At 38.7% G+C, this 54,737-nt stretch overlaps 6 protein-coding genes and 1 long non-coding RNA gene across 12 annotated transcripts; 1 reads left to right on the top strand and 6 right to left on the bottom strand.

Moving 5' to 3' along the window:
* Window positions 1-4,946: 4,946 nt before the first annotated feature.
* LOC119980421 lies at window positions 4,947-7,834 on the bottom strand. Its single transcript, XM_038823111.1, has 4 exons — window positions 7,675-7,834; window positions 7,186-7,335; window positions 5,755-5,865; window positions 4,947-5,460 (listed from the first exon to the last, which is right to left on the bottom strand). Exons 2-4 carry the CDS (start codon window positions 7,300-7,302, stop codon window positions 5,227-5,229), a joined length of 462 nt encoding a protein of 153 aa, XP_038679039.1. The 5' UTR covers window positions 7,303-7,335; window positions 7,675-7,834; the 3' UTR covers window positions 4,947-5,226.
* A 10,432-nt stretch (window positions 7,835-18,266) lies between these two features.
* LOC119980836 (bax inhibitor 1-like) lies at window positions 18,267-21,445 on the bottom strand. The gene is made up of 6 exons (XM_038823633.1): window positions 21,126-21,445; window positions 20,018-20,161; window positions 19,814-19,905; window positions 18,899-19,085; window positions 18,648-18,803; window positions 18,267-18,538 (listed from the first exon to the last, which is right to left on the bottom strand). The coding sequence occupies exons 1-6, from the start codon at window positions 21,240-21,242 to the stop codon at window positions 18,482-18,484; spliced, it is 753 nt and encodes a 250-aa protein (XP_038679561.1). The 5' UTR covers window positions 21,243-21,445; the 3' UTR covers window positions 18,267-18,481.
* A 715-nt stretch (window positions 21,446-22,160) lies between these two features.
* On the bottom strand, window positions 22,161-32,328 carry LOC119980837. Its single transcript, XM_038823634.1, has 7 exons — window positions 32,025-32,328; window positions 31,274-31,902; window positions 30,887-30,925; window positions 25,178-25,303; window positions 24,983-25,087; window positions 24,642-24,680; window positions 22,161-24,350 (listed from the first exon to the last, which is right to left on the bottom strand). Exons 4-7 carry the CDS (start codon window positions 25,220-25,222, stop codon window positions 24,153-24,155), a joined length of 387 nt encoding a protein of 128 aa, XP_038679562.1. The 5' UTR covers window positions 25,223-25,303; window positions 30,887-30,925; window positions 31,274-31,902; window positions 32,025-32,328; the 3' UTR covers window positions 22,161-24,152.
* Window positions 32,329-38,866: 6,538 nt separating this feature from the next.
* On the bottom strand, window positions 38,867-39,443 carry LOC119980575. Its single transcript, XR_005463905.1, has 3 exons — window positions 39,377-39,443; window positions 39,216-39,278; window positions 38,867-38,913 (listed from the first exon to the last, which is right to left on the bottom strand). It is a non-coding gene; the product is annotated as an uncharacterized LOC119980575 (long non-coding RNA).
* A 5,021-nt stretch (window positions 39,444-44,464) lies between these two features.
* Window positions 44,465-45,321, bottom strand: LOC119981453 (shematrin-like protein 3). The gene is made up of 2 exons (XM_038824572.1): window positions 44,908-45,321; window positions 44,465-44,814 (listed from the first exon to the last, which is right to left on the bottom strand). Exons 1-2 carry the CDS (start codon window positions 44,999-45,001, stop codon window positions 44,591-44,593), a joined length of 318 nt encoding a protein of 105 aa, XP_038680500.1. The 5' UTR covers window positions 45,002-45,321; the 3' UTR covers window positions 44,465-44,590.
* A 1,201-nt stretch (window positions 45,322-46,522) lies between these two features.
* LOC119981314 lies at window positions 46,523-51,000 on the bottom strand. 4 transcript variants are annotated; one of them, XM_038824389.1, is made up of 7 exons: window positions 50,597-51,000; window positions 48,861-48,949; window positions 48,692-48,767; window positions 48,319-48,368; window positions 47,886-48,224; window positions 47,308-47,346; window positions 46,523-46,955 (listed from the first exon to the last, which is right to left on the bottom strand). In XM_038824389.1, exons 1-7 carry the CDS (start codon window positions 50,763-50,765, stop codon window positions 46,779-46,781), a joined length of 939 nt encoding a protein of 312 aa, XP_038680317.1. In that variant the 5' UTR covers window positions 50,766-51,000; the 3' UTR covers window positions 46,523-46,778. The 4 variants fall into 4 exon arrangements, with proteins under 4 accessions (XP_038680317.1, XP_038680320.1, XP_038680319.1 ...); XM_038824392.1 differs by lacking the exon at window positions 50,597-51,000 and adding an exon at window positions 49,949-50,573; XM_038824391.1 differs by lacking the exon at window positions 50,597-51,000 and adding an exon at window positions 49,258-49,386.
* Window positions 51,001-51,124: 124 nt separating this feature from the next.
* LOC119981313 (monooxygenase 2-like) lies at window positions 51,125-54,372 on the top strand. Of its 3 annotated transcripts, XM_038824386.1 has the most exons (6): window positions 51,125-51,462; window positions 51,692-51,838; window positions 52,573-52,638; window positions 52,722-52,884; window positions 53,162-53,390; window positions 53,670-54,372. In XM_038824386.1, exons 1-6 carry the CDS (start codon window positions 51,227-51,229, stop codon window positions 54,182-54,184), a joined length of 1,356 nt encoding a protein of 451 aa, XP_038680314.1. In that variant the 5' UTR covers window positions 51,125-51,226; the 3' UTR covers window positions 54,185-54,372. The 3 variants fall into 3 exon arrangements, with proteins under 3 accessions (XP_038680314.1, XP_038680315.1, XP_038680316.1); XM_038824387.1 differs by lacking the exon at window positions 51,692-51,838; XM_038824388.1 differs by lacking the exon at window positions 51,125-51,462 and having other exon boundaries at window positions 51,702-51,838; window positions 52,565-52,638.
* Window positions 54,373-54,737: the final 365 nt, after the last annotated feature.

Genomic DNA, 54,737 nt, shown 5'->3' with positions numbered 1-54,737 from the left:
CTTCAGGTATAAAATAAAAAACAATCGAAAAAAAAACCCTGCTTGTCCATTTTAAAAAACACGATAAACATAAAATATAAATGGAAAATATAGAATCACAAAAACATAAAACAAACTAAACCGACCCTCAAATAAATTAGAAGGGTGGAGCCAGAGGAATATTATTGCACAAATCCTGTTTGACTATAGACTTTTTCTTCTCTGTTGCTAATATTTTCAAGGCATGGTTTTCTTAGCATCATTAAAAGAGATGTAGAAAGAAAAAATGGAAATAGAAAAAGGAGAAAGAAACAAAGAAAGTTTTGTTTTTGGTTGGGTTCCTTACTTCTCTCTCTCTAATTCTCCAGGATAAATAAAATAAAATATGCTAATTTTGCTTATGTGTATGTGGTGATATTATGATGATAAATACTGAGTGGATCTTCCTAAACAACAGAAATATATGATAATAAAAAAAAGAACATTTGCCTTAAAGTCGCCTCCCCGCATGATGAATCGTGGTGGCAAACTGATAATTAGGGGTGTCCATTTGGATTTTGGTTCGACTTTTAATCGAAATCGAAATGTCCGAATTGATTTGGTTATAATATTTATAATTCGTAACCAGAAAACATATGTATGATAACTAAATCGAAAAAAATCGTATTTTTCATATCGGATAGGTTTTCGATTTTGCAACTTCCAAATTGATCATTGACGGAGGAAGCATCATAACATAAACTCTTTTTCTTAACATGTTCTTAAAAAACAAAATTTTGTTTTAACGGAAAATTGCACTATTCTATTTCATTTCAAAATTTTCAGTATGGTAGATCTAATGACCCTGTAGATTCTCCTAGAAGTTGACTTCACTATGTTCTTACGACCAGAGAAAGTGTAAATCCTCAAGAAAGTGATACTGCACCAAGGGTGTCAATCACTAGATGTGCTAGATGGGAGCATATGTATATGCACAGAGAATTCAGTAGATAACCAAATCCTCCGATACATACTACAAAAACATTACAATTAAAAACACTAACAATGAAAATAATCACTATAACAATATACCATATAATTATTTGAATAACAAAACTTTAAATATTTGGGACGCCTTAAATTTTTTGAATAACTAAAATTATAGAACATAAAATCTAATTTGGTTTTTTTAGCTAAATCTGAAATCAAATTTGAAAAAAAATCTATAATAATAACTGACATCGAATAACCATGGTTTGGATTAGTTCTTTGGTTTTGGTTGCAGATAGAATTTGGACACCCCTAGTGACAACCCCATTTATCACCGTTTGATTTGGTTTAAGCATTGTAATTGGGACCCACATAGCATAATTTGCGTTGACATTTCTGACCAATTAGTAATCAATAGGGTTGTTAGTGATTGATCTTCAAATCCTATGTGGTTTTAATATGAAAATGCAATTTTTGTCTGAATTTGTGTTGTATAGTTTTTTGTGGGGAGTTTAATAGTTTATAAAATTAAAAAGGCATAAAATTTGGGGTTCTGTTCAGTATCTCAATTTTTGGTATCCCAAATTTATTTGTGACATGAAATGAATGATTTGCTTTAGATGCAAGGAAGTCCACACAAATTCACTCATTGCGTGTTACCTCATATTGGGATGAATTTGGGATACAAAGGTCGATATATTTATCATTAAAATTGTGAATGTCTATGTTAATCTACAATTCACATAGGATGGTTGGGAATTGTCGATCTCTTAGACTTCACCAAAGGACAGGAGTGGCTCAATGTGTCAAAGGTTAAGCCAAATAATATAACCTTTTTTTTAAAGGCAATAACCTTACATTTCATTCCACGATAGCAAATATTCAACTTGGCGCCACAAAATAAACTTAGGAATTACAAAGCACCAGACCACACAAAGAAATTACAAACACCAAACTCCACTAGAATATACCCGAGCAGCCAAGTAATATGACTTGATCAATATGTCATATATAATATTGTGTGCTTTAGTTTTCAAAATCCAAGGAGGCATAAATGTATGTATGCATGCATGTACAAAGAATAATATGCTGAGATGTTGAAAAGGGCGGTCCAAATGGTTCAATTATGACTTTTATTGGTGGGGCTTTATCAGAACTAAAAGTTTCTTCTTTCCCCTCTCCGTTCTCTCTTTGCCTTAATTGTACTTTGTTTGTAGTCTCACTTGGCGGGTCCCACAGGCTCAATCGAAGATATATCTTGTGGGACCAGTGCACGTACGGCTACAAAGCTGAAGTGCATGATTAAAGCACTGGGCTGCCCCATAGAGAAGTTTTTGTAACTTTTAATTTTATATTTTAGGTGGAACCACAAAGAAATGAAAAACCTAATCTCATCTCTCTCTTTCCCCCCAATTTTCAATTCTTTATGTAAATTGATCATCCCTCCTATGAAATGTCCAAAATAGACCTTCTCATATTCTCTTCTCCTCTCTTTTCTTTTTTCCTTTTAATTTTATTTCTAAACTAATCCATCTACACTTTGCCAAGACTATCCAAGGTAAGAAATGAGAATGTGAAATTTACCATTTTTTTTTTATAGAAATATCTTTGCCACCAAGACAAGAACATTCATTCTTAATTAAGTTTTCATTTACCAACGAGAGGTGGTTCGTTTGGTAATTCGCTGAGTTAGACATATGCGTGCTTAAAGTTCAATTCCAATGAGAAACATATTTCTCAGCAGTATTTCAAAAAAAAAAAAATAGCTTTCATTTTTTAATTTGCATCGATTATGACTTGGTGAATGAATCTCGATTGCTATATATTATAAGGAAAGAAAAGCTATTTATTTTTAGATAAATTATGCTTTGAACAAATACAATTAGATGTGTAGTCTAGTCTTGACCTTCATTTCCCATAATTCCCTCTTGTGTTTGGTTGAAGATTAGTTTTCTTCACATGATTTAATGGTGAAGTTATGTGTGGATCATTGTGCCATGGGGGATTGTTTCTCCAATGTCTTTTTGGTACCTACTATATATATATATATAATCAATTAGTTAAATATACATTATTAATGATGATATTATTTAGTAATCGGTGAAAAAGAAAGAGAGACAGAATTGTATAGTGATGTTTCAACATGTCTTAGTTCAAGCACATGAGAGAATGATATAGGATTAATAAACAATACCCCCACTCTTCCAAATAGAAAATCCCTAGGATGATCTAGATCATATAATAAATTTCTTACACTTCCACTGTTTATTAGATCACACTATAATCTTTATCGCATCTATCAAATTATTTCATTTCATTTTCGATATGTATATATATGATGAAGTCCAAAACTGGTTCAGTTTTGTTGACGTATCATGTGGTTAAGCTAGTTGTCAGAAAGTGTTCCTCGGTTATGCTTAAGTGATTGATCTGCATAGGAGAACGTGAGTTGTGAGATCCCCAAGGTGAATCCTCATGAAGACGCTATAATCTTTATCGCATCTATCAAATTATTTCATTTCATTTTCAATATGTATATATATGATGAAGTCCAAAACTGGTTCGGTCTTGTTGACGTATCATGTGGTTAAGCTAGTTGTCAGAAAGTGTTCCTCGGTTATGCTTAAGTGATCTGCACAGGAGAACGTGAGTTGTGGGATCCCCGAGGTGAATCATCATGAAGACGCTATGGCGCTCAAGTCAGTTCAATTGCTAGTAGGAGAGTAGCGTGCTCAGTGCCCCCGCTTTTAGCAATCAAAAGTGAAGATTTCAGGATCATTTGTTGGAGACTCTTTTATATGAATTTAAGTAGTAGAGTTATACTAGGAGAAGATCTATTCCTTCTTGATTGTTTAGAGGATTTTCCCAAATGGTAAATTACATTATGATTCATATTCTAATAGGAGTTTGGTTCGCGGTACCCTCTAGTGTTTGATCACTCAAGGTTTCCAAGGTGTCTCCTCAGTTTAGTACTGAGATGTCTTCTATTCTCGCCTACACTGTTGGGGTGCGCTATCTGGCACCTCCTCTGGTACCTTTTGCTCGGCTCATCACCTCAATTGTGCCTTGGTCGGTAGCTCAATGGGATTCGATATCTCAGTATTTGTCAGTTGCCATCTAGGTGTCACGTGCCATTCCTGTGTAACACGCATCGTCATTCTAGTAGAGGCTATTTTTAATATTATCAATATATATATATATATATATATATGATTAAAACGGATTTATATTTATATTTAAGGTTAAATTTCAAGGAGGCCCGTGACTCAAATAATATTGGTTCAGTTAAAGATGGTTGATGCATGCATACATACATACATACATAGATATATATATATATATATGTATGTATGTATAAAACGAGTGCTTGGGGGATTGACCACAAAAACAAACCAGTCTTTAACTAGGTTTGTTTTATAATAATCAAATTAATTGAAGCAAACAGTAGATTCATTGACACCATGCATGTGGATGGCTGCAATTGGGTGACCCAAATGAAGCCACCTAGAGATGGAGAGGGATGTCGAGCAACTAGATTAGATTAGACGCATGCCACCTCCACCCACTTTAGCTGACATTATATAAAAAGAAAAGGATCCTCCTATCTATCAACACCACTTCCACTTCCACTTTGTTGCATCATGGTTCATGCCAGTCCACACCTACCCACGACCCATGCCCGCCCACACATAAAGTCGCAAGCAATAAAATATGCTGGTTACGAATTATATATTTTATACAAAAAAGAAGTAATATATGTGACAGACTGACAGTCTAGTAGAGATATTAGATACAATACATACAGCAGACAGCAGTAATACTGGTGCTTGATGATGGGTTATCATGATTTGGTTAGAATATGGACAATAGAACCTGTATAAAGTTTTGTTGGAAAGAAAATATTATTACTAGGTCCCCATTCTCCTTTTGTTTCTAAAATGGTACATACATACATATATATAAAATAAAGAATTAATTTTACTAGACAGAATATATTGTGCAGAAAGATGCAATTTTGTTTAACTGAACCTCCATATCAAGCGATACGTACTGGGAAGAAAAACAGTACTGTATACCTTCCTATGAATTCAGGCTTATTTCTGTACTTGACAAGAGAAAAAAAAAAATGTTCAAAGCAGCCAACAACATACTGCTGAAACAATCGCAATAGAATCACATCACATCTGAAGTCTGTATTTGGGAAAACAATCAGATTAACAATAACTCGAGCGACTAATTATAATTCTATTATTGATGAATATTTTGGCTCCAACATAATCATCTCATCTGAGCATGCTGTTGAGTGGTGGATTCAGGATCCTCCTTATGTGGGTTAGCGTCTTCATGTAGTGCATTTGAAATTTTTTCAGCCTCAGCTTTCTCAAGCAAAGCCTGTGTTTGCATAGTCTTCATCATCTCCTTCATTGACTTCTCCTCTCCTTCCAGCTGAATTTTCATTAGAATTTCGGCTTCCTTGTCAATTGGCTTGAAATACTCGTCAATGGCAGCTTCCTGCACATAAGCAGTGTATGACAGAAGCCTCAATCAAAAGGAACAAGGAAGGAAACTAAACAAGCCATCTGTTGCCAATTGCAAAGTCTAAACAGAAATTCATTTGGAAGCCTCGGCTGATTAAATCGTATGAATTAATGCAAGATCGTGCAAGGTTCATTCTCCACTTTGAGAATTATTGATAAAACATAGCTTTGCAATTCACAATAATGACCTTCATTCCCAGATAAAATCTACTATATTGGGGACTTCAACATCAAAGTTCCAGTTACGCTGTTCACACACACAACTTACAGTTTCTTCTAGCCTCCTATTTACGGTTTGCATCTCCTCTACCATACGGCGAACCTCTGCTAGCACAGTCTGCTCTGGGATCCGTCTTAAGGCTTCCTTCCTTTCTTTTGCCTAAAGAAAGAAAGAGAAAAGAACAAAGCCCTTAAAAATGAAATATGAAGATGGGGAATATTACAAAAATAATAACAATAATAATGGCTGCCATGTTTCTCAAACAATCACTTTTTCATGTAGATTGATGGCCAATGTCCATTGAAATCAAAATTTTCACCTGATGAACCAAGAGGTTGGGTTAAAAGAACTAGGCCCATGCTGCCAATCAAAAGACAAATGTCCTCACACTAAAAGTTATCCTATAAAATAACTTCAGATAATTGCTATAGAATTCATATACACACTGCAATTCTATGGAAACAGTTGAACTTGCAAAGTGGTTGGCCCTATTTGATGCATATGGAAGTTTATTGGTTGCTTGACTTCCTTGACTCCGGGAGGTTGAAAAGCTGCTAACAAGAATAGTTTTTCTTCTCTCTTGCGACCTTCCATGCCAAGCAGGATTGAAGGAGAGTTTGCTTTTAGGAATTCTCTAAAGCCATCAAGTTTAGTATAGCATGAGGAGAAAAGGGAAGTTTGATAGGGTTCACCACTCCCTATCTTCCTCAAGAGCTTCAGGACCCATTGGAGGATGGGGCCTTAAGCGAGGTTAGGCATTAGTTTTCTCTTTAAGCAGAGGTAGGGACTCACCTCACAGCTAACGGCCCTGGAGGCTGGAGCACACAAAGGAATAGGGGACATTAGCTTTCTGGGGGGGGGGGGGGGAGTTCAACAAACTATTCTCTTTCCTCTCAAAATCTTAAAGCATTACATCCCTTCAGGTTCAAGTTAGATTCCAGGTATTAAGTTTACTATACGATCCTATGAAAGCAGATTGAAAGAATTACACATCCACAAAGAGCATGGAAACCTGAACTTGCAAAGCATTGAGGACTTGGACTTTCTTAATATGCACACTTAGTCTGGGTGTAATAAAGAAAGGAACTTTGCACCAAGGCGAGGTAGAAGTAGCTAGAGAACACATGCAATGACACGGATTTGAATCTAAAAAAATTGCCTTTAAAAGCATAGTGCAATCTCCCAATACCAGCATGCCAGCTCCCACCAATGAAAGGTTCAATACCCATGCACAGGGAAAGAAAGTACAAAACAAAAAGGGCACACGCATTTAGATTAACTGTAGGAAGCCTGGCCATGAATCAAGAAAAGCAAATCAAGCATCATTTAGACCTGCTATTTTGAATATCTACATCATACACAAAGATACAATGTTCATCAAAGGAACCAAAATTGAAGGTCATCTGAAACACAAACATGAACCAACTAGCAACAAAACAAGAAAACTGTGCACATATAAATCAAATCTATCAGCAAAACCTGTCGGAGATGAGCCTCAATCTGCAATCTGTAGCTCCGGATTCTCCGCTCCTCGTATCCAGAAAGAACCCTAACGTAGAATAGCGCTTTCCTTCCAAAGTCCAGTAACTTATCCATGCTGTAAATAGAGCTGCTAACAAGTGGTTTTCACTGCAAAAGCATACGAACCGATAAACAACATCATTTCAATCAGATTTTGGTCAGCCTTTAAATGCCAGTACATACTCCGACCTAAGATCTAGCACATCTCATTTGGATACTCTCTGTCTGGTCGACACTAAAATTGAGAAGCACAATGTTCTTCGGTTGAAATTCATGAACTTTCAATAAGCATAGGATGTGATAGGAACCAATTTGTTGTTCACCCGCAAGAGTATTTATCGAGTTCAACAATTGATTTGATCTATCGAAACCTACTTTTGAGTTTTGATGTGGAAAGCGAAAACGAGAAAGAATTAGATGAAATAAAAGTGAAATTGAAATTCAGACCTTGTCTCATGATCGACGGCGAAGGAAAGGAGGCGCCGGCTTCTAATAAGCAGTGGCTTGTGTTTTTGTTGTTAACAACTACTGACCGAGTAGAGTACGATAAAAGGAGAGGCTCGATCAGATTAAGCTGGGAAGCCCGAGGGGGTCTATTTTTTTTTTTTTTTTTTTGGTCTAATTTTTGTTCATAGGACTATTTGCATCTCATGTTTTATTAAGTACAGGCAAAAATTTCACCAAAATCACCAATCTTAACACATCCCATTATCCCTACCACATAAGCCCCAAACCTTCTCCTGCTCTGTTCATATCCATCTACCAAAAACCAACAAAACTCAAAACCCACAGTTCAATCTTCATCTTCATCTATTTCGAGGTTGCCAGTGGCTCTTACGGTGAAGAATCGGCTGTTCAAGTTGCCGAACCATTATTAGCAATTTTGGGTTTCCTCAGCATATCCGGATAAGGTGTTTGTTAAAAGTAGTTGACTTGTTCTGTTATTCTATATATAATTTCCAAAATTTACCATCAAGAGGGTGGGGTGTTGAGTTTTTTTATCCTGTATGTGGTTCAGTATTTCCATGCCATATTCAAGGGCATTGAGTTGCGGAGGGACGGTGAAACCATTGATGAGTAAAAAGCTTTCAAGTGATCATGCCGCTTAAAGCGGCGTGATTATTATATTTTTACAATTCCGCCACTTGAATTGGCATGATTATCTTTTTGCACTAATCACGTCACTTTGAGTGGCGTGATTGCTTAAAATATGATCACGTCATTCATGTTGACGTGATTGTAAAATCAATGCACTAATCACGCCATTGTTGATGGCGTAGAGTGCTATTGTGGTAATAAATTTGAAGTGAGTGTTATATTTGTTATGATATATCACCTACGGTTCAGAAATTCAATTATATGTGATATATCATTATCTATATATATATCAGTTGTTACGTTGTCATAGTCTTAGGGATTACTATTAGTTCCTTATGTAAACAGAAACATATCTCTAGACAACTCTCCATTGTATATATATCTCCTTTAGTTTGTTTAATAAAATTAACACTGCCAGTTTCTATCATGGTATCGGAGCTTTGATCTTATTCAACGCTACCAACATTTGGCACATATATTTCATCTCCTTTCTTGAGCTTTCTGCCATTCTCTTTCTCATATTTGAAAGAATTCCTTTGTCTTGTTTCTCTTGACCTTTACCATGTCTACTAGCACTGATCTTTCCAAACCCCTCAATGTTGAGTTTGATGGGACCAATTATCTCTTTTGGTCTCAATGTTGAGTTTGAAGGATTTTTGAGTCGTGGACTGTGAGACATTGTCGATGGATCTGAAACTCAACTCAAATACACTGATGTCAAGAAGCTCAAGGAATGGAAAATGAATAACTTCAAAATTATTTCATGGATTCGTTCCACCTGTAAACAATCCATTGCCATGACTATTGGTAAGGCCTCATCTACTCAGGTTGTTTGGGATAAACTCAAAACCACTTATCTTCAGACAAACTTTGCTCGTGCCTATCAACTGGAGATGCAGCTACGTGCTATTCGACAACAACCCTCCCAACACATTTCAGAGTTTCATTCTCAGTTGTCTGCTTTGTGGGATCAGTTGGCAATGACTGAACCATCCTGGACCCACTCACATGCTGATTATCAATAGCTTCGTGAAAGGACCAAACTAGTTCAACTTCTCCTTGCACTTACTGATGAATTTGAAGCCCTTCGGAGTTCCATTCTTCATCGAAAGCCTCTACCCACCATTGAAGACATCCTGCCTGAACTGCTTGCTGAACAAACACGCAAAGGCATCCATGTCCCTACGTCGTCGGACACTGCTCTCGTTTCTTACTCAAAAGGTAATGGGTATTCTGACTCTCATGCTCCTACTTCCAAAGGAAAGAAACCATTTTGTGTCTACTGTCACAAACCAGGACACTAGAAAACTACTTTCTTTGCCTTCAACGTGTTCATAAGGAAGGACCACCTCGTGCTGCTATTGCTGAACTTCCAAGCAATTCTTCTGCTACTACACTAGAATAAGTATAGGAGATGATATGTCAGGCTCTCACAAGTTTGGGTAATCCTCATCTTGCAGCTTTTGCTTCTGCCCCTCCAGGTATGCCTCGTGGTTCCTTATGGATCTTGGACTCTGGAGCGTCTAACCATATGACCTTCCACCCTACAATTTTTTCAAAGTCCTCTCCCGTCTTTTCACCCATTATGATTTATACGGCCAATAACATGCCTCTTGCAGTTACTCATACTGGAACTATTCAAATTACTTCAATGACTTTACATCATGCCTTTATTATGCCAGATTTGTCAATGAACCTTGTTTCTATTAGCCAACTTTGTGCCCACGGTTTTGATGTTACATTTACTGATGAGGGTTGTGTTGTACAGGATCATCTGATGGAGAAATCATGTGGGATCGGACATAAAGTAGAACGTCTATATTGCCTTGAGTCTCTACACCTTCTCGTGTCTTCACATGTTGCTGCTAGTGCTTCTTCTCTCTGGCACAATCGTCTGGGTCATATTTCTCTTTCTCACTTAAATTTTATGCATAATCGTGGTTATCTAGGCTCTGTCAAGAATCATAAACATGTTAATTGCCATCATTGTGTATTAGGCAAGCAAACTGCTTTGCCATTTCAATTAAGTTCTCATACTACCACGAGTATTTTTTACTTAATCCATAGCGATGTTTGGACTTGTTCTACTCCTTTAAGTGGCGCTCGTTATTATGTGCTTTTTATTGATGATTTCACTCGATATACGTGGCTTTATGTGATATCCAACAAGTCTGATGTTTATCAAATCTATGTCAAGTTCACTTCCATGATTCACACTCAATTTTCAAAACGTCTTAATAGTTTTCGATCCGACTCCAGAGGTGTATTTCGCTCCACTACTTTTCTAACTTTTCTTAAATGACAAGGTACTCTTCCTCAATTGTCTTGCCCCGACACACCCCAACAAAATGGTGTCCCTGAGAGAATATCGCCACATTGTTAAAACTACTCGTACAATACTTTTATCTTCTCATTTGCCTAAGACTTTTTGGGGAGAGGTCGTGTCCACAGCCACATATCTCATCAATCGCACACCTACACCACTCCTAGAACATAAGTCCCCATATGAATTGCACTTTGGAAAAGTCCCATCATATGCTCATTTGCGCACGTTTGGCTCCACATGTTTTGTTTTATTGCCCACTGTTGAACGCTCCAAACTCTCTCCCAAATCTGTCATATGTGTCTTTGTTGGGTATGGTATTGAACAAAAGGGATATCGTTGTTACGATCCAACCACTAAAGTATTCGTATTTTTCGCAATGTTATTTTTTTGGGAAACTGTTCCATTCATGAACCTTCCCCACAATAACACTCCAGGTCAAATACCTTGCGTTGATCCTTTTCCCACTAATGTTTCTCCTTCAGATCATACACAAATGCTTGAGCACACAACTTCATATCCCACACAAATGACTTTACCATCCCCCTCACCTCAACCATCTTCGACTGCAACTATATCTCACATGGATTCCCCAACTGCTGATTCTTCATAGGTAACCTCTCAGTATCCCACTCGTACCCATGCTCTGCCTCATTATCTACATGATTATCACTGCTTTGTCACTAATATGTTAGACCTCTATGAGCCTCAGACCTATAAGGAAGCAAGTTCGCATCCTGAATGGTCCAAGGCAATGCAAGCAGAACTTCAAGCTTTGGATAAAACTCATACTTGGGACCTAACATTTTTACCTCCTGGAAAGTCTATTGTTGGTTGCAGGTGGATTTACAAAATAAAAACACATGCGGATGGGTCTATTGAGCGATACAAGGCCCGTTTGGTCGCTAAAGGCTACACCCAAGAATATGGTCTTGATTATGAGGAGACCTTTGCTCCTGTAGCTCGCATGACCACTGTTCGTACTGTTATTGTTGTGGCCTCATTTCGCCATTGGTCTTTACATTAGATGGATGTTAAAAATGCATTCCTCAATGGTGACCTCCATGAAGAAGTATATATGGATCCCCCATCGGGACTTCCACATCCTCCTGGGCAGGTGTGTCGACTTCGTCGTGCTGTGCATGGTCTCAAACAGGCCCCACGTGCCTGGTTTGAGAAATTTCAGTCTACCATCATCACATTTGGTTTTCATCAGAGTACCAATGACTCAGCCTTATTTATTCGGCACAGTGCAAATGGAGCTGTATTTTTACTTCTTAACATCGATGATATGATCTTGACCGGTAGCGACAAACAGGGAATATCTGTCACCAAGTATTTCTTGTCCACTTCTTTTGAAATAAAAGATCTCGGTGACTCGAATTATTTTCTAGGTATTGAAGTTGGCCGTAGTTCTCGTGGTTATGTTCTTTCTCAAATTAAATATGCCTAAGATATTCTCTCCATACCTCATCTATCAGATGGAAAAGTTACAGATACTCCTCACCCTATCAATATGAAGCTATGTCCCACAGATGGTACACTTCTTCCCAATCCTACACTATATCTACAATTGGTTGGTATGCTCACATATTTGACCATTACTCGGTCGGACATAGCTCATGCTGTCCATATTGTGTCTCAGTTCATGGCCTACCCACGTTCTGACCACTATGCAGCTGTTCTTTGCATCATTCGCTATATCCGTGGCACCCTCCATCGTGGCCTTCTGCTATCCTCATCCTCTTCTCCCACCTTACTGGCTTACTCGGATGCTGATTGGGCTGGGGATATTATGGATCGCAAATCCACAACTGGTTTTCTTGTATTTCTTGGCATCTCATTGCTATCCTGGAAGAGCAAGAAACAAAGTATCATGTCTTGTTCAAGTGCTGAATCTGAGTATCGCGCTCTTGCTGACACTATCGCTGAAGTTGTATGGCTACCTCGTCTTCTATTTGATCTTGGTGTCTCGTAAACACAACCAACCACCTTATTTTGTGACAATCAAAGTGCTATACACATTTCTCATAATGATGTTTTTCACGAGCGCACCAAACATATCGAAATCGATTGTCATTTCGCTCGTTATCATTATAAGACTAGCACCATCACTCTCCCACACATCTCCACTGAGCTGCAACTTGCTGATCTGTTGACAAAATCTCACACTGCAGCTCGCTTTACTTCACTCATCTCCAAACTTTCGCTGCTGTCATTACCTGCACCCAAAGTTTGAGGGGGGGTGTTATGATATATCACCTACGGTTCAAGAATTCAATTATATGTGATATATCATTATCTTTATATATCAATTGTTATGTTAGCATAGTCTTAGGGATTACTATTAGTTCCTTATGTAAATAGAAACATATCTCTAGACAACTCTCCATTGTATATATATCTTCTTTAGTTTGTTTAATAAAATTAACACTTCCAGTTTCTATCAATATTGATATTTACTTTTGTCAAGAGTGCTAATCTGGTAAAAAACTACGTGTTTTTGTTGCTAACAACTACCGACCGAGTAGAGTACGATAAAAGGAGAGGCCCGATTAGATTAAGATGGGAGGGCCGAGGGGGTCTCTTATTTCTTTTTCTTTTTTTTTTTGTGGTCTAATTTTTATTCTATCTTTTTGTGGAAGGAAGGATTGTATTTTATTTAACTGGAAAATGATAGTAAATCTGTCATTACAACCTCCTTGAGTCAGTTAAGCTCGAAATTTGATCGCCATTCACAAGGAACTGAAGACGATAAAGCAAACTGAGCAAGACTATGTGCCACATTGTTTGCACTTGTTGGACAAAAAACAACCTTAAACAAAGAGAATGAATCTGCATAGCTTTTGATTTCTTCATTCAAACCACTAGTCTGTGAGTGAATTCTCTCAACAACACTTTTTGCATCGCTATACACATATGCATCTGATAGCCCACATCTCACAGCCAATCTAACTCCCTCACGGATTGCGTACCGTTCAGCACTAGCCACTGATTGAAGAATGCCTACAGGAGTTGCAGAAGCCATCACCAATCTACCTCCATCACCTCGTATTAACATATCCAATGGCACACTTAGCCGTATCTAGATCAAAACCAACATCCACATTCACATAAAACTTAACTAGCGGAGGAGGTAGCCATTTAGCAACCTGACTAGCTAGTTTTGGGCATTTCTAACCGGCCTTGTCGACAAGAGACAAAATCATTCAAGAACTCAGGTATCCATGCAAACAACCCTTCCATGAACACCCCTTGACTTGAAATATATTCATAGCAAAACTATTTAAAGTCATCCTTAGCCGAACAAGACAATCCAGGAAACTACCATGTAATGTTGATTTCAAAAACTCCCAACTTCCACAATATTCCTTCCAGACAGGTTTAACAAAGGCACATTGAAATAGAGCATGAATGGAAGAATCTTCCCCAATACCACACAAAGGACAACACATATCACACTACTCATGTTTTGAAGCCAAGTTGCTCCCAGTTGGAATGATGTCGTGATATGCTCTCCACAAGAAATTCTTCTACTTCTCCTCTGTTGTAACTATGCCAAAATTCTATTATGTCTGAGAGTTGCTGTTTATATTTGGTTCGATTCAGCGTTGTATCTTGGGAAGAGATTGTCCAAGAGAGCAGAGGCACTTGTGGCTAGGAAAAATTCTCTTTAAAGAGATTCGCAAAGGCATACCTCGCTCGCTCATTTCCTATCCAGTTGTTTCCGGTTTTGGTATTTTTAATTTAAGCAATAGGTACTGTATTCATATATGTTATTGTGTTACTGAATACGTATATGTTACTGTGTTATGCATGCAATTTGCTATGTTACTGTATTTGCAATAGTTCTATGTTACTATTTTGTTGGTTCTCAATTTATCATTATATGAATTTGAATCCAACAACTACTATGAATGTATAAGGAGAAGGAAGCCATCTATCTCGATAAAGATTTATTTGTTCTCCATTGCCCACAACCCATCTAGTACCTCTACTTAATAAATCTCTATCTTTTATATTATACTATACTTAAATAGACTTTTCATAACTGATAAGTTTGCATCAACTATGAGTTTCATCAACACCTCACAATTTATTTCTCAACTTATAAGTTAATTTAATTTTTACACCTTATAAGCTAACTTATTTTAAGAGCAAATAAGCTTTGCCAAACGGAGACTACAATTCCAACATATTTTTTGTTTTGAAAAATAACATATAAATGTTCAAAGTTAGAAATTAGTGTTTAGGGTTTACATTTAGTGTTTATAGCCTAGAGATTTAAGTTTTAGTGTTTCCCTTTAGGATTTAGGATCTAGGGTTTAGGGTAGTTTTACGTTTAGGTTTTAGGGTTTAGGATTATGGTTTAGGGTTTAGAATTTATGATTTAGGGTTTAGGATTTAGTGTTTAGAGTTTCAGGGTTTGGGTTTCGGATTTAGAGTTTAAGTACTTATCAAAAAAAAATTTTAGAGCTTAGGATTTAGTGTTTGAGTTTAGTGTTTATGGTTTATGGTTTTATTGTTTTGGATTTGAATTTAAGGTTTAGGTTTATGGTTTAGGATTCAGATTTAGTGTTTAGGGTTTGAGTTTAGGTTTTAGGGTTTAATTTAAAACTAGGGGTCATGCCCGCGCTTCGCGCAGCATGTAATTTTACTTTTTAATTATATTACAGCATAAATGTGTAAGGAAATTGAAAACCTGTCAAATATGTGTGGTTGTTTAACCGTTTGATTATCTCATCTTGATTTTGAAAATGAAACTTGTAGTGCTCAATGAGAGCACCATCATAAGCCAATAGCTCTTTGAAGAAAGAAATGGGTAAAAAATTGATTGATACGTCTCCCGGTACAAGCTTGTATGTATTATCACTACCAACGACCTTAAAATTTTTAAGCACGTAGATATGTCCCTCTTTGATTTTATTACGAAACATTTCGACCTGACACTTACGAATTTTTCCATGGATATGTGTTCCCTGCATAGCCGAAGTTGTAAATTAATGTATCAAAAAAAATACAAACAACACTATGTTAGACAATACATCCAATAAGTGTTTTAGGTTTAATAAAATAGACAATAGCAATACATTGACTTCAAAAGATGTGGTATGAATTTAACGAAAAAATAGAATAGTCTAACATGCGAGATACAAGCTATCCTTCAAGTAATCGGGGAGCAAGATATACGAAGTGAAAAGATAGAGACCATTAAAAATATAAAAAGCTCAATTCAGACCCATCACAATAAGGAAAACCAGGAGCAATCATTTAATAAACAGTTTATGGGAAACTAATTCCATAAAGTGAAACAATACCTACTGGAACTTCTTGTTGACACAAGTGGAGCAAATGTGTTGGGTTATGTGATATGAAAAAAATACTAATTATATCAATGTTAATTACATAATATTAATTGAAAATATACCTACTACAAAATTAATTGATTTAAACCATATAAACAATAAGAAACATGCGAACCAAATAGTTAAAAAATAGAATAGTCTAACATCACCTCTGCATCCAAAAGAAGCGTATCCACACTCAGGAGGTCATTGTTATTTCGGACATTCTTAGAATTCCATAGGCGGCTGATGCGGGCAATCACCTCCCAATTCATCCTTGAACCATCAATTTTTTTCAGTGTATCAGCCATAGTGATATGTTGTATGAGAAAGAATAAGTTCAGGTGTTTTGAAAGTTGAAAAGAACACAAAGATTTGTTAATTTATATAGGTTAAACAATCATTACAATTAATAAATATTTTATATTAAACGTCATAAATTGAAACAAATATAAATAATCAACCTCTGAGAATTTAATGGGAGACATTCTCTTGCATTTCTTCCTAGCTGCACTACTTTTGAGAATTAACAGTTACAAATGGGGTTGGTCTATCAAACATGGAAGACATGAATTAAATAGCCGAAAACATGGAAGACATCAAATAAAACGTTTTTATGTTTTGATAAACGTTTATGAAAACATGGAAGACATAAGTGAGAATGTGTATGAAATAATGGCCCAATTAATAGATTTAATTATATGGTAACCGTTTAGCAATTAAGTATGAAAGAAAAATAAAATCAACATTAATGAAATGAGTGAGGTTGTGTATGGAATAATGACTCAATTAATGGTTATGCATGATTTAATTGGAATCATTCTCTAATGGTTATGCATGATACTTTAATGACACAAATTAATTGATAAATTGAAATAGGAAAGAAATCGTTAAATTGGAATCATTCTGTAATGGTTATGCATGATTTAATTTGTTCTAATTAAATCAATAATTAATACATGTTATTTGTGTGTTTGTGTATAACTTGAATAAATAAAAATTAGTCTTTTCCATTAATCCACATGACAATCATAGAGTTTTCCTAAAAGCTGATGTTGTTGCACCAAAATCATTCTCTTATTCAGTAATCATACTATGTATATGATCTTATTTTTTCAAATATACTATATTGTGACATTATGAAAAATTTAACTAGTCAAAGTACAATTTACCACATGATTTAACATATTTTCGGTGGAGAATTGTTCTTACAAAAGGGTTATCCAAAATTATCAATCATTACCGAAATGGTCGGTCGGTTATTTTCAAAATCTTTAAGAACTGATTGATAATCAAAAAAATCGAAACAATTGATCGGTTAAATTTATGTAAGAAAATGAAAAATCGATCATAACCGATCGTGAACGCTACTTAATTATAGCAAAAAATTAGAACCTTCCTATTCGAAACTGACTCACCCCAGAGATATCTGTGAACAACCCATATTAGATTAGATGCATTATTGTATCCAAACATTACTCACCCCGAAAATTACTCTTCATTTCTTTTTGTGTGTACCCTCTTCTTTTTTTTTTTTTGAAAATTACATTTTACCCTTCAACAATTCAATTTATAAATGACCGTTCGTTCTCATTCACTGCTTATCATCTACGCTTTTCTTCATTTTCTTTTTAATTCATCTCACCCATTAAAATTTGGATGGCTAGGGTAACCAACCAAGGATGGGGCTTGTTGTGCCGTGCATTTTATGAGATGATAAAGCGTTTTAATTTTATATAATACGAGTTCTTCTTTTTATTTTAGTTTTTGTGGGGAAAAAAAGTCTATTATATATCGTGTCTTGGTGTGTCCCAAATCCCAATGTCATCATATTTCTCACTCGGGTGATGAAGTCACTCATGCCCTTGCAAGAACGAGAATGGTTAAGCATGATAACGGGAGATCCTTGTGGTCTGATTACTGCCTAGTTGAAATTGATTCCTTGTTAGGAGGGAACAATTTCATTCGTTGTAGTGTTGCTGTTTTAATGAAATTCTTCTAAAAAAAATAAATTCGAACATATGGAACTCCCAGTGCAACGGATTCTGAAGTATCATTCCTACTGTCATTTGCTCCATTTGTATTGTCATACACACCTCTGTGGTTATAATACAAGCCGGCGCAGCAATTTCATTGTTCTGGTTATACTTATAGCCTCCATAATACTGTACGGTACTCCATCCAATAGACTGAACAAGTCTAGGTATCGTCACACCTTCCAAGTTCCAATGACTAAAAAAGTTAATCCAGCAAAGTGTGCAGTAAACCAAATCTCAAAATCAAAGAGCCAAGAACAAATTGCCTCCCATTCAGATGTCTCTAAGTTGGTTACAATCACAATTGATGTTCAAAATCATCATTTGGAGGGTTTATCTTCCAAGGTTTAGGGGCTACTATCAAGTGCAAATCCAAAACATCAAACATTCATGTTACATGTACAGACACTCGATTTAACAATTTACAGGCCAAAACCAAGACAAAGAAGTATTCAGTCCTTCCTCTTCTTCTTCTTCATCTTCTCATCCTTCTCCATCGAGTTCTTTAACTGCAATACCAATTAATGAACCTGTTACTATATAGCAAAGACAAGAACTCGTTCAACACTGCAAAAGAAAACACTACTAAGAGCACTCTAGATATTTTAGCTCATTCACCATGATTATCAGAATTCGGACAAATACAGCAACAAAATCTGTGAAGAGCGTCAAGGCATGTTTCACATAGTCAAGATCACCAAGGTGTGCTTTCTCGATGATGTCCTGTGTGTCCACTACTATGTAGCCAACAAATATCAACAGTCCAAAGTAAAGCTGCAAAAAGAAACCATCTTAGCAGCAAACTATGGGGTCACTGAATACAGAGAACAAAATGGCCATATAAAAAGCATGGGCTGATGGTGCCTCACCTCAAACTTAAAGACGGCTGCGGAACCCCCAAAGATAGAGGAGGCAAAGTGCAACCACAAAAGCATCGATAGGCCTGATGAAAGCAAGGCACCAAGGTAAAGGTACTCTCTACGCCGTGCCAACATGGCTGCCGCTGTGAAACAACCAAAGGCCAACCCAGTTCCCACAAACGCGATAATCAGAATGCTGAAACAGGGGATAAAAGCATTAACAAGTTAGCATAAGCAATAAGCACGTCTTCAGATGGAATCCATCATTTCGATATCTACCACACATCCAAGAAAAAGAGATGTCTGTATGTACCAACGGATCAATCCAACAAATTAAAGGAAGGAAAAGGCACAGCCCATGAAGATTCTGGATTTTCCAAATAGTGTAAAGCTCTCCCAAGCGCAAAAGTTTATCTAAAACTGAGTTACATTTTTCAACTACGAGCTAACACAAGTGTGACAAGACTGCATGAAGGTTATTCTAGAAAAAAGATATCTCCATATGTACTGATGGATCGATCTAACAAATTGAAGGAAGGATAAAGCACAGCCCATAAAGATTCTAGATTTTCCAAATAATGTAAAGCTTTCTCAAGAACACACCGTTAATATAAAACTGTGCTAAAGTTTTTAGAGTACGAGCTAACAAGTGTGACAAAACTGTGAAGGTTATGGAAACCTTCCTGCAAGAGTGCAAAATAGGAAACAACAAGTCCAGCAAGACTTCCTAGTTCCTAAAAACAAACTAAACTTTGACAATAATGTGGACACATCAAATTGAGAAAAAGAATGTTTAATTTCTCAATTACAAAGCCCAAGCAAGATAAAGTAGAAATTGGGAAGCTACTACCACCTTAGAGCCTACATTAATGTTTTGTTTTAACACAAGAGAATCCAAAAAGAAGTAGATAGATGATCAAATACCTTGGATCAATTTCAATGGCCAAATCTACCAAAGGACCAATTGAAGCCCCTTCAAACAGTGCAGCTGCCATCAAAAGAGCAACCCTTTTCCGCTGCTTATGAACAAACACCACAAACCAAAAAAATAAAATTTGTGAGAACCAGAAACATTGATTACATAGATGGCAGTAGAGAACAAATAAATGACAAACAAATTATATGTACCTCTTCATAAGGAGGAGTGGAAAGAAGCCAAACAATACTTCCAAAGCATGCAAATGTTGTAAGAAGGCCACCAATGTTCCATAAGAGATGAAGATAAGCTCCAACAGCCGAGGCAACCAGTGCACAACACAAAGACAGATAGACCTGAAAATTTGGGAAATGAGAATTTACCTTTGAAAGGTAATATGGAAGAAAAAGAAAGAATTCATGTATGCAAACAAGCAAAGGCTAGATAAATATTTCAACAAGTGCTCAAGTCAGAGCTTTAAGGACGGTGACATGAAACAAGGGTCAAAACGAACTGTGTGGCTTAAGTGGAACAATGCCATAAATAATAGGAAAACAAGAAAGCATTTATAGAATGATTGGTGACAAATCATTTGTGTAACTGAAAAGCAATTGAGACAATATTTATTGAATACTGATAGAGAAATACGATATTAAAAAAATAAATTGATCTCAGCCTACCATCCAATTTCACAGTAAATACAACGAAATCTTCAATAAATATTCAATCGAAAGAATGAAACAGCCTTTGGTTACCAACTTCCCAACTCGAGCAGAAAATATTAAACGAGAGAGAAGACATTTTATAAATTATAATAATCATTCTAGCATCTCGAATCTCCAAGGGCCAGGTCCTAAATTGGTAACACCTGCAAACCAGCCATTCCTCGGAAAGAAAGAAAAAAAAAAAACATTCGCCAGATCACAACCTCCAATAGTTTTTCTTCTCACATGGGACTTGTAGGACTCAAAATCAGTGTAAAGACACCCAACTTCCGATTCAAATACTCATTACAGTGGATCAAATTCTCACCTGGAAACACTTTATTGTAAGTGCTAGCACAGTTGATCCATATTTTATCACGTTCCTTTATAGGATTGTCATTAACAAGGCAATTGACAAATAACTACATGAAGGAATCCCCTTGATCCGATAAATTACTTCCACAAACTCTCTTTTAAGAGGACAAAAAAAAAGAAATAACTAAAGACACTGATCATATTCTTCGCCTTTTTCTTCAACTCCAACAAACAATCAGCCAGAAAAATCTACAAGCCAAACCCTATTGAACAAGAAATAGAAGTTTCCGGGGAAACTTACCTGTTTAAGATGAGTCTGGACGAGCGGAGAGATCTGACGGAAGTTCTTAAGGGTATCGTAGGTCCAGCCGCCGCTAGACGCCGATCGGGAATCAAAGAAAGCAGAGAACGTGTCCATTACTTCGCAAGAGAGAAATCGCCAGAGAAACCAACAAAACAATTAATTATCGTTTGGTTGTTTGTCCATTTATATTTTATAGGAGTCCGGAAAGTTCTAGATTGCTTCAGTTAATAGAAAGTCTATAATGCCCTTCTGACAATTATTTATTCACGGTCTGACTTGCTATTATTCAACATTGATTTGTCACCAAGGAAGGAAGATAATACTATAGACGTATAGTAGTATAGCAAGAGTAGGGCATAGCCTACGTATTACAGCCAATCTAATTCTGCCACATAATGCAACCAATTTTTATACTTAAAGCTCCGTATTACATCCAATCAAATTCTACCACATAATGCAAGCAATTATTATATTTACAAAGAAAATGAGAGAGAATCAATTCAAGCACGTACACGTCTTCCAATCAATCGAGAAGGAAATCGATATGGCAAAGGAAATGCAAAAACGAATAAAAGGAAATGCACACGGAAGGAATTATGAACAGCAACAATCAAAGTACACAAAAAATACGAAAACCAGAAGCACAAACAAAAATTCACAGCAGTAGAAATTTAGAATAAGGGTTAAGTGTCGTTTTTACAAGTTAGATCATGTCTGCTTGCATGTTATTTCCAGCACTACTTTGTCCACATCATGCAGGATGGCTCCTTCTTACCCTGCCTGAGCATGAGCATTTTCTTCTTTCGTCGGACCTCATGACATGGAACAAAAAACTCATGCTTTAGAGCATCGTCCTCAGTCTTGGGTTCACTGTCAAGTACTTATCCACCAGATCAAAAAATGAGCTAGGGATTAAGTCAAGCAAATCTTTTCTCTCTGTGTTCATTTTCCACCAATTCCATAGAGTCATAGACGGCACTATATGAAGTTTTAAATTATCAAAGAAAAATCAAATAAGCGAGAAAAATAATGTCTCGAACAAAGTATACTTCACGGATATAGCATTGCTACAAATGCGGTAAAGTTTCCTGTAAAAGTACATTGTCATGTAATTAAAACATGCAACTCGACAAAAGCAAGATAATTATGAATTACACAATATCAGCTCGGCCCCGCTCACCAGTAACAGGGTCTCTCCACAGAATTAATGTATCAAGCAACAAATTAAAAACGTGTCATTAACTACAAAATAAAATCACCAACTCCATTTTCATTCGGTAATTGTCTTCCACTTACTGCCAACAATTGAACTTCTGCATAGGATTTTGTTATAGGACTCTTGTAATGGAGTCAACCAATTAACTGCAGTATAGGCGGGAAAAAACCATGAGAGCAACTTGAAATAAGGAAGACCAAAACAGATTAAAAAGGGAGGAAAACTGGCTCACTATTCAACTAATACAGAACTTCATAAGCAATAGTAGTCGTAAATGTGTAATAAACCCAGACCTGAAACAGTACGACAAAATTAGGAAGGAAGCAAGAAACATGAGGATACACCAAGAGAAATCAAACAAAATGAAAGTAAAAGCCTTTCAAGTCGAATAGGCCTATAGTAAATCTAGCAGAGACTGGATAAGGGCATCAATACTTTCCTGTAAAAATATAGAACACGAAATTACATATTACTAAACCCAGACCTGATAAACAAAAGAAGGAAAGCAGGAACAAAGTAGTACCTGAGGTTCCAACTATTAACCCACAAGCATGGGATTAGTGATTATCTATGGCTATTTGATTAACTTATGTTTGGGGAATTGGTCATCCCATATGAACATATCAATACTATGGTACTACCAAATGTTTAAGAGACCATTATCCACAAAAACAGAACCACATAATCGTATACTGGTTTGATCAGAAAAGAAATAAACCACAGCAGTAGATAATAAAAGCTTAACAGCAGACTATACAGTGTAAGTCAAGGCCTATTGGTAACAGCAAAGACAACATCAATCAGTACCCAATCTAAAATCTGGGAAAACAATAGGAAAAAAAAACTGCAACTTTAAAGGGAAACAACTTAAAGAATAAGAAAGTAAATCAATGTCATTAAATATGAAAACATAAAAGAAGTACAGGCCAAAATCACAAAACAAAAGCTCACCGAACCAACAGATGTAAAACAGAACCTTATCTTGGACAATTGCTCTTGCCTGCAATAATAAAGCAGGAACAATTAACTAAAGAAATAAATAATCAATTGGTAAACAACAGAAAGCATAAAAAAAAATTAGGCTAAAATATAAAAAGCCACTTAGCATCCATTGGAATGATAAGACCCATCAACATGAACGAATTCCACATATAATCCATAACGAAGAGAAATTCTAAATTCACAGGACCACCAAAATCTATTCTCAGTAACAAATAAAAGAAGAGCAGAACACTCAGCCAAGAAACAGTGCAAGTTTTAATGATGTAAAAAAAAATTGTGAACACGTACCAATAATTCAAGAAAGGAAATAGACCAAAAAAAGTAAAAAACACCTTACTTCAGAAGAACCTGCAAAGCAGAGATAGGTGCATAAGACAAAAGCATCAATAAATCACCATACACAATAAATCAGCAAAAACATAAAAAGAAAAACATGAAAAGAATAATGACTTATTTTCATTACTGAATGTTACTAAAATGTGAGAAACCGAGCTTCCTCCTTTTCCATTCTGGCTTCAATGCTTCATCCTTCAAATTAATTATTTGGGGTCTCATTTTGATGCATCATATTGACAGGATGCGTGGAGGCTGAAGACCCCATATTCTTATCAACAGAATACTAAAACAAACTATTCTTAGACATGGTTGGCAAAATGATAAAGTTTAGAAATAGAAAATGTAAAGAAACAAAACATAGAAAAAAATCGTACAAAGTGTTCACCTCAAGAATAAATTAGTGTTGATTTCTAAGAGAGTCTAAACAGAAGCATGAGTCTTCATCATGCGGCCTTAAAGTACAAAACAATTTACGTAAGTTTCAATCTATAAGAGTAAATAACAAACACAACATGAATAATAAGCTGAGTAGCGTCACCTTGTATAACAAATCCCTCCACTTTCCTCTCACGAATATCGCCTGGAAGATTCCCAATATAGAGAATTCTGGTCACACAACTACTTATCTTTCCTGAAAGATTTTCCTCCACTTCACTTGTTGACAAAACCTTCAATGGAGGCACAATAATTTGAGTTTCAAAAAAAAAAAAATCAAATCATCTGATGCATAATAGATACAGGCTGTTTGAATCAACTCCAGAGTTTGTGAGCTCATCAAATAAAACATAAAATGAAACAAATGAACTCCAGGAATAACATCAAAATTCAATGAAAAGGGCAACATGACTGTAGGGGACACTTAAAACATATTCAAACTGAAAAGGAAACCAATTGAAAAGGGTAATAAATTGAAAGGAAGCATATCAACTACATAGAAAAAAAAAAAACCCACAACTTACGGAGTGTATCGAAGATGGACAGTAAAAGTCCAGCAGTAGCTGCAGAAGAACAGGAGGAAGAAAGTAGTTAATCCCGAGCGGCCTGATAGTTCAATCAATACTAAAATCTCATTGAATCTGCTCAATTGTTCAATCAAGTTCCGTATCCGTTTAATTTCTTGGCTACCTAACAGAGAACTAACGATTTCAAGCAAATAGAGGAAAATAAGACCTCCAGTTTGAGATACACTTTGGTTTGGAGAAAGAAGAACACAAATAAACTCGATGATGGTTTCCTCACATTGAAAGAATCATGCATGACATGAATTCTATCGTGCAGCTGAAAGTATTGAAAAATTCACCTGTTTAGAGACCGATAAGCAACTGTATCCAAATCTGTGACACTCAATTTTGAACCGGAAAACTCCAAAAACATCAGGGACCTTGAATGATGTATGATAAAGACCCTGCATAATCAGAAAGATATGTGTAAAGTAAGATGTCTAGGTATGTTGGATATGGAGATGACACGTACATGCAGCACCAGGGAAGCAAACCTTTTGATCAGTTGATAGGGTCTTTAGCACATAAGGAATGATCATATAGAACTGGATTTGAACATGATTGGCCAGATATAGCTCCCAGCTCTTTTCAGACCATTCATATATCTCAAAGAAAATTTCCTACAATAGCACTGTTAGAGATGTGTATATTTTAGTATTTTTTTGTCTTGAAGGGTAGTTTGGTCTTCTCATGAGTTATTGTATATATACTCTTGTATACTCCTTTGGAACACACACACTATTTTTATCTCTATTATCATGGTATCGCAGTAGTTTTTTTTTCTCCTACAAATTTTTTTTTTCTTTCGTGCGGCGGCCCTCTTCTTCTTCTCCGGCGAGCTCACTGCTGTTTGCCACTGTACTCTTCTTCACCGACGAGCTCCCTGCCGTGCGCCACTCCTCTCAACTCTCTCAGTGCTGCTCTCTGTCTCTCTGTCCAGCTCACCGTGCACCACTGCCCTCTCTTTTTCCGGCGAGCTTCCTGCTGTGCGCTAGCACCACTGCCCTCTCTTGTTTCCGGCGAGCTTCCTGTTGTGCGCTATTGATACTCTACTCCCTGAATCTCCGGCGAGATCTCTCTTTGGCACCCTGCTGAGTGTGCGTCTTCAGTCACGGCACCCCGCCAGCAGATCTGGTTTTTTGATCTTTTGAAATTGCAGTTTGGCCCTCCAGATTTCTGAAATTGCAGTTTGGTCCGTCCAAAATTTTTAAAATTGCATTTTAGCCCTCCAGATTTCAGAAATTGTAGTTTGGTCCCTCCAATTTTTTTGAAATTGCAGTTCGGTTCCTCCAGATTTCAGAAATTGCAGTTTGGTCCCTCCAATTTTTTTGAAATTGCAGTTTGGTCCCTCCAGATTTCTGAAATTTCAGTTTGGTCCCTCCAAATTTCTGAACTTCTAGTTTAGTCCCTACAGATTTCTGAAATTGTCATTTGTGTTGATGACAACTCTTGGTAGTGATTTTCCTCCCTTGCCGGGGATTGGTTCCTCCGCCACTCGGTCTCTGTCGACTTCTGCTGTTGCTACGCCACTCTCATCCTCGACGACTGTTGGTTTGACCACCTCTGAACTTCCTCGGGATTTTCTTCCCACTTCGACTGATTTTCGGCTCACCGCTGCTAGTGATTGGCCTACTTGGAGTGCCACGGTTCGTAATGCTCTGTTTGGCCGTGGGCTCTTATCTTATCTCACGGATGGTCCACCCGTTGACTGTTATGATGATGTTTTAGCTGTTTGGAGTCTTCGGACTAATCGAGTCTCCAGTTATCTCATTGAGTCTCTCGACCCGGCTCTTCGACCTGATCTGGTTACTCAATCTGCCCATGTGGTTTAGAAGTCTCTTACTGCTCGTTTTGTTGAGCGTAGTGGGGCTCGTCAGTATTCTCTTCTTACTCAGGCTGCTGCTGCTCGTCAGGATGATAGGTCTATCCAGCAGTTCTATCAGCACATGCGTGGTTTTTGGCGTGAGTTGGAGGCCTTTCTCCCTGCTGGCAGTCATATTGCTACTCATGTGGCCTTTTGGGATATGCGTCATATGTATGAGTTTTTGATGGCTCTCCGCCCTGAGTTTGGTTCTCTGGTTGGTCAGCTTATACATCGTGACCCCTCTCCCAGTCTTGAGACTGCAGTTGCTGAGTTAGTTGCAGAGGAGACTCGTCTGCGCCTGCTAGGTGGTGTTAGGCCACCTCCCGCACCCTCTAGTTTCTCTGGTGTTCTTGCTTCGGCACCCTCTGGTATTTCCACAGCTCCTTCACCTTCATCTGGTCGTCCTACTTGCACTCATTGCCTGCGGCCAGGTCATACTTTGGATGACTGTTGGAAGCTTCACCCCGAGCGTCGTGTTGGACCTCGAGGTCGTGGTCGCCGTGCCTCCACTCCTATTGCTGCGGTTGTTACTCCTGCACTTCCTTCTCCTGCTTCTGCTATGTCTCCTATTGATATTCAGCAGTTTCAGCAGTTCCAACAGTTCTAGCAGTATCAGCAGCGTCTTGAGCAGATGACTGCTTCCACCAGCACTGGTAGCACTCCTGCATCCTCTGCTTTCTCAGCCACTGGTATGTCTAGTACTTGGATTTTTGACTCGGGGGCCTCTCATCATATGACCTCTGATGCCTCCCTGTTGACTGATTGTAGTCCCGCACCTCCTATTCCCTCTATTTACACTGCTGATGGTTCTCCATTGAGAGTCTCTCAGGCTGGCTCTATTACTACCACCTCAGAGCCCTCAGGCCATCTTTCTCTACCCTCTGTTCTTCATGCTCCTCAGTTGAGCATGAATCTTATTTCAGTTGGTGGTATATGTGATTTTGGCTATGATGTTTTATTCACACCCTCTTCTTGTCGTGTGCAGGATCCGTCTACCAGCCGGGTGATTGGCAGTGGTCGTAGAGTGGGTGGTCTCTATCATCTCCAGTCTCTCCACCTTCCCTCCTCGCATCCCAGTTTTTGTGGTCTTGCCTCTCCTACTCTTGATATCTGGCATAGACGATTAGGTCATATTTCTGAGTCGCGACTGAAGAGTCTTTCCCTGTCTGGAGCTCTCGGTCGTAGTTCTTTTTCTGCTTTGAGTCCTTGTCTTGGTTGTAAGCTTGTTAAAGCTACAGCACTCCCCTTTTCCCCCAGTGTATCCCAAACTTCTAGTGTTTTTGATCTATTACATTCAGACATTTGGGGCCCTGCACCTCTCCCTTCTATTTGTGGTTATCGTTATTATGTTTCCTTTATTGATGACTTTACTCGCTATACTTGGGTCTATCTCTTACAGCATCGCTCTGAGATTCTCGATGTGTATGACCGTTTTACCACTATGATTTTCACTCAGTTCGGTTGTCGCATCAAGACACTCCGTTCTGATTGTGCTCTTGAGTACTTGTCTTCTAGTATGCGCACGTTGCTCTCCTCTCACGGTACCATTTTTCAGCACTCATGTCCACACACACATGAGCAGAATGGTGTTGCTGAGAGGAAGCATCGACACATTCTAGAGACTACTCGGGCGCTTCTCCTTTCGGCTTCTGTGCCTCGTTCTTACTGGGCTGAGGCTGTTCTCACTTCAGTAAATCTAATCAACATTACTCCCTCTTCAATTCTGCCTGGTCGTATCTCTCCTCATGAGCGGCTATTCAGCTCCCCACCTGACTACTCTCGTCTTCGCACATTCGGCTGCACTTGTTTTGTCGTATTACCTCCTCCTGAGCGTTCCAAATTGTCCCCTGTTTCTGCCAAATGTGTTCTCCTCGGTATCAGTGCTGAACACAAGGGTTATCGTTGCTACAATCCCTTGACTCGGCGCGTCCGTATCTCTCGTCATGTCTCATTTCTTGAGGATGTTCCTTATTTCTCCTCGACATCTAAGGATCTTACCTTTCTTACGCTTCCGCCCTCACCCACTCCTGACATTTCTCTTCCCCCTACTCCTGTTTCCTCTACATCCATTCTAGATATTCCCATTTCCTCCACTCCCTCAGATTCTGCTCCCACTGAGCCTGATCCTCCATCTTCCTCCTCCTCTTCTGCACCTGATCCCGTTCCCACTGCACCTGATCCTTCATCTCCTCCTCTTTCATCTGGTATTACTCCTTATCCTCTTCACTACACCCGTGATCTTGACTATGTCCCATCTGCTAGTCCTGATCCTACCTCATCCTCCTCGGCCACCTGTACATCCCCTGCTAGTATGGATCCCCCTGCTCCTCGCTATCCTCAACGCGAGCGACGCCCTGTGGAGAGGTATGGTTATAGTTCTGTTTCTACTTATGCTCCACAGTTTACTGCTTTTCTTACTGCTCTTCATTCGGAGTCTGAGCCTACCTCATACAGTGAGGCCTCTCAGTTAGTTCAGTGGCAGCAGGCTATGGCAGAGGAGTTTGAGGCTTTTAGAGAGACTCGGACTTGGGATGTGGTTCCTCTTCCTGCTGGTGTTAGGCCTATTGGCTGCAAATGGATTTATCGGGTTAAACGTCGCCCTGATGGGTCTATTGAGCGCTATAAGGCTCGTCTTGTTGCTAGAGGTTTTTCCCAGGTGCATGGTATTGATTATGATGAGACATTTGCTCCCGTTGCTCAGATGACTACAGTTCGCACTTTATTGGCAGTTGCTGCTGTTAGTCAGTGGCCTCTTCTTCAGATGGATGTGAAGAATGCCTTTCTCAATGGTGATCTTTCAGAGATTGTCTACATGCAGCCCCCTCCCGGACTTCGGACTCCTCCTCAGCATGTTTGTCGCCTTCGCCGGGCTATCTATGGTCTCAAACAAGCCCCTCGGGCTTGGTTTGAGCGGTTTCGTCAGGTGGTGACTCAGGCTGGATTTATTGAGAGCTCTCAGGATCACTCTCTCTTTGTTAGGTCATCCCCTCAGGGACGGGCGATTCTGTTGTTGTACGTGGATGATATGATCATTACAGGTGATGATACCGCTGCCATTCAGTATCTTCAGCAACATCTTCAGTCTCAGTTCCGAATGAAAGATCTTGGATCTCTCCGGTATTTTCTTGGCATTGAGATTACTCGTTCTGATCATGGCATTCTGCTATCCCAGCAGAAGTATCTCTCCGACATTCTTAGTCGGGCTGCTCTCTTAGATACTCACAGTGCTGACACTCCTCTTGAGCTTAATGTGAAGCTCCGTCCGACTGATGGTCAGCCTCTTCCTGATCCGACTCGCTACAGGCAAATTGTTGGTCAGCTTGTGTACCTATGCATCACTCGTCCGGATATTGCTCATGCTGTGAGTATTGTGAGTCAGTTTATGTCTGCTCCCAGCTCAGTTCACTATGGTGCTCTTCTCCGGATTCTCAGGTATCTCAGTGGGACTATGACTCGATCCCTGTTCTTATCATCATCTTCGTCCCTCACTCTTCAGGCCTACTCAGATGCTGATTGGGCAGGTGATCCTACTTCTCGTCACTCTATTACAGGCTATTGTGTGTTCCTTGGTGACTCTCTTATATCTTGGCGCAGCAAGAAACAAAATGTAGTATCTCTTTCGAGCACTGAGGCAGAATATCGTGCTATGGCCACTACAGCTAAGGAGATTGTTCATCTTCGTCGTCTCCTTAGTCACTTGGGTGTCCATATTTCTGGACCAACGCCGATGCATTGTGACAACAGGAGTGCTATTCATATTGCCTGCAATCCTGTTTTTCACGAGAGGACGAAACACATTGAGATTGATTGTCACTTTGTCCGTGAGCAGTTTCTGTCGGATGTTCTCTCCCTACCTTTCACTTATTCTGTTGCACAGTTGGCGGATTTCTTCACGAAGTCTCACACTGTTTCTCGTCATCAGCTTCTCATTGGCAAACTCTCGGTGTTTGACCCACCTTGAGTTTGAGGGGGGGTGTTAGAGATGTGTATATTTTAGTATTTTTTAGTCTTGAAGGGTAGTTTGGTCTTCTCATGAGTTATTGTATATATACTCTTGTATACTCCTTTGGAACACACACACTATTTTTATCTCTATTATCAAGCACAAAATGCAGAAGATCAGAACCAAACTTTGACTTTTACCTATAGCTGTTTAATTGCAAGATAACGTTGTCAGGCTAGAATTTTTCAAAGGATGTCCAGATTATCTTTGATTCTATACATTGCAGGACCATTTGCTTCGCCAACTTTGTGAATAATTACACACTTATAAACTGTATGGTTATGAAAATTCCATAAAAGAGTAATCACTAAACTAATAAAACAAACAATTCATTACCTAGAAGCTTCCCTCCATATACGATTTCTCCACCAGCACCTACAAAGGAAATTGCCAATGTTAAAGAAACTCAGATCTCTCTTTAAATAATAAAAATAATCATGCAATCAAGCAATCAATTACTTGATTAAACTCGTTATATAACCCTATTATGGAAGGCAGTAGCACCTATCAATGTCTATTTGTTTGGTCAATTAAAAAAAAGCACATGAAGAAGGCAAGACCAGCCCAAACCAACCTAGTTAACTGACAAATTAGTAGGAGGCAGAACAAAAACGCATGAGGGAGAAGACATGGTTAACCAAACAACAAACCATGTTCATCAATATCAATTTATATAAGAACTTCTGAATCAAAATACAATATTCAAATTAGGTAAATACATACCCCAAAGAAAAATGATTAAAGGCTATCTTTTTCCTGGGGATTGGAACTGACGTCATCTGCCTTTGAAGAAGAAAAGCACACTAACAACTGGAAAAATTGAAGCTGAGATAGATCACAACATTAGAAATAGATCACACACATGCACAAACAAAAGAACACTGTCATACATAAAGCCCAAATAATTTTTAACAGCAGTAACAAAAAGGCAACACAATGAAAGGCCATAGCCAAAGTGAAGTTTGGCAAAGTTTGCCATAGACGATCATCTCCAATAAAATTAATGGAATCATTTTTGTCGCGCAAACAAAATGAAATCACAAAAAGGCCAAGCCACAACCACACCAAAATCTCATAGAAGTGAAATTAAACTTCGAGAGAGGTTACGAGAAGAAAAAAATCACAGAGAAAGGGTTAACTTCTTCTGCTTCGTCCAAGGGGTTCTTATCGTAACGCCCGAACATTAGAAGCAACGCTACAGACCATAATCAGCTGCGCGAATTTGAGATTTTAATGGTGCGTAGAAAGAGACAATGATGGTCAGAGAACATAGAACAAAGAAGAGAGAGCTTGAAGAAAAGTGGAAGTCACGCCAATCACCCGTAGAGATACTTCAAAAGCAACATCAAAACCTACGAAGAAGAGAAAGAGGAGCTCAGACAACCCAAGACAAACGTCCGTGCAACGAAATTGAAGAAGAACAGAAGAGAATCATACAACGATAAAGAACGAAGGGAGGATTGCACAAAATTACCCGGATTCAAAGAGAAGAAGTGTATGAAAGCTAACCCAGGCTAAGGAAGGCGAGTCAAGGAAGTAACGCCGACAACTTGATAGTTTCAGGTGGCTTGTCATAAGTGTTAATGCGAAGCAACAGTGGAGATACATGCACCGCAGAAGTGCATGTACGAAAGCAGATGAGAGTAGGTCGGGTACACGATGCTGTTTTGTGATCGCATTAGAGAACAATGAAAGAGGAAAACCTTTGATTCCCTATATGTCACGAGTCATTTAGGCCAGATGCCTAAGCGTTTAGTTTATCACCTCTGGATCCACAGCCGTAGATGATGTGAAGAGTTCAAGCGCTGAGATCAAGTTATATTTTATATATATATTGTCTCTTTGTTTTTTAGGATAGTTGGTCAAAGTTGTTATTGCTGCTTTGGATTGTTGGAGTGCCGCCTCACTCTAAAAGGCATTATCTTTGGGTTCTCTGATTGGTGTAATTGTCCTCTTGCTCCTTGGATTCTCATATATATATCGATATCAGTTAGTTACTTGCAATTTCTATTCTCAGTTGGGTCTGTTCCTTTTTGAGTGGTTCAATTACAGTCGGTTGTGTAACAAATTGGTATCAGAGGCTCTTTCTTGCTCATGGTACACGCACTATGGCAGACGATGATTTTCAGTCCAACATTCTGTCGGCTATCACGGCTCTTACGACCCATTTTGATGCCCGTCTTGATGCCCAAAGTGTGGCGATTCAAGCCTTTAATGAGCATCTAGCTAATGACCCTCCTCCAGCACCTCAGCCTCCGCCACCAGCTCTTGCCTTAGCACCTCCAGCCCCTGAGCGCAGAAGGGACGATAATGCTGCCAATGCCGTTTGGCAGAACCGTAATCCACGATTAGATTTTCCAAAATTTTTTGGTACGGATACTACAGAATGGCTGCAAAGGGTCAACCAATACTTCCTTTACTATCAGACTCCATTGGGACATAAGGTTCTCATCGCTTCCTACTATATGGAAAGACATGTTGCAGTTTGGATTGATTTTGTGATGGCCTTGCAAATGCGTTTTGGGCCAGGGGTGTTTGAAGATCCCATGGAGGAATTGATGCACCTCTGGCAAATTGGCACGGTGGATGAGTATTGTTTGAAGTTTGAAGAACTGGTGGTTAAGATTCAGGGGTTAACAGTCGCTCATAAGTTGAGTTGTTTTTTGGGTGGGCTGAGGGAAGAGATTCGCATGCCGATCAGAATGCTAATGCTACAATCGATTCTAGCAGCTTAGGCATTGGCTCGGATGCAAGAGGAAACACTACAGGCCACTAGATGATAGTTTTGACATCCTCAGTTGGGAGCCCTACCTCACCACCACATTCTCGATCCCAGTGCCGCCCCAGCCCAACCATTCTCCAAGCCCGCCCTCCCGGCACCTTCGGCCATCCTGTCCCTCCCTTATCCAGGTTATGGAATGTAGAATACTATTGCTTCGATAGTTTCCTCAGTGGCGTCCTCTCATCTCCCTAATGCCTTACCCCAACAGAGTTATTTGTCCAAGGGAACCTCGATCCAATGCATAACTGATCAGCAAATGCACGAGAAGAGGAGGAAGGGTTTGTGCAACAGCTGTGACGCGAAGTGGTCTCCTACCCATCAATGTCCCAATCCCAAACTCTTTTACATCGAGACTCAGGAAGACATTTTTTATGTGAAGGAAGGGGAGTAGAATGTAACACAGTCCAATGCCACTGATATGCCTAGAACCGTACACTGGTGCTGTTGAGGGGACTTCCTCCCAAAATGCTGAAATATCTTTACATGCGTTATCAGGTTCCCCAGCTCCACGCACTATACGGGTGATTGGTCGGATTGGGAAGCACCAGTTTGTGGCCTTGATTGATATAAGATCGACCCATAATTTTCTCGACCCCGCGGTTTCGCAGAAGACTCAGTTAGTAAGTCACCAAAGTGATGCTCGGCCCATAAAAATAGCAAATGGAGATGTTGTTCACAGTCAAGGGAAACTTTGTGGTGTGGGCTTTAGCATACAGAAACTTGAATTTAGCACGGATTTTCTACTCTTGCTGTTGGGGGTTGTGACATGGTTCTGGGTATTCATTAGCTTTGGGCTTTCGAGACAGTGCAGTGGCATTTCCACCACCTTACTATGGAGTTTAACTATCAAGGGGAAAATTCACGCTGGTAGGAATCCAACCATCATCTGGGACTCTCATTTCTTCTACAAGCATCGAGCCAGAATCTTGAGAGGCATGGTGTCTTACTGCAGTTAGTTGATATGGCGCCAGTTCCTACAGTTAACAATCCAGACGAGGGGATTACACAGTTGTTGTCTTCGTACACTGATATTTTTGTAGAATCCACTGGCCTTCCCCCTGTCCGGACACATGGCCACCGCATCTTACTACAGGTAGGCACTTCTCCAATTAATGTCAGGCCATACAAGTATCCTCATTTCCAAAAAGCAGAGATTGAAAAACTCATCCACGAATTACTTAAGACAGGAGTGATTCGTAACAACGTGAGTCTTTTCTCTTAACCGGTTTTATTGGTGCGTAAGATGGATGGTACATGGAGCATGTGCGTCGACTATAGGGCCTTCAATAAGGCAACTATCAAAGACCGGTTCCCCATGCCACTTATTGAGGAGCTCCTGGATGAATTGAATGGAGTAGTTATCTTTTTTAAATTGGATTTACGCTCGGGTTATCACCAAATTCGGGTGGTGGATGAAGACATTCCTAAGACTGCGTTTTGAACCCATGAAGGCCATTACGAATTCCTTGTCATGCCATTTAGGCTGACCAATGCACCTTTCACTTTTCAGAGCCTCATGAACGCTGTGTTTAAGCCTTATCTTCTGCACTTTGTTTCTTGTGTTCTTCGATGATATCCTCATTTACAGCAAATCCCGGGAAGATAATTTGGGCTATCTAGCCACTGTCTTGGAACTATTACAGCAGCACCAACTCTTTGTCAAGGCTTCTAAGTGTGAATTCGGGGTCCGGGAAGTGGGGTATCTTGGGCACATCATTGACAGCCAGGGGGTAAGAACCGATCCAACTAAAGCACAAGCAATGAGAGATTGGCCACTTCCTAAGTCGATTAAGTCTCTCAGCGGATTCTTAGGTCTCATTGGTATTATCGTAAATTCATCAAGGGTTATGGGTCAGTGGCAGCACCATTATATCGACTCCTTGCAATGAATACTTTCCAGTGGAATGAATTGGCCACCACTATTTTTTATACATTGCGAGATGCTGTAACCGCACCACCTGTGCTAGCATTACCGGATTTTACTCTTCCTTTTATGATTGAGTGTGACGCGTCGAGGAGTGGCATCGGGGCAGTGTTACTTCAAAAAGGGAGGCCTATTTCTTATTTTACTACCACGCTTTTAAACAAGGCTTTGAGCTGGTCGACTTATGAGAAAGAGTTGTTTGCGCTGGTTTCAACGATTAAGAAATGGAGGCCTTACCTCCTGGGTCACACTTTTATTGTCAAAACCGACTGTGATACTATTTTTACAAGTGCTTTCTGGACCAAATTTTTTTATTTGCAGGGCACCAAGCTGAATTTCTCTACTAGCTACCATCCTCAAAGCGATGGCCAAACCAAGGTTGTAAACAAGGCCCTCGAACAGTACTTACAGTGCTTTATGGGTACCCAACCCAAAAAGTCGCTCCAATGGCTCCCTTTGGCTGAATATTGTTGCAACACCACCACTCATGCAAGCACCAAGCTCACCCCTTTTGAAGCTGTTTATGGGAGACCTCCCTCTCACCTCTGTGACTACATTCCAGGGACCACAGCTATTGCAGCAGTAGACAGTTATCTGCGCTCTAGGGAAGACATTATGGGGATCCTGAGGCACAACCTTATCAAGAGCCAAAACACCATGAAGCGATTTGCGGACGCAAAACGAACTCCTATTGTTTTTGAAGTGGGAGATATGGTCTATTTGAAGCTACAACCTTACCGGTAATTATCTGTAGTACAATGTCAGAACGTCAAGCTTGCCCCACGTTATTATGGTCCTTTTGTCATCGTCCAAAAAATCGGGACAGTTGCTTATAGGTTGGACCTCCCTCCTGCATCCCAAATCCACCCGGTTTTCCATGTCTCACAATTGAAGAAACACATGGGCAACCAGTCAGTGTTGTCTCAGACTTTGCCTCCAACGAATGCTGATGGCCAACTGTTACCTACGCCCGAAGTGGTGCTGGACCGGCGTTTGGTTAAACAGGGACTGTCTCCAGCAGCTGAACTTTTGATCAAGTGGCAGGGGCAGGATGCTTCTGAAGCTACTTGGGTTCCTTACTCTCGTTTGGTGGAGCAATTCCCCGACCTTGTGGGCAAGGTCTTTTGATGGGGTAGGTATTGTCATGAGTCATTTAGGTCAGATGCCTAAGCGACGTCGTTCCTTTTGTTCGTTTAGTTTATCACCTCTGGATCCACAACCGTAGATGATGTGAAGAGTTCAAGGGCTGAGATCAAGTTATATTTTATATATATTGTCTGTTTGTTTTTTAGGGCAGTTTGTCAAAGTTGTTGTTGTTGCTTTGGATTGTTGGAGTGCCGCCTCACTCTAAAAGGCATTATCTTTGGGTTTTCTAATTGGTGTAATCGTCCTCCTGTTCCTTGGATTCTCATATATATATCGATATCAGTCAGTTACTTGCAGTTTCTATTCTCCATTGGGTCTGTTCTTATTTGAGTGGTTCAATTACAGTCGGTTGTGTAACACTATATCGATGAAAGAGGAAGAAGGAGAGTTACGATGATGAATCTATGCAGTAGGACGGAGTAAATGTGGTCGAGATGGTAAAGGTTATCAGAGAGACGTAAAAAAGACGCTAGATGCACCGAATAGGACAAAAGACAACACGTAAGAGAGAGGAAGGAAAATGTGAGAGGAAATAGAGCAACGCGCGAGTAGAACAAGAAGACACAACTCGCCTAGAGAAGGCCGAAAATGCACGGATTGTATATATATATAGAAATGTTGTGTATCATATAGTTCCTGGGGTGAATTGGCAAGTTTTAGTTCAAATTCATAATTATGACAGATTTATATTTGTGTAGATCAAAAATTTTGTATTTACCTCTGGGAATACACATTCTCGGTCATGCAGCTTTGCAAGTTCCCATAAATCTCCTTGGCCCTCAACTTGGCAATATCTTTTATGTTCCTGCAAGAAGTGATTTGATCCGCAAAATATGGAAACAAATTAGTCCTAGGACATTTCTAGATTAAAAGTGATGATCCTTATTCTTCAGGATCACCATAAAATGGTGTTCTTCCAAGCATTAGGTAAAGTAAGGTGACCCCAGCAGACCACATATCAATCTTGGGACCTTGATGATGACATCTGAACAAGACCTGTGTCAACCACTTACATGATGCTTCATTTGCTCCACTGGAGAAAAACACGATCATGAGAACTGAATAGATTACGGTGAAGCACATAGTTCAAGTCAAATATTCTTACGTTACATGGGAACTACAGCTAACTGCAAGTGCTTGAGGCACAAATTTGCTTAAAAATGATTAACAATCTTGCTATGCTGCAATGGGCATTAGTGAGGTCAACTACTTACATAAGTTGATTATATCATGATTCTACTTTTGAGGACAGATGAAATCCAAGACAATCAACTCACAAGTTGTCAGATGTACACTAAGGTGGTAGTGTGCTACCTGATTGAACTAGATGTTCAAACGAAACTTTTTTTTGTTTCGTTTTTGACAGAAACTTTTGTCAACTTTTCATCATTTGAGAGTAACCCACTCCAACAGGCGTTGAGTACAAAATTTATGGAGAAAGATCGTTCAGCATTGTATACCATCACTTGTCAATTTAGTTATCCTAAGGCGCTAACATTCAGTATGTTCTTCAGCACTACTACAGAAACATTCTCAAATCTCTCTACGAATGTACTTAAAATCATTATTACAGTTTTACAACAGTATTGCACTTGAATGGTTTGACTTCCTATCATGAAGGACAACCTCGTTTAAGTAATTTTCCTTCTCACTTTGTGAGCGAGAGAAAAGATATTTTGATTCGAGAATTTGGGGAGAATCTAGGTTCAAAGCAGCGGCATTTCTTATGTTACTTTTAAATTTAAACTAATCTTTTTCATAATGATTTTTTTTTCTTCTAGCCAACTAAATGTTTTCACTTTCATTTCACCTTTTTCAGATAATGTCATTTTATCAAAAGAAATGAACACCAAATGTTGTTTGAGTGCCTCTAAGCAGTAAAAGATTGTATGCTCTTACCATAATACATCTGTAACAAGTCCTCTTTAGTTTGATTAAATGAGAAGGACAATTATACATTTCTTTCCCTCTGACACAATTTTCAGGAAACATTATTTGGGAGATAATTAATATTGATTAAACTTAAGGTACCTGAGATGGGATTTTAATTTTATCTGCTGATCCGGTGGCACAATACAAGAAAAAAAAAGAAATAAAGAATTTATTCAATGTAAATAAATATTATGTCATTCTACTTCTAATAAATAATAACAGGCTCAAAAAAAAGAAAAAGAAAAGGAGAGCTTACTAGGAATCCCATACTTCTGATGCAGCTCCTGGAAAATTAAAGAGAAGGATGAAAAATATGTGTCAAATTCCAACAATTTGATAAGCCTTTTCTATTAAAAATCAAAGAAAAGAAGAAGAAGTAGAATAAGAGAAATCAACAGAACCAAATCAAATAGTCATCCAGATATACTGACAAGTACTACTAACCATGGCAAGGTTGAAATCAATAAGATAGCCATTATTGGCCTTGTGAGAGAGAACTTGCTCATAATCCTTACCCAAATCTCTCCAGCATCTTCCTCTCATTATTGATATGGTGTCTATGTGCCTATGCGTGAGGGCCTGAGGAGTTGAAAATGAAATCAATTAAATATCAGTGTAGCTTCAGAAACAATGTGTATAATTTATAAGACATTTAAAAATATTGCAAGGAATGCATTGTTGTTCATGTAGTTACACAATTGCAAGTCCAGGGACAGTCACCTTAGACAATCACAGTGCAGTTCAAGGCCAGAACCCATTTTTGCATTGAATTTGAAAACTAAAATGACATCTAAGGACTTCACTACTTCAGCATACTGCATAAGTAGTCCAAGACTATGTCTAGTGACCATCAAAAAATTCAGAAATCAAGATCATCTCACATTTAATGGCAACTATAACTCTATTGTTCTTCCTTCAAGCCCTGTAAACAGTTTCGTAACCACCTGACAGTTTAACAGATACTATCAATAAATCCCAAGAACAAATGGGTTGGCAAAGATGAGTACAGAATATAGCAAAAAATAACAACTAATTATAATACCTGAACCTTCTTCCTCTTCTATGGCATAAGATTCAAAATGTGGGAGTTACTTGAGCTCCCGCTGATCCTATAGAGTAGCATCAACAACTATAGGTTAGGTTTACAAGAAACATAATTAAAACTAACAACTTACTCTCAATTAAATGAAGTAGGGCTCACCATGAGAAAAACAGAGTCATCAAAGTTATCATTTTTCCGTCCTTTGTTACAACTCTACTTTAAAATCTTCCTACAGCTGATTGCCATTTTCTCCGAATAATGGTTTTCTTTGAGGGTACTATCACCCTTTGGGTGTTCTAAATATTTGCGCAGGCCTTGCTGTTTTGGAGCCATTGCATCCCTGAGGGTACTCTTCATTTTAGTAGAGGGTTGTGAGAACCGCTTTTGAGCAACAGTGAATTCTATTGCCAACCTCTTTACATGACTAAGTCTTGGCTCCTCATCTAAATATGGTACGTTATCATTACAACTCATCTTATTTTTTTCTTTTAAACTTACTCCTCACTGATCTTTTCAAAAGGCCACTATTAGATGGTCGGTAACAATTTTCTCCTTCTCCTCCTTTAGCATCAATGGAATCAACTAGGCCCTCATTCATACATTCCATGATTCTCATGTGTTCAGCACTCTCAATTGTAGCCTCCAGGTAACATAATAACATTCAACAATGTAGCTAAATCAATCGCAAAGAAAATTCAAATTTGAAGAAAAAAATCATGCTAATATATTAGTAAGAGAGTTAAAAGAGAAAAGGTAAACATACATTAATTTCTGACGATGATATTCCCGATAAGTCAGCAACAAGAACATCCATCCATACAGGGCAATTTTTTTTTGAAAGTACCTTTGTATAGTCACTTCGACTTCTTTTGGACACTAGCACTGCCCCTTCCTCTGCAAAAGTCCAAACTTAACTGCTTTCGCTTCATAGCAAAACAAATTTATGTAGTCGTTCCACAGTGCACAGACCTGCTACAGAAATCGTTACAAAGAAGTTATGGTTGTTGTTTTCCTTTGTCAAAGCCACCGACGAGTTAGGGAGATAGCAGAGAAACTCGATTAGATCAGTGGACGGTCAGGGAAGTGGGGATAGGGGGCCTGCAACCCCTGCCTACAAATTCCTAAAATGTTTTAAATCCAAACCATTGATATATGAGGTGTACACATGTCACCATCTCCAATACCATTTCTTCCTTTATTTTATCTTTTCAAAAAGACAAAAAAAAAATCAATAGTCAATTTTGTCCTTCAAATTTTCATTCCAATTGGGCATCTACTCGAAAAAGAAACAAAGGAAGAGATGATCCAACGACGAGATAGCAGTCCGAAGGCGATTTGATTCACTAGGGTCACAAGAACTAAGCCCAATGAGAGTCAACAATCATATCATAAATTAGGGTTGAGATTAGACTGGTATTATCGGTCATTATAGATCAACAGACCCATTATCGACCAGCTGATATTTTATCGTCAACCAGCCCACAGGGTTGAGCCGATAATGACAATCGACCCATGCATGTGTGGGTCGATCAATGGATTCTATAATACCCAAATGTTGATTGGCCAATATTATCAGCCAACCGATTTTTTTATGAAATTGGGCCAAAAACCCTAAAATACTTAAATACTTAAATGGACCAATTGAATTGATGATTATTGATTAGTATAAAACCCAAACCCAATAGGCTTTAGCTTTCAAAAAAAAAAGTATTTAATCTGTCAAATGTCAATCTAATTCACTAATATTAGTATGATATACTACAAGAATAAGACACAATCACACTAGTCTGTCGATGCACAATCACTCAAATCACAAAGACAAACCCTAGAAATATAAGCCTCAAGCCAGTACCCAGAAGAAGAACCAGAAGAGTACGACTCTGATAGACTGAGTCTCACTCGATCACTCATTCACTCTCAGTCTTGATCTCATAGCTTGCCCTGATTTCTCTCTATCTTTCGTACTGGCATGTTGATAACTCTGCTCACTGCCTCCCGTTCTAGTATAGTTTTGTAGCAGGACAAGTAGGGGTCACCATTTGACCCGCGGGGCCAAGGCTGGACCAGAAATTAGACCGGGCCTAGACAACCCGACCCGACACCTTAGGCGGGCATGTGATCCATTTCTGGGGTCCAACCCGAAGTCCGACTAGGAAACATACATTACTTATATATAAATGTAATATATACATAATACATATACATATATATATATATATATATATATATATATATTATTGCAATGTATGTGCATATATATCTATAATACATATACATATATATTACACATGCATATATATAATACATTTTACTCAAAAAAAATACATATATAAATATTATATAGTCAAAAACTCGGGCCCGACCCAAAGACCCGAGCCTTAAGGGCTTGGGCCTTATTTTGAGAGCCAAGCCCGGGCCAGGCCCCAGCCTGAAGCCCGATTCTCAAAATCGAGCTCGGGCCTCATATTTTAGGGCTGGGCCAATGCCAAGCCCTAAGGACAAGCCTAGTTTCGTCTTAAGTTGCGTGGTCTAATCTCTCTGCAAGACTATGGGTATGGGTCAAACCTCTTGATCTGATCAAGAACTCCATATTGAGGCTAATACGGAGGTGCTAGATTGGAAAGAAGAATGAATACCATTTTAGCTAGTCTCTATTCTCTTGAATAGGATGGGAAAGGGTTTATTTAGAATCGAAGATTTCCACTAGATGTCGTGGGATTTGGGATGGGTATGAGTTCGATTGTTACCAACAACCAACAAAGTCGGTTGTCAACTGTTACCCGACCCAGAAAGGTCGTGCCGATAATGGTTTCACATTTAGTGAATAGTCGGTTGGTCGAGTCGGGCTAATAATTGGCCGATAACCAACCGACCTGACCCATTCTCAGCCCTATTATAAACACCTACTTGCTTGTTCGACACCAGATCTAGATCTTGTTTTTGCTTTTCCGAGGAGGCTATTGTAAATCCTCCTCCCATAAAGCTTTTATGTTTCGAGGCTAATCCCATTTCTTAGCTTAGGGAGGCTTCTATCCGATTCACAATAGATGCTTGGAAGGAGAGATGAGCACATGAGAGAGAAGGAACGAAGAAGTAAGAAGATTTAATGGAGAGAGAATAGGTTAGATGCTACAGGAGGATATGTTAGACAATTTCTCAGCCATCAGATGAAATGGATGGCTGAGATTTAAAGCATTTAATGAATTGCGGGCAGGGGGATTGCATGCCCCCAATCCCAGGGAGGGGATACCATGTTTGTGAGAACGAGGAGTGGGCTCGAGCTTCAATAAGCGAGGGATTTGTGGAGCGAAAATGACATGTAACCTATCTGTTTGATAGCTCATGGGAGCCTAACAGGTTTATTCTATTGATTTAATCAATTGAATAGTTTTATTTCCACTCTTCTATCCCAAAATTCATTGTCCAAAATTCATTGTCTTAATATAGATTCTATTATTTTTTAAAACATTGTTTAGAATCATTATTTTAGTTCTGAATTCGTTTGTTTTTAAAATTTCATTGAAAAAAATAATGGAATTAAGATTTATTCGATAAAACTTATCAACAATGGATCTTGTTAGAAAAAGTTTTATGCTCTCATTCTGAATATGTAACTTTAAAAAAAATTTAACATGTATTTTGAGAGTTAAAATGTTTTAAAATTTTATTTAAGAGACTTGAGCTATCACTATATGAGCTAACTAGCACTACTGTTTGTGGGGATGTGCAGATTTGGTAAGTTTTGAGTTTTTGCACGTGTAAAGTTCCCGCTAATGCTTTTTCGTGTGGGAAATAAAAAATTTTAAAATAAAATAATTGAAATTTGACACTTCTTGTGAAAATAAAGTAAACAAAAAAATAGTAATTTACAAAACTGAATAAGCCTAGAATTCCCTCATATATAAAAGGACCTAAATGAATAAGGAACCATAATAAAGACCTATGTCTTCACCAGTCATTTGCACTATGTAGGACTCAAAGTGGTGGATCTTTCTTGTCATTTACATCAAACATTAATTATAACATATGCATACTCATGGACCTCCAACCCAAGACAACTCGAGCCTATAACTTCACATCTTCACACTGCCTAACAGTCCCATCAAGTTAAATCCTGTAAGAATAACCCATCATCGGTCGCTTTACCCGGCCTATTTGTCAGGATCCTCAGTATTCTTTTCTACAAAGGATGTCCTTTGCATAAAAATAGCAATTACGATGAAAATCATTAACTATAGCTTCATATGTGAACTTCCATCTCTATCCAACCACGACCAATAAGGATGTCTTTACGAAGTTTGTTGGGGTATAACGCAGTGGAACACACACAAGATAATCACCCCAATCAACAACAATTCGATAAAATCAATTGGGACTAGAGATTCAACCATCACAAGAAATAATAGAGTGCACAACAAAAGTAAATGAAGTAGAGAGCAAAGAAGGCACTAGGATTTACGTGGTTCGGCTATACCAATTCTACGTCCATGGGATTGTGTGAATATTCCACTAGATGAACAAATCCGAACCTTTTGGACAACATCCAAGTTTGCTATGCCCAAGCTTTAATCACACCATTGAGAAACCCACAAGAAATTGCACCATTGTACACTCGAGAATGATTTCTCAAAGCACTCCTCTCACTCTGTTTGTGCCTCACAAGAAAACCCTAACAGAAAGCCCTAAATGCTAAATTAAGAATACTAGAAGATATAAGAAAATTGTCCCGAATACAACTTATAATGTCAGATTGTGCAAGCTGTCTGGACACCTACTTAACCTATTCGGACAGATTACTCTAGGGAATGATTTGGGGTCAAATTATTCGAACGGCACCCCAATGTGTCCAAACAGATCCACCCGTCTAGATGGCATAAATGGATTGTTGTGGACTACTGGATTGGGCTTAAAATCATCACCAAAATTTACAAACATCAATTACTAATTGTGAAGGATTTTGCGTGAGAGGCGCTAGTCGGTAGGTGTCTTTGTTTGGTGATTATTGAAAGGCTATTGGGGATTTATTTCCCTTTTTCGAAAAAAAAAAATTCATTTAGTATTTCTTGTGACTAGTATAATATTATTAGTCTAGTAATCTATCTATCTATCTGAGTCCTAATTTTCCCCTCATCCTCTCTCGTGCAGCATGGCTCTCTTTTGTGCCGTTCTTGTAGTAATGGTAATTATGCTGGCTCTCATGTCCTCCACCATGTCTCAAGCCCCTTCAATGTCACCAACAGCTTCACTCTTCCCACCCACCATGTCCATGCCTCCAACCACTACCATGACACCTCCTCCAATGTCTTCACCGCCACCAATGATCTCTACTCCACCGGCAATGACCCCAATGTCTTCGCCCCCACCAATGATCTCTACTCCACCAGCAATGACCCCTATGAGCAGTCCTCCAATGATGTCCACTCCACCATCAATGACACCTATGTCTTCGCCCCCACCAATGATCTCTAATCCACCAGCAATGACCCCTATGAGCAGTCCTCCAATGATGTCCACTCCACCATCAAGGACACCTATGAGCAGCCCTCCAATGATGACCACTCCACCGCCAATGTCACCATCGATGTCGCCGACTTCCGATATGCCTCCACCTGACTCAGAAGCCATAGTTCATGGAAGCAGCATGGCCTTGTTAGCCTTGCTCGGAGGATTTGCTCTGCTCTTGGTTTGATGAACTGCAGGATCCTTTATGTATTTGATTTCAACTCTTTTGTACATTTTCTATTTACTCATGTATTACTCCCCCCCCCCCCCCCTTCCGCTTTATATCTCGTAGGTTTTAGCGTTTTGATCGATTCTTCTTGTTGTTGCATATGTAAGTTTGTGAGGGAATGGGTTCTTGTAGGATATTACAACTCTTCTGTTGTATTTCAACAGAGACGAATAAGAGAAACGCCGTGGTTTTTATTTAATATCCATTTGCTTAATACTTCTTGTTAATTGTTCACAGAGATGAGCTCCATTACTGGATTATATGGGAAATGCTATTGAAAAAGCAAATCATCTATTGTTTTTTTGACAAAGCTAGCTAGGAAAAGAGACTAGTTCATAATGCTCATCAACTTCTCCTTCACCTATCTTACTTAGTGTGCATAGCTTGATACAGTGTAAGAAACCAATATCAACGTCAGCTTATTTAGTAATAATGTCATTGTATTTGTCATTAAAGGTCTCTTAAACTCCATAAAAAAAGTTGGGTGAGAGGTGGATGGAGAAAGATCAGTCGCCAGCTGTGAAGGTAGGATTTTGTGGTGGATATTGGGAAGCTAAAGGTCTCCTCCTTTTGGCCTTTTATGAATGTGGTGAAGGTAAAGGCAAGTGGGTTATTACTCAGCGTCTCAGCCTGTGGTTGGTGCATCGTGGGGTTATCCTCGGACACAAAGGAGGATAGCGATGTTCACATGGTGCGATAGCCCCACAAGCACATCAGAGGAGCCACATTATTGAAGTTTTTAAGCCTTCTAATTTAGTAACAACTAACTAGATTAACTGAATTTCTATAATCAATTCATCTGAATCTCATACCAAGCATAAAGAGTGGCTCTTCTTCAACAAAAAGTCACAGAAAAAGCTTAGGATTCCAGTTAAAAGAAGCTGCTGAGTAGGAAACACACACATACAGCCCCCTTTTATTTTCCCATCTTTTCCACCAAGGCAAGATACCAAAGCAAAGCCAAGGTGCTTTGCACAACTCCTCCAGTGCTTCTTAGATCACTCATTTCATTTCACCTACTTTTTATTATGAGTCAAGCTAGCTTACAAGTTCATTTGACCTGGAACCCCAAGCCAACAAAATTTGCCTCCTTCAATTTTACCATAGCATTTTCTATTGCAGAATACCCTATCGGCCTATCATCGGCTATATCCTATCTTCCCTTGATCATATATTCTGGAAATAAACATCTCAACAAAGCTTCCATTTGGGCATTGAGGCTCAACTTGGAGGGCACACAGTGCCTCTAATTATCAGGCAGTCTAACGAGCATTGTCTGCCTTTAGTTAATAAGTAGCCCGCATTTTATCTATTTCTTACAACTGAAATCGCACCACAAACAAAACTATATACCAATTACGACCGTCAAGTGAAGATACTTTAAATTTTTGGAAAGCTATTCTAAATATTTTGTATGCTCAGTGAAACTTAATAAATGTCATAGCAGCAAATGAAAAATTATGATCCTAACATCAGCTAGATCTAATTAAGAGGTCCTTCGGTAGTTTGTACACTATATTTTGAATCAAGCTTGCAAATTTTTGCGAGTATAGTTTGTAGTGTGTACACCTGGGTTTTGAAGCCGAACCAAAGATCCAAGCTCCCTGATCATGTAGGGCATCAGTTGAGATAAATTTCAAACACTTAAATTATTCTAATAATCATCTCCATCTAACTTTTTCTTTGTTTTCTTCGACAGTGAAAACAATCATCGCAAGCAGATTTGTTTGTGGTTGAAAAACTGGTTTGGAGCTTACTGGGTGGTATTTTCAGATCTTCCACGAGTATTTGGCGAAGCTTCTCATTCTGCTCTCTAAGCTCCTCAATGACTCTCTGGTGTTTCAATACCTGAATGCACACAAAAAAAGAAAAAGATATTTGGACAATTCTCAAAACTTTAAGACAGAAATGGCCAATGATATTCAAGGATTAATCATTCATGGGTACACTGAGACCCTTCACACAAGAAAAGTGGGACAAGTTCATGAAAATTTATGACCATTACACATCCAAAAAACTTCATTGAATTGTGCTACACATTGCAGGGACACCGTGAGATTTTGGAAAAACCATATCAGTGATTCAATTAAGTGTTGCTTTCTACTAGATACAGTCGAGTTTATCATCGATGAACCCGCAACAAGAACACTATGATTGAAATTAAAGATGAGTTTAGATTAATAGCAACAATAAAAATTACCACTTGAAGCATGTTGTTTTCTGACAGCAATTGCCCAGCCTACAAACATAGAATATAAAAATAAAAAGTTTCAGGATATCCAACAACACGAATAAATATTTAGAGCATTAGGCATTTGTGTGATAATGGTTCAGATTATTACGCAATAGCACAAATGGAATATTTGGGATAATGCTGCTTTTTATGGCTTTCCATGAAGAGAAAATCGCAGTTTCATATGTTTTTAGTATAAAGAAAAGAAAGCTACTCGGGCTTCTGATCCTAGAGACAAGAAATGGATTTTATAAAGGTCAACATTTGCATAAGACTCCCAACAATACAAGGGTGGGCGTAAACGTAGCATTGAATCAACTTTAACCCTACACCAAGCTCATCTTTGATGTCATGAAATCTTTGAGGCTCGTTAGATGTATCAAGTTCTGGCAAAGAGAATAATACATCTTCATCATCCTTAAAACCACCGCCAATGTTAAACCAGAATGACCCACAACAGAAAGTTTGAGAAAGTAAATAAAATGTTCCTAAAACAGAACACAGAAACCAAGCAAACTTAGTAAATATAATGTGTATATGCATACCACTTCTTTTAAGTTGGTGCCATCTTCTGAAAAGGCTGGATCCTGTAGAAAGTTGCTGATAACCTTTTCCGTTCTGCCAAGAGATGTGTCAACCTTAGTCTCTTTCGATGCAATTTTTTTGTAAGTCGAAGCTGGGGTAGTATTTCCAAAACCATCCAGACCTTGAGAGCAGTTGTCTGGAAGTTTTGTTGCCATTTGCGTAATCCTTCCAATTTGGTTTTGGATTGAGGGTTCACCTACCATGCTCATGCCACTTTGCATAGACAGTGGTATGGAAATTTGACCAATAGATAGATCAGGAACTATTCCGAAATTCATCATCATCTTTGTCATCACTTGCTAGACAATTCAGAGAGAAACTTTCAAATATACGAATGGCAATTGAAAAACAATAGAAGAACTTATATGCGTGATGAAGGGAAAGAATACCAACCACAAGAGAAGCCTGAATCTTCTGAGCCACCCCAGGTTTCATAGAAAGGCCTGCCACATAAAGAATAACTATAAAGCTCCTGAATATGTGAAATTGGAGAATTAATGTGTGAATAAGAGTAAAATGGCAATTCCCTCCAAGGATACAGTTTAAAAATTCAAAATTGTATCATAAAGTCACTTCATCAATTTCGCAAGCAATAAATCCATTTGGTGAAATTTATGTCTACACTTTCTTATTTAGACATCTGCTTCTAAAGAAGACACAACCAAACAATCCTATGCAATGGCAATATAGTGACAAGGAGAAGTGACATATCACATCAACAATACAATAGGTAAGAATTATTTAGAAATTTTAGCACATGATTTACCAAATCCAAAGCCATGGCCAAGACCAACTCCACATCCAATGCCTGCTTTAATATTTTTAGCTCCCAACTTCCTCAACTGAAAATGAATTTGAACATTGACGTAGACATTACACTACATATAAACCAAAATTTTAAGGAAAACATAGAAAGGCATGAAGAATTAACTTACAGCATTGTTTGCATACTGGCTTACACCAGAAAATGCGTCAGTTGCCCCTTTGGTCGCACTCATAACTTGGTTCATCATTGGAATTGCACCTAGTACATAGTTTAAATAAAACTTTACATATTAATCTCTCAGTCCAACCCTTTCTTTCGATCACAAATTGAGGAGGAAAAAAAAACACTGAACAGAACATGATATAAAGATCACCGATGGAAGGGGATATGACATATACATAACCCATAAATAATTGGCAACAAAAAGTAGAGACATCCATTTCATGACTTTTACTTGTAACTATAGGAATTCAATGCCCAATATAGGAAGTCTAACTTTAAAATGATATCCAAAAGCTTACAATTGCATTTCATGCCTAGGAAGTCAATTAGCCAAGAATACTTACTTTGGATAATCTTAAAAAAAAGGGAAGTCGTTCCTGCCAATAGATGTTTACTATGCAAGTAGAGGAAATGCTGAAACATTTACTAACCCATCATATTTGGGCAAAAAAAACTTTTGGAGATGTTGCTTAAGTTCCGTGTGTCTCATGGATATCATTTATAATGACACTTCGAGGAGAGGGAAAGAGATCGCTCAAGAAATACCTTAACCAATATGGAAAGAAAGGAATGTATGAGTTCTTAAAGGGAAGGGATCTTTATAACAATTAGTGAAGCAATGAATCCTATGAACCTTTTCTTTCTGGAAAGTGGGGATATAGCAGCAAATGAAATTGTACTTTTAAATTTCATGCCTAGGGGCTAGGAAGTCAATTGGCCAAGCATACTTACTTTGGATAATCTACAACAACAACAAAGGGAAGTTGTTCTTGCCAATAGATGTTCACTATGCAAGTAGAGGAAACGCCGAAACATTTACTAACCCAATGTTGGGTAAAAAAAACTTTCGGAGATGTTGCTTAAGTTCTGTGTATCTCATGGATATCATTTACATGGCACTCCAAGGAGTGGGAAAGAGATTGCTCAAGAAATACCTTTACCAATATGGTGGACAATATGGAAAGAAAGGAATGTATGAGTTCTTAAAGGGAAGGGATCTTTATAACAATTAGTGAAGGAATGAATCTTATGAACCTTTTATTCCTGGAACAGTGGGGATATAGCAGCAAATGAAATTGTACTTTTGAATGCCACCCCCTTGGTTCTTCTCCTTAACAAAATTTCATAGGGCTCCAAACTCCAAACACAATTTTTTGTTTTGGCCACACACTAATCTGCCCTGATTACCGGAAGCCTTCCACACCTGCCGTCCTGCCCTCACAAATATCTTGCCAACAAAGACGCTTAACCTCTCTCAATGTCAATGAAAAATCATAATAACAAATGAGTACTCGAAAAGAGTTACTATGCTCAAAGCTGCAGTGAATAAAACATCAAATATCCAGAAACCGAAACTGCTTCTTTGTTATCACAAAATTATTTAAGAGGCATAATTTCAAGAAGCAATGTTCTATTGATAAAAACAAGGTTGCCTACTAAACAAATTGCTCCAGTGTTATTATATAGCTTCTTAAGGACTAAAGGAAAAACGACATTAGAGAAATGAAGAGCATTCCAACTCTTTATAACAAAGATCATTTGATTAATCGGTGATCGAGTCAAACAATGGCAGTCAAAAGTAGCGCAATTTTTGAAATTGATTACTTCCATTATCACATTGTCTCAGGGTAGCCCAGAAAAACTAGAACTTTTAAGACAGAGAGAGGCGGCAAGAGTTGTTACCGATATTTATGGGGCGACCAACACCAATGCCAACACCGCAGCCGATGCCAAAGCCAGTGAAGACCTGACCCACTTTCAGATTAAACGGATTCTCTACTCTGATCCCTCGAACGGGATTTCCCTGACTTGTGACCACCGTGCTGCCGCCACTGGCAGCTTTACTCTCCATTCTTCAACGCCCTTGCCTCTATAAAAGTTGGAAACTTTTTTTTGAAAACCTTTTCTTTAACTCTGTATATATCGCATATATGTCTGGAGTCTCTGTGGTTTGTCATATGTCATGTGTTATCTTTCTCTGACGGCTGACGGCTGACGGCTGACGGCTGACGGCTGACGGCATGGAGTTCTCTCTCTACAACCGCTCTCTTTCCTCGGAGGCCGAACTGCATCAGCAAGGACGGTCTGAACCCTGATGGCTGATGCTTCTTTGCAGTTCTTTCCCCTGAGGATGAGGTGCCAGACTGGGCCTGTCCAGTTTCAATCAGTCTGGGCCTGAAGCCCAAAATGCGATGGGCTCCGCGAGTAAAACCATAACGCTACGCCTACGCGTTTCATCTCCACCACTTGTTAGTCGCAACCAGAGCTTGAATACGTCTCCACTCAAATAATCACAACAATTTGCTCATCACCATGGCGATAGCATCATCTTCTCTTCTTCTGCATGTGGAGCAGCCTCGCTGGCCACCGGCTTTGCACCACCTTCGCAGTAGAGCATTTTCAAAGGAGCATTCTTTCTCTGCTGTACAAAACAGAACAAGAAACGTACGTGTATCGCTTTCCAGGGCTGAAGCTGATATCAGTGAAGAGGAAATTGTTATCGTCGGGGCCGGAATTGCGGGTCTTGCAACGGCTGTTTCTCTTCACAGGTTGCTTTTAAAACCTTACACTTTTTAATTATGGCATTCTCCGTTCACAATGAATTGTTGCTAAAGAATTTTAGTTACAACAGGATGCAATTTCTTAAGCATTCTTGTTTTCATTTATTGATTTCAATTGTTACATCTTCTCTAAACTATATATATTACTATCTTCACTAAATTATGGTCATAAATGACTCGGACTCCAATACTGTATAAATTTCTCAATCTTGTTTAGGCTTGGGGTTCGATCACTGGTTCTTGAGCAGGCAGATTCACTTCGAACTGGGGGAACATCGCTCACTCTTTTCAAAAATGGGTGGCGGGTTTTGGATGCAATGGGAGTTGGAAACTATCTCAGGAGTCAATTCCTTGAAATTCAAGCGTAAGCCTGTGAATCTAGTTCTTTCAAGGGTAGCTTGTGCTTGTGCGTGTTCGTGTGCATGTGTTATGGAAAATTATGTTTAGCGTCATTATTTGGGTTGATGCCATTTGATTTCCCTTTACAATAGCACGATATTTCTCTTCCTCTAGATAGTGAAGGATGAGCTAGTTGATACTCCAATTAGAGTACATTACGCTGTTTATAGCTGGGAGTTCTTTTGTGGAGCTGTTATATTTTGTGAATCAAGTTGATGGGACTATTACAACCTTGAGTCCAATTCTTAGAACCGTAGGGTATTCAAGATTGAATATTAGGCTTTGATGTCTATAAGTCCTCCTTAAAAGTGATGACTGATGTCCTTAAGCCTAGCGGTAAGAAAAGGGAATTCTGGGACCAACTATAAAATTGGAGATTTAAATCCGAAAATCTGGGGTTTACACTACAGGAGTGGGTCTAGTATGGCCTTGCCTTAAAGAGTTTCCACGTCCTCATAATCCATATGTTATTTTCCTCAATTTGGTCTTTCAATTATGCCGTTCAATAAATTGTGTTTGTCATTCAGATTCCACAAATGAATTAAGAAAATTTTATTTCTTACAATTTTCTTAACATGACAAGGTGAAGTAAACTTAATGTGTGGAAGACAAAGAGAATCAATACTTTCGTGGGAGTGGGGGTTTCAAGTAAATCATTTTACTGCCTTTCTGAACGTGCTCCTCATATCAGCTGTGCAGGATGACGGTGAAGTCAGAAGATGGAAGGGAGCTGCGCTCCTTCACATTCAAGGATGAAGATGAAAGGTATTGCATCTCATGTATTCAAGATTGTATGAGTTTGATTTTTTTTATATCCCCAATTTTTTGATAATTTATATTTCGAACAGCCAAGAGGTGCGCGCCGTCGAGAGGAGAATACTTTTGGAAACTCTTGCAAATGAGTTGCCGCCTGGGGCAGTTCAGTTCTCATCAAAGTTGGAAAAGATTGGAAGAAGTGAAAATGGTGATGCTCTTTTGGACTTTGAGGATGGAAGGCAATTACTTGCAACGGTTAGTGAACTTGACTAAGTTTGCTTGGCCTATTTTGTTGTAGAGGCATGCCTCATGCCGACGTGAGTTTTAGAATATCTTTCACTGCCTTTATACCCACCTCATTGTTTAAATCAAACTGCTATCCCTTTCTCTACCTACTCGTCTGTTACTCTTTTACCTTTGACATCATCTATTATTCACGTAAGTGTGTCAATTATATTATATTCAGTTGCCAAATAAGATTATTAGTTTAATTTTTGGGTTTTATCATCACAATTTTGGCATTCTTGACTAGATTGTTATCGGCTGTGATGGGATTCGGTCTCCAGTTGCTAAATGGATGGGTTTCTCTGAGCCAAAGTATGTTGGCCATTGTGCTTTTCGGGGACTTGGATATTTCCCTGATGGCCAGTCACTTGAACCAAAAGTGAATTACATCTATGGAAGAGGATTGCGCGCTGGATATGTTCCTGTTTCTCCCACAAAAGTCTACTGGTTCATCTGCTTCAACAGTTCATCTCCAGGTCTATTATCATTCTATAAATGGATGAAGAGGGATTTTTTTTTCTTCCCTTTTTCAAACACCAGACAAACGTAAGGAGCCAAATCTGGGCCTTTATCAGGAAAGATTCATCCCCATCTAACTTAGCCTTCATTGGGTTGGCACTTGGCAGCCTCAATTTAATACTTTCATGTCTTGGAAAATTACTAAATTAGTACACTCATATTAGATACTGAATAGTTATCTCAAGGTCTTTGTGGAAAGAAAATGTGAAAAAACACTCGTCGATGTCTTATTGCAGGTCCCAGAATTAGTGATCCATCCGTGTTGAAGAAGCAAGCTAAAGAACTCGTCAGAAACTGGCCTTCTGAACTGTTGAATTTAATAGATCTCACGCCAGATGAAACAATTATAAGAACTCCCTTGGTGGACCGTTGGCTGTGGCCAGCAATAAGCCCTCCTGCTTCGACAGGCAAAGCTGTGCTGGTTGGAGATGCATGGCACCCAATGACGCCCAACCTTGGGCAAGGCGCATGTTGTGCTCTGGAAGATGCAGTAGTTCTGGCTAGAAAGCTTGCAAAGGCATTCAAATCTGAACCTGCCGCTTTAGAAGCGGCTCTCAGATCATATGAAAGAGAGAGATGGTTCCGTGTCTTCCCATTAACCATACGGGCAAATCTTGTTGGATCACTTTTGCAGTGGGAGAACCCGGTAATTTGTTCTGTTCGCAACAACTTTATCGTACCTAAGCTTGTTAGGATTGGAACAATGTTAGAGCATACAAATTTTGATTGTAAGCCTCTACAGGCGTCGTAAAACTTGTGAATTTCATTATCTTGGTATTAGTAAGACTCAGATACTTGTACCCTCCACCTGGGTGAAGGCTCCCACTCTGTCTCGGACCTCCAGCTTGTGTACTTACTGTAATTCTTTGTATAGAAACCTTAATGAGTTTCGCAAGAGCTATAAATACATTGATACTGGTTGTGCTATGTCGTATTACGAAATCTGAAATGACTGAATAGACAAGCCGTGACTAAATCTGAAATGGCTGTGAGTAGGCGTGATAAAATTCTGAAAGAAATACTCACCCTGACATTATAATATGGGTTCACAAAATAAAATCCTGTAATGGAGAATGAGCAAATGAGAGCATTGAGCAGCGATGCTTAATTACAACTTCGGTAGCAAACGAGAGAATCGACATAAGAGATATATAAGTGTGGATGAATAAAAAATGATCTGTCTACCCAGCATGATAGGTGACATATAGAGGAAATAACTTTCTAGAGATAATTCAAAGATGAGTCGAATTAGTAACTCAAGTCAGGCAATACGAGAACCCAACAACCATGTAATTGTATGGGGC

Source organism: Tripterygium wilfordii, chromosome 16, assembly GCF_013401445.1.
Source record: "Tripterygium wilfordii isolate XIE 37 chromosome 16, ASM1340144v1, whole genome shotgun sequence".
Classification (NCBI taxonomy): Eukaryota; Viridiplantae; Streptophyta; class Magnoliopsida; order Celastrales; family Celastraceae; genus Tripterygium; species Tripterygium wilfordii.
This window is presented reverse-complemented; position numbering and strand designations above follow the sequence as displayed.

What these genes read in the sequence shown, in the direction of transcription:
- LOC119980421 (XM_038823111.1), bottom strand. Translation starts at nt 7,302, where the DNA reads ATGGATAAGTTACTGGACTTTGGAAGGAAAGCGCTATTCTACGTTAGG. An exon ending in TTGAGGCTCATCTCCGACAG is followed by an intron (nt 5,866 to 7,185) that starts GTTTTGCTGATA and finishes TTCTTTCTTTAG; the next exon opens with GCAAAAGAAAGGAAGGAAGC. An exon ending in ATAGGAGGCTAGAAGAAACT is followed by an intron (nt 5,461 to 5,754) that starts GTAAGTTGTGTG and finishes GCTTATGTGCAG; the next exon opens with GAAGCTGCCATTGACGAGTA.
- LOC119980836 (XM_038823633.1), bottom strand. Translation starts at nt 21,242, where the DNA reads ATGGACACGTTCTCTGCTTTCTTTGATTCCCGATCGGCGTCTAGCGGC. An exon ending in GCCATTGAAATTGATCCAAG is followed by an intron (nt 19,086 to 19,813) that starts GTATTTGATCAT and finishes CCCCTGTTTCAG; the next exon opens with CATTCTGATTATCGCGTTTG. An exon ending in CAGCCGTCTTTAAGTTTGAG is followed by an intron (nt 18,804 to 18,898) that starts GTGAGGCACCAT and finishes TTCTTTTTGCAG; the next exon opens with CTTTACTTTGGACTGTTGAT.
- LOC119980837 (XM_038823634.1), bottom strand. Translation starts at nt 25,222, where the DNA reads ATGATCATTCCTTATGTGCTAAAGACCCTATCAACTGATCAAAAG. An exon ending in CCCTATCAACTGATCAAAAG is followed by an intron (nt 25,088 to 25,177) that starts GTTTGCTTCCCT and finishes CTGATTATGCAG; the next exon opens with GGTCTTTATCATACATCATT. An exon ending in GCTTATCGGTCTCTAAACAG is followed by an intron (nt 24,681 to 24,982) that starts GTGAATTTTTCA and finishes GTTCTTCTGCAG; the next exon opens with CTACTGCTGGACTTTTACTG.
- LOC119981453 (XM_038824572.1), bottom strand. Translation starts at nt 45,001, where the DNA reads ATGGCTTCTGAGTCAGGTGGAGGCATATCGGAAGTCGGCGACATCGAT. An exon ending in CATTGGAGGGCTGCTCATAG is followed by an intron (nt 44,815 to 44,907) that starts GTGTCCTTGATG and finishes GCGAAGACATAG; the next exon opens with GTGTCATTGATGGTGGAGTG.
- LOC119981314 (XM_038824389.1), bottom strand. Translation starts at nt 50,765, where the DNA reads ATGGAGAGTAAAGCTGCCAGTGGCGGCAGCACGGTGGTCACAAGTCAG. An exon ending in TGGTCGCCCCATAAATATCG is followed by an intron (nt 48,950 to 50,596) that starts GTAACAACTCTT and finishes ACTATGTACTAG; the next exon opens with GTGCAATTCCAATGATGAAC. An exon ending in AAAACAACATGCTTCAAGTG is followed by an intron (nt 46,956 to 47,307) that starts GTAATTTTTATT and finishes GTGTGCATTCAG; the next exon opens with GTATTGAAACACCAGAGAGT.
- LOC119981313 (XM_038824386.1), top strand. Translation starts at nt 51,227, where the DNA reads ATGGCGATAGCATCATCTTCTCTTCTTCTGCATGTGGAGCAGCCTCGC. An exon ending in GAAGGCAATTACTTGCAACG is followed by an intron (nt 52,885 to 53,161) that starts GTTAGTGAACTT and finishes ATTCTTGACTAG; the next exon opens with ATTGTTATCGGCTGTGATGG. An exon ending in CTTCAACAGTTCATCTCCAG is followed by an intron (nt 53,391 to 53,669) that starts GTCTATTATCAT and finishes GTCTTATTGCAG; the next exon opens with GTCCCAGAATTAGTGATCCA.